The sequence below is a fragment of the Echiichthys vipera genome, assembly GCF_963691815.1.
Source record: "Echiichthys vipera genome assembly, chromosome: 16".
Taxonomy (NCBI): Eukaryota; Metazoa; Chordata; class Actinopteri; order Perciformes; family Trachinidae; genus Echiichthys; species Echiichthys vipera.
Genome location: NC_139841.1, coordinates 7,440,723 through 7,512,811, shown reverse-complemented (window position 1 = coordinate 7,512,811; position 72,089 = coordinate 7,440,723). Strand labels below are relative to the sequence as shown.

The 72,089-nt window shown below is 40.2% G+C and overlaps 1 protein-coding gene across 1 annotated transcript; it reads left to right on the top strand.

Annotated features, from left to right (window-relative positions):
• The first annotated feature begins 42,805 nt into the window (after positions 1-42,805).
• On the top strand, positions 42,806-65,769 carry sh3bp2 (SH3-domain binding protein 2). The gene is made up of 13 exons (XM_083929484.1): positions 42,806-42,919; positions 55,749-55,888; positions 56,611-56,713; positions 57,205-57,322; positions 58,010-58,077; positions 59,526-59,611; positions 59,701-59,778; positions 61,193-61,916; positions 63,032-63,155; positions 63,870-63,925; positions 64,199-64,274; positions 65,382-65,441; positions 65,536-65,769. Exons 1-13 carry the CDS (start codon positions 42,819-42,821, stop codon positions 65,671-65,673), a joined length of 1,872 nt encoding a protein of 623 aa, XP_083785610.1. The 5' UTR covers positions 42,806-42,818; the 3' UTR covers positions 65,674-65,769.
• Positions 65,770-72,089: the final 6,320 nt, after the last annotated feature.

The following is a 72,089-nucleotide window of genomic DNA, read 5'->3' as shown; positions in this document are numbered from 1 at the left end:
TGCCGCCAGTGGGTTTACAGTTGAAAGCCCGGTGCCTTTGACTTTGTGCGTCTGTATCAAAATGAACCAAAATGCCATATTTGATCCTGGGAATGAAAACAAGCTGGATGTATAATAGCTGAAGAGGCTTGGCTGGTTTGATTTGTGGATTGAGCAGCACGCTGCTGATAGCTGAATGCTAGATAGCCAACGTTACGGAAGTGTATGCTTTGATGATTGTCCAGAAGTTTGTCTGGTTTAATGGGGGTTCAGGCAGGATGTTAGCATGCTAATTTGAATCCTGTCGTCTGTTGTTTGGACCAGTTGTTGGTTCTTGCAGTATGGTTAGCTTTGTATACGCTAGTTAGCAGGCTCGTTCATTTAACATGTTCAGTTTATTTGCTGGCCTTATGTACTTAGGTCAACATTTTCACTTATTCTGTGAAATACCTCGTGTAAGAATGCTGATGTTAGCAGAAGAAAGAGCTCTTAGCACTACTGTGTCTATAGCCGCATAGCAGCTAGTATTGTTGTAGTATACTGTATGTTTTCTTTGCATTGTGCTACTCATGTGAGTTGTAATGTTTCAACTTTCGCATTAGCATCACGCTATTCGTCTCATTCATTCACGTCGCATTGCATCACACTGACTATGTAAACTTTGTTATCTTTGCAAACTTCACGCACTTAATGTAGACTATCTGTTCCGTACACTTTTCACCCTTCAGCGCATGTCAGGGATTACTCCTCTTTTGTTAAGAGCCATACAAGCAAGTTTATGTACTTATTCTCCGGGGGAATATCCATTGATTGGTCTAAACTTTGTATTTTGGACCAATAGTTTCGAGAAAAGTGAAGAAAAGTAACTCATCCCCCGTGAATGGTTTACTGTTAACAGTTTATCTGTTAAAGACTGAAAATGTATAATGTTAATGCATTTACCCAACAAAAGATAGTTTATTTAAGAACTTATGATAAGATAATAATAATTTCATACAGACTACAGTAATATGATAAGCCTAAATTAAGTTGAAATGAAAATGTTTGCTGCTTTACCCATCTCCCCTCTGAAACTGCAGTCGCACTTGTCTAGTGTTGTGGGTGCACTTGCAAACTTACTGAAAACTCAATGGAACAATGGTCAGGAATGGAGGGGATGACACACAGATACATCTTATTCATGACCCGGTTGTATTTATTCAGCAATTGGTTAAAAAAGGTCCTCTGTAGAACATAATTAATGTATGGAATTGTGCTAGTGTATGTTCCTGAGCAACACAACTTTGCAGTAAAAAGTCATAAAATACACAACAACATGTCATGTCAACACATGACATTTTTATAGTACAGTTTCTTGTTACTTATCAGCATGTAAACATCTGTAAAAAACTAGAAATTGACCAATATATCACTGACATTACAAGCATCTCTTTTTGTACTCATTTCCTGCAGAGTTGAGATTAAATCAAACCTTCTGTCAGACTTACAGTGATGAACTCACCCTTATCTACAGATGTATCCGTCCTGAGAATTGTCTGTAAAACAACAGTTGACACTGACTCAGATGTAACCACATTCACCTCAGATTGGTCTCTGTACTGTCCCATGGTTTGGCAGGTTTTTACATAATCAGACCTGTTGTAAATGCACTGAGATTCAGAAAAAACTGAGGAATAAATGCTTTGTCATTTACCACTGACCGCTATAACCCATAACAGTGCTGAACTCTCCCTTTGAGGACAAGTCAGCACATTTGTACCTATACTATAGAAGAGTATGATGCTATTTCTAGTCTGTAATGATCAACACTTTTGTCACTAATGTATGAATCATTTCTAGTTCTTCAATAACAATATTCTGGAGAATTTGGCAGATACTGTATCATTTTGTATAGTTGTCAAACTTAAATACAGTACATGTTGTATTTTCATATATGCATGTCTCAAATTCTGGTTTCTTAGCCCTGTCATATTTCTTTTAGCAAGATATCGAAGAAATGTAACATATAATGTGGTAAAGAAAACATTCTTAAAGTTTTTATTGTTTGGTTTAGGAGAATGCAAAGCACTCAGTTAAGACTAGATGTGATTTTGGTTTAATACTGAAAACAACAATGCTGATTTAAAGCACAAAACTTTTTCAATAATTCTCCCTTGTTTGTTGGACTCTTTTAAAACCAGAAAGAAAATGGAACTGCAAAATGATACTACTGAAAACATTCTACTATAAAAATATGTATTGCTCATTTTTCCTTGTAAAGTCCGTACTCCTGTATGGCTTGGCTGTTGGCAGGTTTTGATCTGATCCTCTGAAGTTAACCACATTGGTTACCATGGTGATCTACACTGGTTAAAATTAACCTGCTTCGTGTTACAGGAAAACCCCACTTAAACCCAAACATAGCTGGCTAACCCACTAAATTGACCTAATTTATAAAGCTCTTTTCTAGTCTACCGACCACCCAAAGTGCTTTACAACACATGCCAACATTACCCCATTCATACGCAAATGGCAGAGGCTGCCATGCAAGGTGCGGTTAGGGGTTCAGTATCTTGCTTACGGACATTTAAACACACTTTTAGGATTGGGTTCGAAAGCAGCACACTACCGATTTCTAGATGACAGCTCTACCACCTGAGCTATGTCGCCACTAATACGGCTTTATCGTACAGACCCAAGGGCATCTGCTTGAGGAGTGTTTGAAAAGTGCAAGCAGTGAAGCCGCTTCCCACATTTATTGGCTTTGAAGGCATGAGCTGCAGATGACAAGCTGCCATTTCTCTTCGCCACAATTTTGTTTGTTCATAAATGTTCACTGACTGTGAATAACTAACCTGACGTGCTAGATGGTTTGTTACACAGAACCATCTGAGAAGCCGTCATTGGAAACCTTTTGGAAAAGGGATGGCGCTTTCAAAAAATACCTGGCAGGTGACTGGATGATGTATTCTTTGCTCTTCTTTCATTGAAGATGTTCTGATATAACTTGCCCTGAAGAACCGAGCCCGTCCCTCACCACCCTACCAACAAAACAAAAAAAACAAGAACATATGTATGTGTGAGACACTGTGATGTGCTGTTGTCACATCCCCAACCATTACTTACATCACAAAAGAATATCTGCTTCTTATTCATAAATACAGAACTGTTTCACAGTTGTTATAGAAGCAGATAAATAAAGCATAAGTTATCAGCCCATTTGAGTCTTTCCAGTCATGCTATTAAACTATGGACGGCTTGAAAGAGGCTTGGAGCTAGAGCGTTACCAAATACTACATGTATTTGGTAGACTTACACCTTTAGATTTGTAGAAAGATATTAACTTTTAGTGAAAATGTGCTTTGATATAGTGGCATAAAGTTAGGGGACCAATGACCCTTTCTTCCTAACCTCTTACTTAAATAGAACTCTTCTTGCATTTAAATAAAACTCTTCTTTCACATCTCAATTACATGAAGCTTAAACCGGTTTATGGATTTGTTTACATGTCAACATTTCAAAGTGATTGTTTTTTTGTACGTGCGTATTTCTTTGTCCATATCCAATATATGTGTGCATGGGTAGTGGGCATGGGTAAGCATACATTTTGAGTAATTATGGTCTTTCTGTGCATGTGTGAACATGTGATTACATGTTTATACACATGTGTTTCAGCTCTAACTTGAAACATGTTTGGAGGAAGCTCCTCTACATCTGAACTAACACTAACGTGGCTCTCTGAAACTCGGGCACTCATTGGACCAGCCTACAGTAATTACAGACCACCAGGCAAAGGACGATGGCACTCCCAGTCAGTGAGCCCAGCCGAGAGGCCCTGTTTCTGGGGGAGGAAGTGACCTTACATGGGCACTCTTTTGGATCCTGCCTCTGTGGTTCACTGGAGCTACTGACCTAAAATAACCTTACTCTGGCATTCTGTGAACACACTGAGGTGAGGATGGATTCTGGTTTGTAAATATGGTATTTGAAAAACACAGGAAGAAGGGATCACATGGCAGCAACTCAATGCATTCAGGCTTAATGCATGTAGACATGCGCAAGACAATATACGGACTGTTCAAACCAAGCCAAAGGACTTTGAATGTGGTATGTTTAATTGGTGTCAGGACTGGTTTGAATAGTTCAGAAACTGCTGATCTAATCTAATCTAGTCGGATGTTCAATGGTAGTTGTATGTGAGAAAATACCTTGTTAATGGCAGAGGTCAGATGAGAATGGTCAGACTGGTTTGAGGTGCTGTGAAGTCTGTCACATTGAAATTTGTGTGTGAGTCTATATGAGACATGCTAGAGCTTTGAAGTTCTTGCAAAATGGCAAAAATCTCTGCCTGTGTCTGCGTGGGTTCTCTCCGGTGTCTCCGGCTTCCTCCCACAGTCCAAAGACATGCACAAGATAGGTTCATTGATTACTCTAAATTGCCTGTAGATGTGAATGTGTGAATGGTTGTCTGTCTCTGTTTGTCTCTATAGATAGACGATGATGTTGGGAGAAGGCAGGGTAAACCCAGCCATGAGAGGTTCAGCCCAGAGAAGAAAGAGGGTTAGGGCGCACTCACACTGTCCATTCGTACCGTGCCCAAGCATGGCACGCTTGCCGGCCACGGCCCAGTTGGGAGAGATGGGCCACACACACACACACACACACACACACACATATATATAGAATATCTTTGTTGTGTTAACACCACATATCAGCACTAATGTATTATTTGATTTCATGCAGTGCCCAGGACAGGGCTGACACATAAAGTCAGAGAACCATACATGCTCCCACTCACACCTATGAGCAATTTAGAGTCAACAACTAACCTAACCTGCTAGCCTAAGCTATGTTAATATGCTAACTGGTTGTAATAATGATAGCATGTTATCATGCTTTTATCGATTATACTCCAATCTAATGTTTACTCGGTGTTAGGGAAGAAATTATTATGATGCCAGAAAAGAAAAGAAAATACCAGAGTCCTGTATAACTGATACTGAAGGAGTTTAATTAATTGATCAAGGAGAACAGAAGAATCGTCAACACAAAGTAGTGCGTGAAGAAACCTCAATTCTGAGGCTCAAACAGTAAAGATCAGATTCTTACAGCAAGAGGAGATGTGCTATCATCTCAATGGCTATAACGCATAAACATGACTTTAAGGAAGTGGCGGTGAGTGTTATCATTTAAGTCTGCAGAGTCAGATTGAAGGCGCCAAGGGAACCGTGGCCGTGGATGGCTCCAGGGAGTTTTCAGGGCAGCCTGACTGACACAGAAATAATCAGAACAGAAGTCCACTATACTTACCAGGATAGGACATTAACCCAAACTGTCTAGGGAAAATTTAATTCTCCCTATCACTCGGACATTATTATTTATTTAATGGTTTATACCAATGAAATGCACAGACTTGTCCGTGTGGTCACTTTTTTGGGACTTAAGATCCTCAGAGACATGGGCTGATGATGATATCCAAGTTACGTGGACCGTACTGAAGCCCTCAGAAACATGTGAGTATGATTTTGGTTTTGGACCAACCCCTACATTTTTCCTCACTAATGGTAGACAAGTTGGAATAGTAAAGTTGTCTCTTTGTTTTTCGTTAATCCAAATTGGTTATCTGATGTGTAGTGAGCATAAAGGTTCACACGCATGCATGCATGGATGTAGAGCTTTAGTCTTGTTTTTGCTTAGACATAATAACTATAGATTTAGAGTGGGACTATATATACATTAAGAAACATCTGAAACAAGGCTATATGGCATTAATAGCTACAACTAACATCTCACTATGACTGCTTAAAGAGAAGACACAGTCCATCACACTGAGCTAAAGTTAGATTTGTTTTTCAACTTTTCCACTCCCATTTGTAGAGAGAGAATTAACAGTATGCAAAGAGAGGGAGGAGGGGAAGGGGGGGATAGATGTCCAAGAGACACAAAGAATAAAAGAAAGAAAGGAAACATGGAGAGGAAGAACAGACAGTGGAAGATCTATTTTCACCATGTTTTGTGTGTTTATGCCTGCACACATGATGAAATGTTTTCCATTAATTGGAAATCTTTACCTTTGTTTATATGAGTGGGCAGTTCACATCCTCCTGTGTCATCAGAAGAGGTTTGGGAGAGCAGACTGGGAGGGCAGAGCTTCCTCCCAAAAATATCCACTATATAAACATTGTTTTAAAGACGTCACTTACTGTTATTGCTTGTTATTTCTATAACATTACATGATTTAATGTCATCATTATGTGAGTAAATGCACTAAATCCTACTTCTAAAATGACTTTCCCAGACGTCTATTTTAAACTCCATTAGTGAGGTTGTGGACGTAGGTGTGAATCATTGCAGGCAGCAAAATACAGTTTGAACAAAGAAGAAAGGAAAAGAGTACAGGAATAAAGAGAAATCAATCACCTTTTCTCACAAATAAATACAGCTATTTGTGACTACAATCTAAGTTTCATTTATAGGCTTTTCATTCATTCCTAAGTTAGTTTGAGGGCGTTAGCTCTCCAACTAAAATGCCTTAGCCTATGTTAATGAGAGTTCATACATTGATGCTATATATGCTATACTTTAGCAGTATGCCATCCAGTATATGGATAATGTGTGATGTGCCAACATTGTGTATTGGACTAATATGGCTAACCAGCTGTTATCATTTTTGAGGGAGAATAACATTTTCATGTTTTAGACCATGTCATAGTTGTGAAACCGCCCTGCTTAAAGTTATTAATGACATTTGTGTAACCCTAGACTCAGGATGTGCAGCAATGCTAATGACCCTGGATTTAACTGCAGCTTTTGACACTGTTGATCATAGGACCCTGCTGTCACGTTTGGAGCCACATGTGGGCATTAAAGGGTTAGCCCTCATGCTGATTAGGTCGTACTTGACTGACAGGAGCTTTTCAGTGAAGTTGGGCAGTTTCTCTTCTGTTGTAGGGTTCAATTCTGGGCCCCCTGTTATTTTCATTGTACATGCTGCCCTTGGGATCTATCTTACGGTAAGAACGATATATCCTTCAATTGTTATGCGGATGATGTGCAGATCTACGTCCCTCTTCAATTTTCCTCTGAAATCTTTATTAGCTTGTCTGTCAGACGTCAACTTAATCTTAATGAAAATCACTGTAGGTCACTGTATTTGGCCTTCCAGAAGGCTGCCTGCATTCTTTTGATGGTCACAATCTCCTTGCTCTTAAAACCACTCCCTTTTTAAAGAGCCTTGGTGTAACTTTTGATTGCATCCTTGATTTTGGGAAAAAAATCAATACAGTGCTTGAAGAGTCTTTTCACCAAATTCAAATTGTACCAAAAATCAAGCCCTATTACTGTTTTAATGACTTGGATCATGCAGGCTTGATTATTGTAATTCTTTATATGTTGATCTTGACCAGGGCTAAAAAACGTCAACACATCACCCCTGTTCTGGCCTCCCTCCACAGGCTTCCCATCCAATTTAGGATTGATTTTAAAGTGTTAGTAATTGTTTTTAAGATTTTAACTGGTCTGGATCCTCTATATCCGACTGAACTCATACAAGTCCGTAATCCAGCCAGAGATCTACTGTCATCCAGTGAGTTGTTGCTGGATGTACCTTAATCAAAATTGAAGACCAAGGGCCATGCCTTCTCGGTGGCTGCTCCTAAATTCTGGAACAGCTTGCCATTACATGTTAGACATGCGGGATCCATGGAGAGGTTTAAGTGTACTTTAAAAACACATTTTTTCTTATTGAACTTGGGATCCACAGGGACATCTTATCCAGCCTAGTTTTTGTTTAAAATATCTATGTGCATTTAACATAATATTGACCTGTTGGTTATGACTGCTGTAGCCGTGCCCGATGCGTACGTGTATGTATGTGAATATGTTTGTATATGTGCAGGCATTTGTGTGTGGGTATGTGTGATCATATGCATGTTTTCATGTTTCTTTTACATGCATTCTTTTTGTTTTTGTCTCTTCTCTGTGAGCACTTCGGATGACTGGTACAGGTCTTTTTAACTGTGCTATATATATATATATATATATATATATATATATATATATATATATATATATATAAAGGAAGGTGAACTATAGCAACTTGTATCTGAGTCCGAGTATCTGACTTTAAGACAGTGATACTTGTGTTTAGAAAGTCCAGTGTGGAACTTTCTTCTCGAGGAACCAGACCTCCTTTAATGCTGCATGCAGGGGTTGATATGAGGGTAAGCCTATTAGAGGCAGCTAAATATACGCTCCTTAATGTCAGGTCTTACTCTGGACCTGTGAGCAGCCAAAAGGAGGGTTTGGGTGGAGGCCACATACACCGGCCAGCTACAACCACTGTGGATGTGTGTGGTATTCTGGATTTAGGACAAAAATGAGAACTTAATGCAAGCTGAGGTGAAGTTAAATCAATGTTGTTGTTTTAATGTTTAAGATCAGTCTTTAAAAATGTTTTTGTATAAAACACATCAACTGAGCTGCAGAAAAGGAGGATTAAAGCTTGTGCAAACAAGACTAAAAGTTATAAGTCATTCTTTCTCTACCTCCTTATACCATTTATATTATTAACTACTTTATGCTGTTCAGAGTGAGAGCTTTTCGGGGATTAGCATCCCACTTAACATTAAACATTTTGTTTTGTCACACTGTAATAGTATTTACAGAATAAACTCAGCATGTAAAAGTTTTATTAGAGGAAACTGTCTTTTCTTGGTGGAGTTAATTGGATTTTCCCATTTTATTTGGTAGTGGCTCCACAGAGCTTCCATTTTAATCACTGATGGCTTTCTAGCTGCTCTTTGTTCCGTTTCCTGACAAATTTTAGCAAAGCTTGTAAAAATCTGACTCAAAGAGCTCGCGAAGATGAGGGTCAAATAAGGGGAGTATGTATGCATGCATTAAAAACTGAATAGATCCACAGATTCCAATGTATTACTGTAAATGCCTGCCCTGAATCAACTAATGTCATATTTACAATCATTTGCTGGAGGTCACACTTCAGTTGACTCCTCCTTTCTTACAAGTCTTATTTAAACATATTCCATCTCCACTGGGGAAATATGAATGAAATGTTCAGTTTCAGATAGATATATAAAGAATATAAATAAATATTAAAGAAGACTACTGACCACAGCAATGCTAGCGCCTCTGTGAATCTATACTTCCTCACCAAGCTAAATACTAACATAAGCATGCTAACATGCTCCAATGCTAACATACTGATGTTTATCAGATAGTTCACCATCTTAGTTTAGCAGTAAGATGTAATTGCAGGTCAGCCTGTTCTTTCAGAGCCCTCCATCTTTTCACGTTCAAGGTCACTATTTTTTTTTCTCTTTTGTAAACTTTATTGACACTGTTCACCTTTCTACTTCCAGTCCGTCCCCTATATGTTATCTCTTAAATCCATAAACACACATATTACACTTCATGCATATTCATATTACACTCATTTAGAAGATGGAAATTCACGATTTCCAATTACAAGTGACCGCAGCATAACCATTAGCGACGATCTGGGCCGGCAGACCAACCGCTTTCAGCAGCGTCACTAACATGGAGGCGAATTTACATCTAGAGACGGAATGACGCCACAGCAAAAGTCAGGTAGAAGTGCTTTCATTAGTGGGTCAAGTGATCAATAACCATTGTTTTAACTCACTCTTATGATAGATAGGAACTCAACAGACAATTAAATAGATGAAAATTTTGCAGAGTATAAGTTTAACAAAAAATGTCATCTACTCAATAAGGAGAGACTTTTGAGTGAACGACTATTTGACACAACAGGTACACAGTAAGGGAATTATAATGGTAAAACATTAGTCTTATCTCTTAGTCTTCCTGAGTGAACACTAAGTTTTGTTTTTGTAGAAATTTAGCCATAACCAAAGGATTGGATGAACAAAACATTTGACCTGCTACTGGAGCTGGATGAAATGTTAAGGGATCACCAAAATGATTAGAATTCATCCTGAAGGGGGCATGAAGGTCTGCCCCATATTTCATGGCAATCCAGTCCAAATCTAACGGTTGTTAGATTCTTAATACCACAAATGTGAACCTTGTAATGGCACCAGGGGGAAAAAACAGGGGTTCACCAAGGACAGTAAGATTCATCCTCTGATCACCATAGATCTGCCTGTCCAGTAGTTGTTTAGATATCTCAGTCTGGACCAAAGTAGTGGACCAAATGACAGTGCCATCCCTAGAGCCATGCTCCTAACATGGCTACAAATGGTTCTGAATATATCCATTTGCACTGAAAAGCTACTGCAACAAATGATCTTTAAAGTTATTTTACTTTGCTGTGCACAACTCAAACCAGACCCTGAGCAGCAGTCTGCTTTGCTCTGTTTCTCTGCATAGCCACACATATCCTAACTCTCCACATCATTCCAGGTCCAGGCACAACCTTCTGTCCTGCAGTAACCCCTTTCCCGCTATTTACACCACCTGGCCCTCCCTGCTCACTATTCACCTGGTCCTTATTTCCCCAATTGGATGTAGTCGGCCCACCTCCATTCACTCTTTCAGCAATGTTTCTGCCTTATCCTGTCTGATTTTTAGATTGATGGTTCCTTCACCTGTCCCCTACCTTTTCTGACTAATCTCTTTGAAGTCAGTATGCATACTAAGGTCTACCCATAGCATTTGCAGGGTAGACGCTTTTTATTTTGTGCTGGTTTATGATGTATTCATCACAGTACATATTGCCATCCCTTTTCTAAATTGTCTGAGTGAATCGGTTGACAGAGCCATTTGCATGGAGTAATACTGACGTTTTAGATTTAAAGATCATGTAGCGTACATGTTATTGACCACTAGATGGGGCAATTTTGTAGTTATGTATTGGAATTTGTATGTTCATTCCCCTTCATGTGGAAGCCTCATTGTTTTGTCCTTGTGCTCCATTTGCCACCAGAGGGCAGCATCTTCCTCTACAGCCACAGCTCCTACATCCTTCAGTAACCTGATCAAACATAGCATTTACAGTAGGATAACTATTGTTAATTTATAGTTTCAAAAAACATTATTGTTTATCTCTCAATACAAAAACATTGTTGTTCACAGTGTGAACATGTCTTAGACTCAAAACACAGAATGTATTCACCATGTGAAGTTCAAGAAGTATGAGGGGACTTTCTGACGTCTTGGAAAGTTTTTTCAATACGGTTTCCTATGTAATTCTGATATTTTTCCTCTCTGGTTATTTGTAATCATAAAAAGCTTTTATGATCTAATATTTGTAGTTTTAAATGGAGACATATTAGGGCTTTTAAAGGACCCGCAGGCTTTGCATTAATAACCCACTGTAAGAGAGTTTAATAATAGATTTGTTACATCCATGAAGAAAACATAAAAATCTGTGTCAGATGATTCAAAAGCTGGCAATGTAAAACTAAATTGAAATGTTGTTCTTCTGCAACTGCCTTCCTGTGTGCACAGAACAGTGCAGAGATACAGTATGACTGGATTAGTTTTTCTCATTTGCTTGAACACATTGGTCCACTCTGAAGTGATGATTTCAAAACAGTTCACACAGAGACCTGAATTGAAAGTTTCTGCCAAAGTGACACATTTTGTTTCTAGCATTTACAAACATTAAAAACAGGCAACAAAAGCAAATATTTCCATCTAACTTCACAACTTGTGCTCAAATTAATATTCTTTCAGTCAATCATCACACAATGGACAACTGTCATTATGAACCTGTTCAACCTTAGTTTGCGTTACATTCCTATTTGTTGATACTTTACATAGTTATAGTATGTGCTTAGAAAGGGGCGGCAGTAGCTCAGTCCATAGGTGACTTGGCTGAGAACCATAGGGTCGCTGGTTTGAGTCCCTACTCCAAAGAGCATATACTAGAGATAACAAACCCTGCTGTAGTATGCATGTGCACTTTTTTTTTTACAATGCCCTGTTGAAAAAAGAGACATTTTTCTTCATTCATTTAATTCTTGTGTGCAGGTCTTTCACTGTCCATGAACTGTCGTTGACATGTCAGAACTACAGTAAGAACCTACACTAGACAAATTCAGACATTCATTGTGATAAAGCTTTTGTACTGCATCTGTTATTCACCAAAGAACCAATAAAGAATTTCTCCCAACTAAAATAGGCTGCTCAGAAACTATTAACCTTATTGTACTGTATCAGATTTTTTCATGTCATTATGTTTGGCTGAACAGCCATACACTTAGTTTCAGCCTAGAGTCTTCATTCCATCCTTTTAACTCAGATACGCTGAAATCTGTAAATAAAAGATAAAAGATAACCAAAGGAAACGTATGGATAGAAATATCTACAAAACAAAATAAAGAGGTGAAATACTCAGAATACTCATATTCCACAAGGCAGCAGCAGAGGAGGGGGAGCTGTAGCCGTTTATGACTCAGGCTATTAATCAACCCTAAACATGAACTAAATTACAATTCATTTGAAAGTCTTGTTCTTAGTGTTGTTCACCTAACCTGGAATACAATGCAAAGTATTTATTACCAGGAGCCTGGTCTGTAATCTGACATTTTATCTGAATTCTCAGAGTTTCTGTCAAATTGAATCCTTATATCTGATAAAGTAATCATTGTAGGAGATTTTAAAATCCATGTGGTCGTAGATAATGATAGCCTTAGTACAGTGTTTATCTCTCTATTAGATTAAATTGATTATAGTCAGTGTACATAAACCTACTCGTTGTTTTAATCACACTCTCAAACTTGTTGTGTATCAATATTCAAGGTTCCTGTGCTAACTTTAGTCTCTCCCAAATTGATCACCTTGTTGATAGTGTTGCAGGCTCACTGCAAATGACAATCGACTCTGTTAGCTCCATGGCATGACTCACAAACCTGTAAATTAAAAAAATAATTGTGAAAACTGGAAAGGAAATGCCTTTTCAGGATCCCACCATTACCCACAGCTGACAAGGCCCTGGACCTGGTCCCCCTTGAGATCAGGACATTGAGACCCGAACAGATCCCCAAACTTTTTGCTCTTTTAAATGTAGACATAGACAACATATTTACATGTAAACAAAGTCTAATACTGATTCTGTCATGGTTTCCAATGCCTGTTTTCACTCTAACCTGTGTCTGCCCTGTCTTTAATTGTACTGACCAACAGGCGAGCAACGGCAACACCACTTGGACAAAACACAAGCACAGGACACCTACAACTATAAGTAATAATAATGGAAATGTGTTATTTTTATTTATGATAATGATTACATCCAACTGTGGTTTATTTTTGCCTGTCGTACACTTTTTATGTATTTTTATTTTTCATCACATTCGGGTGGACATTAAGAGCATTTTTAATACTTGGGGGGGGTCTTATATTATGACTACTGCCTTGATATAAGTTCAATAAAAAAAGTTTGCTGTGTTCATAAAACATCACTGCTTTTTCCTAAAAAAATTTTTAAAGGAAGTATTTTGTGTTATGTCTTTTTATATTAATGCTTTGAGCACTGAAAAATGAATTTGCCTGCATTGTATTCAAATTGCAGCAGAAGCATCTCTTACACTCAACAAACAAAAACCAAAACTGTCTGCATGGCTCCATATCACTGGAAGTACAGTAAGTGAGAAAAACAGGGGTGTTGCGGGTTACAGTAAAAGTTCCAAGACAAACAAAAAGGCGGACAGGATACATTTAGAGAGGTACCAAGAAGACAAAGGAAAAAACAACTTTCAGAAAACAGAAAGTTACTGAGGCAGAAAGACAGAGAGAACGAGATCTGGAAGGGCAGAGCATCAGCCAAACAACAGAAAGGAAGAGATGAGTCAGAGCGCAAGAGACAAAGACACTGAGTGAGAGTCGGCTCAGATCGCTGCTGTGGTTCAACATGTTTCCTGTCAGTGATAATAATAGCGCTGTGTGTTCCTCTCTGCGAGAAGCGTGGGTGGAGGAGCGGCGATGTGACACGTGGGACGAACGTTTGTTACTGTCACTACAGAGGAAACAGCAACATCCCCTTTAACATACACACACTAACAGAGAGCCAGTGTGCCTATGTGTGTGTAGTACTGACACACAAAGTTATTTTCATGCCACTTCTCTGGAATCCCATAATGCTCTATTTTTTTCAAAAATGCATCATAACTCATTTAAAGGACCAATACACAATATTGGCACAGTGAAATTAATAGTTGTTAAATAGTTGATTTATATAGTTTACAGTCACAATAGAACTGTAAATGTGCTGTGGGTGTAGAACAAGTTTATATTCAGGCATCTATGTTGTGAAGGCCACCACATAGACCATATGTGCACTGTAACAAATTGCTGATGGAAAACAGCCAAATTGCGACAGTAACATACTGTTTCCCATTAAAAAGGCATTATACTGTTGAAAACAATGCATTCTGGGCAATATTGGTAGGTAGCTTTGGTGTGTGTGTATTGGCATTTTTTTCACTGTTGGATTTACTGTCAAAATGTTCCCATACCAGAGATGTGCTCATCCTTCTTGCAGACATAAGTTTCTCTTCTTTCTTAATTTTTATTGATTTATTGAATATGAATAAAAATAATAATATCAATAAAGCTAGTAATACAAATTAATTCAATTTAAAAGTATCCTTTCTCAGACTCATGGACACTGTACATATAAAAAAGTTAAATTACAAAGATTAAAAAGGGTCAGTAAAAATAAGACCAGAAGTTGAAAAAAGAGAGAAAAAACTCCAATACAGTAGTTTTTACGAAACTGTTCTCACTACGAATAAATTGTCTGTGCCCTACAGTTGTCTGCCACAGTAAATGACATCGAGAAGACCCTCACCTTACCGGCAACTCCTCGTCTAATTCTCCTCTGTCTGTATTCAGTAAATGGACATACTGTCTATTTCATATCAGATGAGCTTTACGTTGATAAGTGAGTTCTCTGTATCGCAACAAAGCATGAATGTTCTTCCAAGTAGAGATATTTATCCAGGATTTTCAATCAATACTGATATTACTCTTATTTCACGTTTCAGGTGGAACAGAGCCTGTGAATATTGGACGCTGGATGATCAGCCTTGAAGGTCATGCCCTGTGTGAGGGCATCCAGCCCACCTTTGTGACAGCTCTGTTTTCCCTGTACTATATCTTCAACCTGCAGTACCAAGAGGAGTCTTGAGTTCATTCAAAGGTAAGGCTTGTGTTACCTAACAGTCCTTTTTCAAAGCAGTCATTGTGACATGAAATTGTGATTGAGCACTCTTCTCGGGTTGTCTTTGGTCAAAGGTATTTTGATTTGATTTTGTCCATATCACCCAGTCCTCTATATATGTAATCTCAGACTGCTGTGTTTTCAGGCGCTTCATCAGGATCAACCCAGAGAGAGAGTCCAAGTCCGCCGGGGAAAGATTATCTCCAAGAAAACAGGAAAAGTTGTCCAGAAGAAGTCGGTCACAGTCAAACCCCATGTGTCCACACTTCCGAAGAATCAGATGGACTTCCAGTGGAATTTTGTATAGGTCTGTGAGTGAGTCATCGTCGCAGTCACTGTTTTTACCCATTTTTTTGTTTACAGTTATGTATGTGTTCTTGTTCCACTGACTAAATATGTAATATTGCACTTAAAAAACGTAGATATTTATATTGTTGAACGCTGCAGAAAAACGTGTGTGTAGCTACAGTAAACAAGCACGGATTATTATTAGTGTTAATTATTTATTTTTATTCTATATTTTAGTATTATGTTTTAGCACAACTCAGAGTTTCAATGCAAGCACTTTAAATAACTTAACTGAAAATCAGTGTTCCATTGCAGATAATTTTGTATCTATTCAGGGCGTTAAGCGCCACAAGCTGGTTAAGCTCCATTGTACATAGTATCTCTTGCCTACAAAACTAAGCAAATCAGTTACACTAAAACAGTTGAATTTGTTTTATTCAATTGTTAATCTAATCAATTGTCAATCTGTATTGCAGTTGGTGATCATTTTTAAATAAAGGTTATATAATTGATATTTTCTAAGTCTCTTCTTTTACACATTTTAAATGGATGTATTATAATTAACTAACTCATTCAGTATACGGTATATTAAAATTGCTAAACGAGGTTACAGTGAAGACAGCGCTTAATTCATAGCAAGTGGCTTTCAGACAATAATATGCTCTATCTAAAAAAATGACTGCATTGTATTATATATGGGATTATGGTTAAATGCAATTAATGAAAAAACAATATTGCAACTACCTTGCACTAGAACTGTATACTGTGAATTCATTCAGCACTATACTGTTTTAGTCTACTGTAAAAATCAAGGAAATAAAGGATTGTACTGTAATTCAGTATGTGGTTTTATCACAGTAACATACCGTGAAGTAGATAACAGTTATATGTACAAAAAGTTATTGAGAGCAGCCTGCCGTTGTGGCTGGCTAGCAAGAGGAATATCATGGTTATACCACAAGATCAGGAGAAACAAGTCATCTATGACAACAAACAATAAAAAACTGACACATTGGTGTGGCATTTCTGAGATGGAAAGCTCTGAGGGGCATGTACGGGGCCTAGGCTGATTTTGTTCTGCTTAATGATGCTGCTATAGGCTATAGGCTATAGTCCGCAGGGGGATAATACTGTTCCTGATACTCTGAGCTTCTCTCCTCTCTGTCTGTATCATTCATGTCTCATCAATGCATGTTAATAATTCAACTTCTTCCCCGGAGTTGTTTGTGCTTTGTCATCTCTCAGGTCTCTGCTGATCGTGGTGGTGCCTGCTGCCGTCGTCCTGCATGACGCTTCCTTCTGCTATTATTACTATTACTCATATACCGTATACTATCATTAGTTTTACAAATTATAAAATTTGTAGCCATAAAAACACCATCAGTGGTATGTCTCACTGTATCACAGCTGTTATTACCGCTACTCATCATTGATCACATTTACCAACATAATTATTATTTTCATTGTCATGTTCCGTCACCTTAGCTGTGCTTGTTTCTTACTATTCTACTTTATTAACTGCCATAACATATAAATCATATTCACATTACTATAGATATTATTATACTTACTGTTACTTTTGTGGTTGCTTGGATCTCTGGGACTGTCTCTCTGTGTCTGTCTTTGTCTCTCTCTCTCTGTCCATCCATCTGTCTTTTCTCTCTTTTCTTCCTCCCAAACTGATCAAGACAGATGTCCGTCCTCTACGTGGTGGGTCTGTTCCACGTTCCTGCCTGTTAAAGGGAAGGTTTTCGTTACTCAACGGGGGAACTGTTGGGTCTATGTAAATCATGAATAAGTCATAGAGTGTGGTCTTTACCTGCTCTTTAAAGTGTCCTGAGATAACTTGAATTGAATTGATTGAATTGAATTGAATTGAGGATGAAAACAAAAGGGGAAACACATGAGGGTTCCTGGTTTGAATCCCGGCCGGGGCCCTTCTGTGTGGAGCATGTTCTCCCTGTGTCTGCGTGGGTTTTCTCCGGGTTCTCTGGTTTCCTCCCACAATCGAAAGACATGCAACACGTGCATGTCTGGCAATTCTACGGGCAATTTTGATGACTCTAAATTGCCTGTAGGTGTGAATGTCTGTCTCGTCTCTATGTGTCCTGCGATAGACTGCCGTCCTGTCCAGGGTGAACCCCTCCTCACGCCTGATGTCAGCTGGGATCGGCTCCAGCCCCCCGCGACCCCGACAGGGACAAGCGGTTGAAGATGAATGAATGAATGAATGAAAACAAAAGGGGCTTTTAAGTCACCAAATAATTTGAGTGATCCTTATGCGATCAGGTGTCAGTCATTGAGTGCTCCTTTCTTTTACATTTTACAGCTAACCTGCAGTTCAATCAGGAGAGACTTCATTAGAGAGAAGAATACATTTATTACATGGTGCATAATAAAGTGAATCGTGAAGGGTCTTTGGTGATTAGACCACATTGTCACATAGATGATCAGATCTGGAGCTGGACTTTAGCCTGAATAACAGACAAATCTGCAAAACTCATGCTTCATTTCTGGATGATTGGTCTGGCCCCTTTCTCATAGAGGCAGATTTCCAGTGTCATTGCTGACCAATCATGACCATCTCATTAGGGGCGGGTTTAAAACAATGACTTTTTCCAGGCTCATGAATCTCAGATCAAACTGTAAAACTAAGCAGTGATGATCAAATATGACTGTAGTGACTATTTTAGGATACTGTTTAGCTGTAATTTGAGAAAGTTTGTGACCCATTGCCACCCAAGGTCATGTTTCATGGCTCTGATTGGTTGTAGGTCATGTTTCATGGTTTTGATTGGTTGTAGGTCATGTTTAATGGCTCTGATTGTAGGTCTATCCAATTGCGTAGAGAAGCACTTTGACCTGCACTGCGGAAATCAATAGAAAAAGATTGTGAATGATAGAGAGCGTACAAAGAATTCTTTGAACTTTCACTAAGCTTCATTTAAACAAAGTCTTGTGCGTTGGTCACCTTGGATAAGTTTATTTAGGCTGACGTGGAGGCTGTCACTCAAACACTAGGGCGAACCATTAAACCGAATCAACCTGAAAAGGTGGATCTTGGTCTGGTTCCAGGTTCTTGTTCTGTGTAAAAATGCTTACTAAGGTGAACATAACAACACATTTTTGCACATAACAAGCCTGGTTCCAGATCTCTGAATCACTGTACATCCCCAATTTATTTAGTGATTTAAATATAGAACCAAAGTCCTGACATCACTTCCTTTCCAGCCTCTGTTCCACTTGCAACTAGTTTGCAACTATCAGCATTTCTTTCATTGGTCTTTCTGAAGAAAAAAAAGCTTGTTTCTGAGGTTAAGTTCCCATATTCTAAGACAGTTTGGTCTCCACTGTAGCAGTTGGTGTCAGATCTTCGTGATTTTAGTTAAACTGCTAGCTGCATTAGCTGCGCCCCAAAGAACAGACAACCCTGGCAACTCGCAATGCTGGCCGCTATTGACTGGTACAATGTAAACAGAATGTGACAGAAAGTAATTGTAAAACCCGTAAAAAAAAAATAAATAAATATTAATTCAGACTAAATAAATATATATTTGTTATGGAAAAGCAATATTTTCATTCTGTACTCCTTAAAACGCCCTGTGGATGTATATTTTAAAATATAAATATACATACTGTAGCTTTTAATGAAGATTCTACATATTCAACCTTTAAGCTTAAGTGTATCTGTGGATGGCTACCTTAGTAGACCTTATCTATAGGCTAGTAAACCGGCAATGTTGTGTATATTAAATGCTTGTGTATTTTTGTTATGACTGGGACGATTTATCTTTGTCGGTAATATGTTGGATTCATGTTAATGTATATTTTCAGAAATAGCTATTTTTTAATAAAACCAAATGTTCAAAACATTTTTAAACAATAATTTGGCACCGTCAGCAACTGAGGACCCCCTGTAAGACTTATGGGAAATTATGTTCATTGAAACTGTTTTAAATTGAATAAACAACATTAGATTGTTTTGTTTTGTTTTGAAATAATCGTCATACATTTTTTGGAATATAACCCTTAGGTTCAGTTTTCATTTCAGCTCTCCATAGGCCTGATGCTCATGGCTGTTCCACCTGGAATGAAAAAAGTTGATAATGGGTTTGTAGGCAGGATTACATGGCCAGATAGCTATACCTGTAGAAATAGCTGCCTAAAAATTGCAACAAATATAGTGACAAGCAGGAGGAAATGTACACAGCTGTAGGTTGTTGTGGCAAGTTCAATTAAATCACCATTTTACTTCAGACAAAGTTGTCAATTAACTGCTAACAACTGCCACTGCAGCTTCTGTGTTGACAATCAATATTTTAATAAATGGTTGATTTAAATAAATGAGGCTGTCTGGAATGAGTATATTAAGTTTTTGAATCACAGGCATGTATGAATTCACATACTCTTGTGAACCAATGGACAGATGGATAAAGGCATTAGAAGTAAGAATGCGACACAGTAGACGGTTTTGCATTTGTTCGTCAAGTACAGGAAGTCAACAGTTCAGTTCCGTGGTTATTTAGTGCTGTGTTTTCTTGTGTACATGGAAACACACGGAACCACACACATACATATATCAGCCTGTCTCCCCCCCACCCACAGAAATGACCTTCAGACAACTGAGTCAGCACTAAATATACCTTATAATGTGAAAACCACTTGTGAATTCAATTCAGACGTCATCACTTACAGCCATGTGAAAATATTTTAAAAGTGAGGATGATTTAAGACAAAATCATGCTGTGAATTTTTCCTTCACTCTTACTTAGACTGTTAATGTTTGCTCAAGGGGGGGAAATTATGCTTGCTAACTTTCCATTCAATATTCTACTGGTGTTTCTTCAATTTAATCCATCTTAAAGACTTTAACTACAGCGGGAGCTTCTTCCACATGAAGGGAGCTCGGGGAAAAAAAGGCTCTGTTTTGTTAAAGAATGGTTTAATGTTCTTTAGAGAGGGAGTAAACACTGTCATGACTGTAGCTCTCAGAAAGTGAGAAACCATTGACATTAATGGAAACTTCCATAAAACATGTTTTATGTCTGGCCAGACAAACAAACAAATCTTTCATCTTCTGAGCCTTCAAATAAAGTAAGTTAATAAGAATGATGGACTTCTGACAAGCTTTTCTCTTTTTTCAAAAGTAATTTGCAGTTACAGAAATATAGATTTGTGTCATCAGCGTAGTAGTGTGACCAAGAGACAGCGTGAACGCACAGAAACTTTATAACCCGTTTTCACTCCCAACTTTTTAAACGTGGTAGCTTAGTCAGTGGAATGTGATATCGATGCACAAGGCAGCCTGTGTCCTTATGAGATGCACCAGGTTTTAACTTACTGCGCTGAAAACCCATCCACTGCAATATTAGACCCTCAGAGAAACTCCCTAACCACAAAGCTGCTGGTATAAAGAGCAACGGAGGTGATGTACAGTTCAAACAAACACAGGAGAGGAAACTTTGCCCCAGGAGACTTTTGTTTCTTGTCTGTGTGGAACCAAAAGTCAACATTGACTTATATTAAGGGTGGACCCACACTTGGCCCAGATGATCCGAGATGTGCTTCAGCAGGATTGGGCCCCCTCTCTCCTCCCCTGCGGCCCCAGCCCGGCCTGCACTCACATTACTTGAAACGATACGAGCCTCGGCTCGATTGCTTCTACCTTATACGTCATCTGCCCTCTAAGTTTTTGTTTTGTTCAACTGCTTTTGAATATTTTCATTTGACAACATCTGAGGTAAACACACACACCATCTTTTTAACAGTCAGGATAACAAAACAATGGCGGCAGGGTCACAAACTTTCTCACATTACAGTACACTAAATTGTGTTTCTGAAAACATTTCACGCAAGACATAGACAATACAGTAATAGAAAAGGCTAATCTTAAATTATCTTTATGCGTAAATATTAGTTGTCTTACAAGTATGTACACAGTATTCAACATATATTTACTCCAAAACTCTTATTATAATCCATCACAGATTGAAATATGATATGAAAATTTAACTTATCTCAGCTAACACTTAGCTCTATTCCATGTTCAGTACTGAATATACTGTTTGCATTTTGAACAGGAGGAATTGTAGAAGTTTTCAGTCATAGAGAATGAAATTACGGTAAGTTTGTCCCCACATCCTCCTGCAGTACAGAAGTGGGAGGAGGTCAGAACCATGGATGAATACACAAAAATGAGTATAAATCATGGACAAAGGCAGTTCCTAAAATTAAAGATGCAGCCTGTCAAATGTCACTCTCCCCATCATTTGCTGAACATTGAAAACCTGAACAGTTTCAATACCCATCTGTTCCCATACCTACAGTACCTCCGCATATGGTACCACCCACGTCCCCTCATAGCCACCACATGTTTGCACATACACCTACACCTTAGTTATATCTATCTCCCAGACTCCCATCTTCAGAAGAAAACTGCAACATGCAAATCACTTGTTGCATGGTAACTCCCACACAAAAATAAAAAAATATATATTTCTAAAACAACAGTACATCTGTATATTGTTTTTTTCAAATCAGTAATAGCTCCGCAAACTGGAAGTGGTGACACTGACCTTATTTCCATGGCAGTCAATTTGAATGCTTAGGGTGGGAAACTACAACAATGATTCTGGGGGCATCAAATAGACATGACAGTTTACAAAATACATAGATATACGTACAATGAAAAAGCTGTACCATAATGAATATCTAATTGTGTCTAGTGTAGGTTCTTACTGTAGGTCTTACATGGAAACAGCAACTCAGGTAAATACCTCCAAACAATAATAAAATGAATGAAGAAATTGTTCTTAGAAAATTTCTCTTTTTTAACAGTACTTCAACAGAGCATTTTAGAAATAAAATAAGTACATGTGCAGGCTGCAGCAGGGTTGGTTATCTCTAGTAAAAAATCCTCTTTGGAGACAAAAAATACAGCTCATGCTGTGATCTGCTTTCCTGCCTTTTTTGGCGCATACTATAACTATGAAAAGTATCAACAAACACAGGCATATAACGCAAACTAAGGTTGAATAGGTTCATGCTGATAGCTGTATTTTGTTTTCCATTGTGTATTGATTGATTTAAATAATATATTACTTCAACCACAAGTCGTGTTGTTGATGGAGAGTTAGATGAAGTTAGAGCATTTTGCGAATAGAATGCGTCATTTTGGCCAGAAGCTGTTTTGAAAACGTAACTTCTAAGTGGACCAATGTGTTAAAGCAAATGAGAATAGCTGTAAGTGTCCCAATAATGACAGTGTGACAGTAACAGTATGCATAACAGTAGTACAGTATGATCCTGAGTCCTAAGCAGTTGAATGAAATCGTTTGTGCTTTTCCTACTGTATGTCAAAATGTCTCTGTATTGTTGTTCTCTGTTAATGCAAAATGGATGAAAATAAAGAGCACTGCTGAACACATGGACATGACACTAAACCATCTAAGAGGAAATCTTTCTTTTTTTATTTATTTCTTATTATTATTTTTTTCTTATGTCAAAGAACACAAGAAAATAGTATAATGAAGATAATGTATTGTGCGGGTCATGGGGGCGGGACTAGATAAGCTTTTGCTTCTCCCGCTTTCCCTTTCAGTCATGCGAATTGTAAACCAAGATAATGTGTGATGATGATTTACTTAACTGACACCGAAATAAACAAATAAATCAATAAATAAATAAAGATAAAGGCTATTTTAATGAGGCTGCATAGATGCCACAAACGATAAAACAACATTGATTCTACATAATTTAAGATTAGGTCTTCTGGTTTGCGTTCAAATGAATTAAAACAAATGACATTTTAGTGCTCACTCATTTTGACTTCTTTTAACAAGCCTTTGAGCAGACTGTGCTTGGCTGATATCTCTTTTAGTGAACCTTTAAAGGGGAACTCCACTGCTTTTGCATATCAAAGTCTGTTTACACGTCCTGCAAATTTACAGTTAAACTTGAAACTGGAAGGATGTCAGTCAAGAAAAAGAAGTGTGGAACTGCATGTGCAGTTTGCTTGCTCTTGTGGTGCGCTGAAGATAGTACCTGTCGCCATGCTGAAAATTGTGCACAATTCATTCAACAAAATTTGTAATTTATTATTTTAACTTGATAGTGTTCCGATGATTAAACTTTATTGTTTAGTGATATATGCAGTTGTATACAGCACAACATAGTGAAATTTGATGTCTCCATTTAACCCTCCCTGCGCATTAGGAGAGCTGAGTTGCTGAAAGGTGCATTGGGAGCCACTTGGGGTTCAGTGTGTTGCTCAAGGAGACATCGACATACAGAGCTGGGGATCGAACTGCCAACCTTGTGGTTTAAGGACGATCTCTCTACCTTAAAGTGTAATTCTGGCGCAAAATTATCCCTGGGTCTTTTTTGGAACTTACAAACATCAAGACAGTTTTTTTCGTGTAACAACTTTTAACTGAGAAATCTGTGAGAGTCGCTAACAGCTGGATGTGGCTAACACTGACTAGCTCCGGGCAGTACAGTGAAGGCATTAAAACGGCTTTTTTAACCACTAATACTGCTCAAAATAACACCAAACCTCTACAGCAGCATGAGAAGAGTACCTCATATAAATAAATAATCAATGGGCTCCTTCCTTTTGGATTGACTTTGGTAATTGACTTGAATGGACTTTACTATGAGAGGAGCTGGTACAGGGGCCAGTTGGTAAGTATTTAAAATCATTTTTTTAATCAACTCTGGGTTCATTAACTATGTTGTTGGTGTTTCGTTTTATGTGTAAGGACTCTTCTCATGCTACTGCAGAGGTTTGGTGTTATTTTGAGCAGTATTAGTGGTTAAAAAGCCATTTTAATGCCTTCACTGTACAGTCCAGAACTAATCAGTGTTAGCCATGTCGGGCTGTTAGTGACTCTTCCCGATTTCTCTGTTAATAGTTCATACATGAAAAAAAAACGTCTCAATGGCTTATTTGATTATATGTCAGTGCCGAAAAAGGCCATGGGATGATTTTGCACCCAGATTACACTTAAATGACTGAATAAGTTTCTGAAGCAGCTGTGGCTTAGGAGTCGGAGTGTGTTGTTCACTGACAGCAGGGCTGGCGGTTTAATCCCCTGCTCCTTCTGTCCTCATTTGGAAGTGTCCTTAGGCAAGATACTGAACCCCAAATTGCTCTGAATGGTTGCTCACATTTTTTACAGTTCACTATGAAACACATGCACACATACAAAAAAAACTCAGTTGTACAAAATGTTAGATGTGCCTGTGCAATATATTAACATCAACAACTACATAAGAAAGGGGTTTGATACATTTGCGGTAAAGAAATAGAACTCCTGTGGGGGAATACTTTAAAAATGATGTCAGTATGGTCTGCATATTTGGAATTTCCCTGAGTGAGGAAGAAAGTAGGCCCAAGTGTGCATGATTTCTTGCTTTCCCATCAAGGCACTTTGCAAAAGCAGACAGAGCTTTGCACCAAGGAGGGGAAAACTAAATTAAACTGAGAGGCTTGTGGGTTACCACTTTAATTCTGAGGCATTGAGGTTCATAGACTGGCAGATGTTGCAGCAGAGCTGTAGGAAATATAATGACTGGTTGTAATTCTATGTGCTGTCTACTCTCGTTGTCCAGAATGGTTATGTTGTGTAGCTGAGATGCTATTTTTGAAATGGAGGAACAAAAATGAAACCGGTCTAAAGCCACATTTTACGGGAACCACCGATATTCACCTACAAAGAAAACAAGATAAGCCCAACCAGGACAGAGATGTGAGAGGTAAATGCAGGTGAGACTATGAAAAAGATTTTGATGTATACTTTGCTCCTGCCTTTGCCCTTTTTGTCCTCTTTTTATTGCTTCAGCCATTCTCAAACAGCTGTGGTCACCATGCTGTATGGGCGTGGCTATGGTTTTCTCTAAAAGTCTGTCTGTGAAACCAAGCAGCTACAGAAGACGGGAGTCAGACCCAGAAAGTCTCTATCACCACATGTGTGCTCATCCAAGGAAAGGTATTTAAATCCATATTTCAAAGTGTGTGTGTGTGTGTGTGTGTGTGTGTGTGTGTGTGTGTGTGTGTGTGTGTGTGTGTGTGTGTGTGTGTGTGTGTGTGTGTGTGTGTGTGGGTGAGAGAGACAGGAGAGAGCGAGAGAGGGGGAGAAAGAAAGACAGAGTCACTGCTGTTAAATATAGGCTTAAGTCAAGATTAAAAGAGTTTGCGCTTTTTGTTTAGAAGAGAGGGAATGTGTATCTTGTGGCAAAGTTCTCCAAACCAGCACTAAAGCCAGACTACACAGTGAAGTCAGACAAGCTTTGGTGGAGGAGAGTTGAGTTTCATTCACTGCACCTCCCGTATACAGTCACAGACTGTGTGTACTCCCAGTGGACTGTCAAATGACTGCTGCTTTGAGAAAAATGATATGCCTAAATGCTACAGCAGGATGTGCAGTCAACACAACTGTAGACAATATGTGAGATTAAACAAGAAAGATAATTTGACATTGCCTGAAGCCTCCCTCCATTTTGATTTACAGTTCAGAGTCAGATTTCTCAGGTTAATACAACTACCAACACTAACACTAGACTCGTAATTGATCAGGCTACAACAAGAAATATTATTAAATGTCTGGGTTATTTAAATGCTAAAAGAAAAGATAGGCCATCCAAACTCTTCACAAGTACACAAATATCACTCCACATACAGCGGCATGCACACCACTTTTGGCAAGCTAACGGCCGGGCCACAGTCTGCTTGAGCGGCGCGTGTTTGTCACCAAAAGTGTTGCGCCCATGTTGCGGCTGAGGAACATCTGATAATTTGAAATTTTGGCTATATTTTCTGCACGACTCATGCGGTTCTCAAGACACTGTCAAATGGACTTTTAACAGTATTGACATCATAACAGTGCTTTCACTACAGAATTTGCACTTCCAGGGAGCTGTCAAGCCATCCATCTTTCTACATAGTGCAATACATAATTCTGTCATTGGTTTGGCAATTTTCCAGTGATCTGCAGTGTCCCCAGCATGAAGGCGTACTCAACAAAGTAATAGTTCACATTAGGGTTGTCACGATATACAGGATATACTAAAAAATAAGGCAGCATTTTAAAAATAAAGATTAGAACAATACAAACAACATCAATAACACTTTTAAAAAGTTGTCTAATCTAGTGAAAATAAGAAAGAAAACCCCTAACTGTAGGGTGTAAATTTGACAAATGGTTTCTGACTCTTGTTTGTTTTATTGTGTTGTAGAGCTCAGGGATTCCTGTGTACATTAAATGATTCCATGAAGGAGGTTAAATCTTGGATTCAGTCGGTTGTTGTCAGGTTTCTCCACAGTGTAAACAGGGATCTGCTAATGTATTCAGCTACAGTCCTGTTTATCTTCTGTGTTTCTGCTGACTTGGCATGCTACAAATGTTTAAAAATAATTTGTCTTTCCCTTTTTTTTCTCATCTTACCTACAATTTTCTGAGGGCCCACTACGCCCCCTGGGGGCAGTCCCCATTTTGAAAACCACTGGACTAGCCTACTGGTTACTGAAAAAAAGGAGTTGCGTTACTAAGTAGGCTAACACGTTAGTGGCAGTGTCACTGGCTCGAGTGACACTGAAATGTCATAATAATAAAACTGTGTACCGTAGAGGAGTGCTAAACAGTTGTTAATAATATTTTAGGTTATAATAATGTTAGCAATAACTCTGGCTGACAGACAAACAGATCTTTTTTATCACACGTATTATGGATAATAAACACACATAAATCGAAGGTTAAATAACATATAGGGTAGATGATAAACAGTAACACTTACAAGAGCAACTTTGGTTCGCCTATCCAATCAGGGATATTTCTGCTGGCTGAATGGATGCATGAATTCCATGAAAGAATCTCGTACCTGTAGCTGCCTCTCATGAAGGGAAAATAATATTCTACAGCGCAGCTATTCCACCAATAAAAATACCAGAAATATGGGCATTCTGCCCTGAGCTCTTGGCTGGCAACGCTTGATCTGGCTTTAGCCTGTGCGAGTCGTAGGGTGTGCATCATTTACTTTTTTTTTTTTCATTTTTTCCTATATTCCATTTTTGGATCTTTCAGTCACAGTGAAAATCAGGGGACATTTCCGGGGACAGCAGTAGCCGGGGACAGTCCCCGTTTTCAGTGACCTGGAAAACCGGGGACGTTTGGTCACTAGGTCGCTAGGCTTGTTTACATCCTTTGCCTTTCCCTGGTTGTTAGCCGAGTATGCTAAATACTTCCAAACAGCACTTTTGCTTTGTTAATTTTCGACTAAGACTTGTTTTTAAGGTCCTCCAGCAGCAGCTTCAACATGTTGACAGGCGTTCATGTGCTCAGAGAGACGAGCTCTAGTTTCTGTCTTGTTTTGTCTTCAGTACTGTTGGATGACATTATGCATCAACAGGAGGAAGCGGAGACTGCACTGTAAAAATATCCATACTTAGTATCTAATCTGATACTATTTTTTTATTATTGATTATTTTATTTTCGAGTATTTTTTTTTGACAACCCTAGTTCACATTCATGCTCGACAGAGGGTGAACCCGACTGATTTTGATGACCTCATGACCCTCTAGTGCCTTCTTCAGGGCAAACTTTTACATTAAAAAAACAGCTATTAAGGATGTGAGAACACATGCTCGTACACTCCAACACTTGTAATGTGTAATTGTGATAAACACGACCTGTTAGGTATTCAGAATCTTTTACATTTATGTACTTGCCACACACATGGTTATATGGGCTACAGGTTAACTATTGTGCTTGCGTTTGTTTATGACATAATTGCTGACCAGATGTTTGAAGGAGTGGTTCGTTTATTGTAAAGGGGAAGTTATGATGTTCTGGCTGCAGTCATACAGCCAGTCAAACACAATACACAATATTCTCACACTTTTGTAACTCCTGGTAATGATTCAGGCAACCTAACTACAAAAATACTGCAAGTAGGGTTAATGCAACACAATAAAACAGTGATACAGCTACAGAGAGCTGTTAAACCTTGTTTCTCGACATTTTGTTGGCTTATTGTATGTCTGCCTGTCTGTGTTTGAATGAGCACTGAAGCCAGTTTCTCTTGTGGTTAAAGGGAGGGTGTCATGATACTTCATACAGTAGCTCTGAAGCGCCACGCCAGGAAGTGAACTGGGCTGAGGCAGAGTTCTGCAGGGCTCAAACCACTGATGACACAGACAGAGGAGCTACACAGCTGACGCAGAACTTCATGGGTGAGTTTAATGAAAAGTTTATCTTTATCTAACTTTATCCAAAATGTGTGCTTTTCATTTCTATTTGGAAGGGTAGCTGCATTGCTGCTAGGTTTGTTTACTTACTGTGTGTAGCCCGCTTTCTAAAGATATGCAAGTTATTCAGATGACTTTTTTTCCCGGTTAATTGTTATACTTCTGTTTGACCAAGTCATCGATCTGGAGAGAGAAGTTACAAAACCGGTAATCATGACAATATGATTCTTAAATCCTTTTGCACACTGCTGTTCTACATGTTAGGACTTGACAAAATGAGATCTCACATGCAGTCATGGTACAATAAATGCAGGCTTTATTTCTGACACTCAAATACCCTCTATAGACAGAGCGATACCTCAACAGGCTGTTAAACTCTAAACTTGTCTACAAGGGCAAGAAACATTACAAACAAAACAATCGTTGCAAGAATCACCAAACAAATAAACTGAAAATCCCTCCAGAGGGAGGAAAGGACAACAGGCCAAAGCTGCACTGATCTGAAAAATCATCTATGAAAAGTTCACATAACAAAATCACTCACAAGGAGGAAAAAACAAAAAGGCTACAAACAAACTATGCTGCACAGAGCTAATAAAACTACAAATCAAAAATACCCCAAGAGGAGGAAAAACAAAGGCACTATGAAATTAAACTAGCTTCTCAAGCTGACCAAAAACATTCAGAAACAAAAAATCACTCTTCTTCAGAGGTGTTCAAGGAAACACATACTAGCGAGGCAATACTTAGCAGCTTGACAAGTCTGTGGTAATGGCTGGAGGTACACTACGAGACGATATACTCAACACCAAGACAGGGAAAGACAAGGACCATATACACACATGAGGGAGGGTGACACAGGTGGACATTATCAGGGAACACAGCAGACCTGAAACGAGAGAAGGATTACTTTTCAAAATAAAACATGAATTTCACAAGACAAAAAACCTAAGACAGGACACCTCTCACCGTGGTGTGACAGTACAACACATTTCATCTAGCCTTTATGTAGCCCTGTCTGCCTGGTTGCTATACCTGTTAAGCTCTCCTATTATTTTTCCAACCTTTAGTGATCCATGCCCACTTTTGTATGATGAAAGACTCAAGGGCTATATTCTCACTGCAGGCACGTAAAATCTGACAGCTACAATTGCTTGGAAACAAGCGCTTTTCAAATCTGCTATTATGTTAATTCACTATGGCTTTAAATTTGAATAATTTAGCAAACAACATCAACTAGTCTAACAGTAATTCTTGCTTCTTTTACACATTTTTACAGCCTGCCAGATATCGTTAGTATGAGCAGGTAGCTATTAGTATTAACTTTAGTTGCTAGGTATTGTTCCTATCATGTGGAGATTAGGACAAACAGATGGATTTGACAAATTCAATTCAGATAAACTACTCTGAATCCTATCCAGAGTAGGACAGAGCCACTAAATTAGACTCAGACCATATTTGGCTTGGGAACCGAAGTGTTGCCGGTTCAAGTCCCCATACCAAGACAGGAGGGTGGCTTGGTGGCTGGAGAGGTGCCATTTCACCCCCAGGCATTGCAGAGGTGCCCTTGAAGGGCAAGGGACTGAACCTCAAAAATTGCTCTGGGTGCTTGTCATGGGGCAGCCCTCTTGCTCCGACATCTCTCCATAAATGCATGTGTATAGGACCTGTTTGTGCATGTGTGCATATAATAAATAATGTGTAAAGTGAACTTCCCCTTGCATGCTTTCTTTTTTCTTTGTAATTCATTCATCGCGATTAATCGTATTTTGACATATGACTTAATATATTATAAAAAGTAAAACAGTGCTTAGTACGGTATATTCAAGAAAAGTGGAAATTAGAATATAAATATTTAGAATAATATCCTTGGCATAAAATAAACAGTTAAACATAGAGTGATTTTTCTCCATGTTTCAAAAACACAGAAACAAAAATGATCCATCAACTAATGACAGTCCCTCAGGAGCGTTGTCTGTGCTAACGTTAGCTGCAGCATGTTCAGCGTTGTCTGTGCTAACATTATCTGCAGCATGTTCAGCGTTGTCTGTGCTAACGTTAGCTGCAGCACGTTCAGCGTTGTCTGTGCTAACATTAGCTGCAGCATGTTCAGCATTGGGGTGGAGCGGAGGCTGAAGAGCTCTGGTGGGAGGTGAATTCTTCCACAGCCGTGCTCTTGTCCGTGTTTCCACTTGGTCGTTTCTTAGAACTCAAATGTCACCCACTGAACCCGGCACAACTTCTCATCTGCTTCTTTTCGGTTTAATGAATCCTGTGCGTCAGTATTACGGGCCGGGCGGGAACCTGTGCAATGAGCAACATTCTTTGTTCTTTGCTTTGCGATTGATTGCGTTATTATTTTTGATTTAAGGCATTAAAGTCCCAGCTCTAGTTTCCACTGTAGCAGGTTGCATGAATGTTGTTTTCTTGTTGTGCCAGACGGTGTTTAATCAGACATTTGAATGATTAGGTTTGTATTAAAGGTCAATCCCAAAATAGATAAATGAATCACCGGTAACACATTCATGAACCCACTTGTTAAAAATCACCAGACAGAAGGATCACAACTATACAAAAAAATAATCAGAGCCACAATGCAAACTCAGTTTAAATCAGTGTAATGAGCCACACCTGGCATCAGAAAATGTCTTTGAAATAATTGTCAAAGGGGTCTAGAATGAGACAAGATAAGATATTCTTTTATTAGTCACACAAAGGGGAAATGTTCTTATTACAGCATCAAAATGGATAGCAAACATAGAACAAGTGTCAATCATAAACAATAAATTGTAGAAAAATATGAACAATTTAAACACAGTCAACTAAAATAGTAACAGGAACAATATATTCAATATTTTTGAATATTTTAAATTTACACCAAGGCACAGAGGAGAATATTGGTATTGTACATTGAGATTGAAATTCACCTGAATAAAGTATTATTGTTCCTCAACAGAAACATCCAAAGTTTAAACTAAAATCACTTTTCGGTTTTAACCACCAAAGCAACAAAATAAAGAAAGAATTTCAGCTTGTTTATTTATTTTTTAGTTGTTCTTTTTGTGGCAGTGAATCATCTTCTCCAACAAAATAATAAATAAAGGATCTCTGTTAAGATTCAGATTTGTTGCTGTCATGTAAAGAAGATAAATAACATAAGGCTATTTAGTTTGTTTACTCAAAGTATAGAGCTGTTTTATAGGAAAGGGATCCTTAAATGACTTCTCGTTGGGATCTGACGCTATACAGAAAATACAATTAAATAAAACTAAGTTGACTTTCAAGGGTGACGCCCCTAATATAATGGGAAGAGGAAACACTGCAGACAAACTTAAGGATATGGATTTTTTTCTTATAATGTCCAGCATTCAACATCTCACTGAAGTAAAAGTACAGAATTATAAGTGCTATTACATTATTGTTATATTTATGCAAAATACTTTTTCCTTATTATTGCATTATGCAGCATGTTAATGCTGTTAATTTAACTGTGAAAATGGAGCTTAATTTTAACGACTTAACATATATTTAATAATTTATTCTCTAAAAATATATTATATTAAATAAACTGATCATTGTAATTAATCGTACACTAGTTGAGTATTTAATTAAACTGACAAAAAACAATCATTGACTTTTTATTTCATAACAGTGTGTTAGAGCTGGGGGTGACTGATAACTTCTTTTAATTTGAAATTCAGTTTTGATGGTCAGATGGCCATTTTATCTACGTAAAATGTGTGTGTGTGTGTGTGTGTGTGTGTGTGTGTGTGTGTGTGTGTGTGTGTGTGTGTGTGTGTGTGTGTGTGGAGAGGGCAGGGCTTCCATCTCAGTTTATGATGCATGAAATCCAATTAGAATGTTCCGTCTTCAGGCTTTAAATGTTCTAGAGAATCTGAGCCACAAACCTCATACCTTTGAGACCAACAGCATCGAAATAGATCGTATTACTGGAAACAACTGACCAACAGACTGATCGACTTTACAGCAATGGAAGAAGTAAAGAATCAGCAAGAAATCCATGTACCTGAACCGCAAGGTCCACAGCAGTGGATCCTGCAGGGGGACAGGATCATCATGGATATCAAAAAGAGACCTGATGAGTTTCTCTCCAAATTCATTTCGGACCTCCCCACTCAGGTTAGCCACGAGCTTTCGAAATGCAAAACGCCAAAGGGTGAGCTCCCCACCAAGCCAGGACCTAACCTAAGAGAACTTGTGGAGTGGGAAGGAGCCTGTGAAGAGTTTTCCTTTTTGCTTGAGCCCGAGACTCAAGGACACGAGGAGGTTGAGGAGGAGGTCTGCGAGGAGGAGGGCTACGAGGAGGTGGTCTGGATAAAGCAGGTCCAGGGGCTCCAGCCTCTGCCAGATGTTGATCAGCGCCTAAAAGAGGCAAACAAGCTTCTTTGGCATGAAAAACACGAACGGTACAGCGCAGAGCACGAAGCAGCCATTGAGAGGCACAAGCTCCATGAAACGGAGAAGATTCTTCAGAAGGAGCAGAGAATGAGACTAAAGCGTGAAAAGGAGGTGCAGAGGCTCAGAGAACAGGTCAGCACTTTGAGTCCGGCCTCCGCAGCGCCTCGAGATGAGCCCCTGGATGAGGTCACCGACATTAACCACATCAACAACCAGACAGCTTCCAAGAACAAGGAGCTGGTTCAAAGGCTGCAGGAAGAAAAGACATCCCTTGAGCAGCAGAAGGAGCTCCAGCTGAGACAAGTCTCAGAAGAAAAGGAGACAGCCTGTGTGCTGGAGGACCTGCAGAGGCAGCTGGACGTGATGTCCTGCTCCAACCTCGAGCTGGCCTCCTCACTAAGAGCACAGGAGGAAGCCTGTCAGAGTCTGACACAGCAGATGATGCTCCAAAAGTCCCAGAAGCTGATCCCTGAGGATGTTCCCCAGACGGAGACAGCTGAGGACCTCAGAGAGACCCAAAGACTTGAGAAGCCTTCTCGTTGGAGGAGATTTAAGAAGCTGGTCACTCCAAAGCACCGCCGCCAATACAAGAACAGGCAGGCCAACGAGTGAGACGTCAACACTCACTCGGGCCGCATCAGGCCGCAGTGCAGCGTGGAGGTGGAGTGTTCTGTCCTCAGACAGCTGCTTTCTGTCTATTGGGACTATCCCACTGACGTAACAAGTAGACGTGATGTCAAATAAATCCTCAACAAGGATACACCCTTCTTGTGCAGTTGAATTTCTGTAGTTTCTCAAACATGTGAGGACTTTGTAAAATGTTACTTTAAAAAATATCAGTCATGTATGATCCCTAAAATAATTACAGGATAATAAGTTTGATAAACAACATTTTATATTCAATGTTTCTATTTTTAATGGAACCGTGCAACAAGCTCGATCAGTTTATTCGCTCTGAGGAAGAAGTCACTTTGATACTGAATCACAAATGAAAATTTCAAAAAAATGGATTTGTGGTAGAAAGGTAGAAAGATCCCCAGTGGGGCACAAACATGTTTCTCACTGAATTCTAAGTGAAACTCCACTGTGGGAAACTAATGTGAACTGTATTTAATTTAGACAACGTTCTTTTACGGCTATTTTATTGAGACAAATTTAACATAAGTACGGTACTGACAATAGGATTGAGAAGTCAGCCCCAGTCAGCACCTCTGTTGGATAAAATAACCGTAGTTTTAGGTTAAAAAAATGTCCTTGAATTCACAAATGTAGATATATCGCAACAGATATTCCAGTTCTTTCTTTGTAACGTCTGCTGTTGCTATTGACAGGACAGGAGTGGCTGTAAAACGTATAAAACCCATCCCAATTTTTTTTCATGGAATGTTACAACTTTAGTCGCAATTTTTCTATTGTTTTTTTCTCAAAATATTACGACTTTTTTGTCACAATCTTCCGACTCTTTTACTTAAAATATTACGACTTAAGTCACGATCTTCCGACTTTTTTCCCTCAAAATATTACGACTTTTTTGATACAATCTTCCGACTCTTTTTCTTAAAATATTACGACTTAAGTCATAATCTTCCGAATTTTTTCTCTCAAAATATTACAAGTTTTTGGTCACAATCTTCTGACTCTTTCTTAAAATTTTACGACTTAAGTCAGTATCTTCCGACTTCTTTCTCTCAAAATATTATGACCTTTTTGTCACAATAAAAGACGTGAACCGCTGGATGGCCCACAACTTTCTCCAACTAAACAATTCAACATCTGAAATAAGACTGTTTAACCGGCCAGACACCATCTCTAGCCTCATCAGTCTTGATTTGTTGTCCTTTCATATTAAGCCAACTGCCAGAAACCTTGGTATCATTTTCAATTCATCCGTCACATCAACAAAGTTGTTCAGTCATGCTTTCTCCACAACACAACCATCTCAAAAATCAAAAAATATCCTCTCACATAAAAAGAGAAAAAGTAGTCCACGCCGGAATATTCTCCCGTTTAGATTACTGTAACTCCCTTCTAACTGGTATGAATAACAAATCCCTCCCCCGCCTCCAGCTGGTTCAGAACTCAGCAGCTTCTCACTGGTTTGAACAGACAACATCACTCCAGTTTTAACTTCACTCCACTGGCTCCCTTTACGTTTGAGAATCCATTTTAAGATTTTACTGATCACTTTTAAGGCTTGTCAAGATCTACCCCATGAATACATCTCAGACATGCTGAACCCATATGAGCCTGTTCACAGCCTTAGATTGGTGGGCAGGTCTCTCTGAACTGTTCCAAGGCCGAAAAGCATTTAAACCTCCACAGGAACTAGAATTTTTTCTCTGTTCTGATTTTTAAAAATAAATAACTTAATCTTATTTAGACCTAGCACCCTAGCAGATAATTTTTATTTTATTGTTATTTCTTTCTTTCTTTAATCTTTAATATTATAATTATTTATTTTTCCTACATTTAATTAAAGTATCCATAGATATGTATCTATTTGTATTTATTTTTCAGTCATATTGACATCATAACAGCACTTTCACTGCAGTTTCATAGTGCGGTCGTAGAATGTGTCACAGACATGAAAACACTTTCTGTTTCCATTTTAAATAAAAAACACTCGTATTTCTGAGGACTGAATCTTTATCTTTTATATCTAAATGAACAGAAATTAAATGAAACATCACAGTCTTTTATCTGCATCATCATAGGCAAACTCAGTGTAGAAACGCATTCAGCACCGCAGCAGCAATACTGTGGAGCCACAGCAGCAGTTTCAGCGAGATGGCCGTCACTCAAAACAGCTTGTTTGCTGCTTTGTTAAGCTATGCTAGTGCTAGCTGGGGTCACAGTTTGTGTGTTGAACTGTTTTTAACTCTTTCATTGCTGTTTTTATAGAGTAGTTTGTGGTAAGAAGGTTATAAACTCTGTTGACTCCATTTTAACACAACTTCACACGGCATCTGGTTTTATGGAGCCATGTAACGTCAGTTAGACTGCAGTGATATGTCTTTTAGGGGGATGATTCTGCTGTTGTCTCCTTTTCAAATGGATGTCAAATGTTTTGTGGCATGTAAGCCTTTTTTCTACATATGAATGATACGTAATAAAATGTAGGCTGACATTAAACTCTGCTGGGCATCCAAGTTTGGAACTTCTACTAACAAGTAGTTGTGTACTGTATTGGGGAGACCATAGCTGTCTCTGTTTAAATATATTAGATGTGGATTTATCTCCAGAAGTCTGACTCCTGGTCAGTGTAAATGCTGTTTTGGTCTGGTTACACAGACAGTGTGTACAACAGTGTTATTCATTTCCTATAGAGAGCAAGACAAGCAGTCACACAGTGCATGTAGAAAGCATGACACCTAGTTTGGAGGTGGGCTGCTGTTTATTCGGTGGTCTGAATTTGCAGGAAGTTGGCCTAAACTGTAGGTAAAGGATTCTGTCCAACCCAATGCAGCAAGAAAACACATAAAGGCGACTGCCCCTGGTGGCTGGCTACAATATAGACCGCCATACTGCATCATATCTTCGGTACAACACATGCAGTTAAATCTAGTCTGCAATTGCCGAGACGCTCAATAGTTGGTGTACTATCATAGGTGGTGGTGATTGATTTACACTCACCGTCCACTTTATTAGGTGCACCTGTCCAACTGCTCGTCTAGTCCCAAGTCAAGCCACTCCCAAAGATACTGCATTCTCAAAAGATAATGAGATTGAGTATTCTCAATAAACGTATGCATTAATCAATTAATATTAGCTACAACCAATAATTATCAAAGATAATAATAAAAATGACATTGGTTAATCTAGAGTTCCTTGGGGCACCACATGTGACTGGACAAAGAAAAAGACGGGCCGCTCGAAATCTCTTAATGTGTGTTTAGGTCAAAGCCAAGTCATGTGTGTGTAGTCCGTTAAGATACAATTATAGTTTAGTTCTCACACTACACCACTCCTCTGCTCCCTACACTGACTTCCTGTAGCTGCTCCCATCCGTTTCAAGACACTAGCACTTGCTTATCATGCTACTAACGGATCAGGCCCAGCTTACATCCAGGAAATGGATAAACCCTACACTACACTCCCGCCCACTCCACCTTGCTTCAGCAAATCAGCTTGCTACTCCCTCACTCAGTAACCCGAAAATGGCCTTACCCAGGTTAAGGGAATGATCAGATTATTGAAGTTCCCCCAGTATATGTGAGCAGGGGTTGAATGGGGAAATGACGGATTGACTCTTCGTCCTGTACAGTATGTGGCTCTCCGGCAACATACAGCTTTTTTTCCGGTTCACCTTTGTCAAAATCACGGACGACTTTTGGACAAAATTACGACAGAAACGGGTCTTCTTGGTAGTGATGTTACTTTCCGTTGCGAAGTCCTCCCTTGGTTTAAAGGTAAACCAATTATTTTTTGCTCTATTATTTTTTCGTTTTTTTCACATTGTTTTCGGTGCCATTGATTCCTGGTTTATTCTATTTCTGGGTCAAAAGCCACTGCCGCAGAGGGGATCATGCACAGACAAGAAACATGATAATAATCCGAGAACGCATTTTACATGTGCGAATAATCAGGGAACTGAAGGAGTTCACTAGGTCTGTTAACAGGGGTAGGAGAACCCTGATTTTACCCGGGATATGGTGTTGACATGGTTTTTAGGAAACTGGGGTATGCCCTTAACCCGAATATAATCGGGTTTTTAAACTGCATATAAAGGCACTGAGGAACACTGAGTCACTCAACAAAGTCACAACTGTTTGCTGTCCTGGCTCCAAATGGTGGAGCGAGCTCCCCATCGACATTTGGACAGCAGAAGATCTACACTGGTCCTTGTGATCCGGGTTGAGGAAAGTTGGTCCTTATCATGGTTGTGTTGTTCTCAAACAAAAGAATCAGGTCGCTCTTTGCTCTGCTTAGGTGGTTCTTGTGACCAGTTATGGTTAACCTGGTTGATGGTCCTCCGCTATGCAGGCCATGTTCAAAGCCTAGGGACAGCTGGCAGTGGGTCCCTGGATCCAGGAGAAAGAGTCCAGAAGAAGAGTGGAGAGGATAAGAGTTCCAGGAAAAAGATTACGAGGATTAGAGAAAGAGAGAATGGCGTCCTCCAGTTTTATAGACATGATGTTAACGATCAGGGGGTCAGGTCAGCCAACGGACTGACAGTTTGGATCTTTGGAGAGTTTTCACACCTGGCTGTGAACTGTGTGATCCTGCTGGGTCACAAGGCAGTTCTTTGTCTCTGACCATGTGGCCAAACAGACTCCTGGCCCTTGCTTTTTTTCCTTTGTTTGATCAGGTTGAGGCCTTCTCTTGATCAAACTGAGACTTAAAATTAATCCGGAAATGAACAGTCATCTGTGGAATGCCGGTAGCACCTGTTTGGTAACTGTAGTGGGTTTCTTAGCCATTACAAGGATTTTCAGAGATACAGAGATTTACAGAGATTCTCCATGGGGTTTAGATCTGGACTGTGGGCTGGCCATTTCATTGTTTCAATATCCTTAGCTTCAAGGAACTGCGTAACCAATTTTGCAGTGTGACAGGGGTCATTGTCTTCAACTGACTTCTTCAAACACTTTGGGTTCAGTCTTTCCCCAGACATCCCCAAACATAATGTTTCCCATCAGATCCAAATAAATTGAACGTACTCTAATCACTGAGGTGCACTCTGGACTAGTTCTCCTCTGTCCACAAAACCTGTTTGAGGGACGTAAATGAATATGTGTCCTTGTCAAGTTTCAATATTCTTGAAATCACAGACTTGGAACGCCCAACCTCTCTCTGATAGCTGAGAGGTTCATCCCTTCGGCCTTCATCTGGACGACCTACTGTCTCAGGGTTTCAGTCACCTTAGAGCAGCTTCCCATCTTGCAAAGTAACCAGGAGAGATGCAGATAAATAGGGCGTGACCTACAATTAAGTCAATTGTCACCAGGTGCCAGATCAACACCAATAACTAGGAGGTATCTCAAAGTGTTCTCCAATTTTGCTCACTGTTTTTTTTTACATAAAATAAAGGATTTTGTTGAAGAGCCTTGGTAATTTAAGAAAAACATGCTAGTACAGCAGTGGTATAGCCACAGAAGATATTCTTTCTAATTCGGGGCATTTAAAAAAAAAACAGTATTTTAGAAGAAATCAAGAATTATTACTTTGTTCTCCATTGTACATACACACTCGGGCATGTTCAGCCAGGCCTCTTATTTAAGATGGTTATGGATTTGGGGATTAGCTTCTTCCACACCTAGATGTTCTGTACCCGTGTCCAGGGTTCAGTAGGGTAAAGTGGGTATTGAGTGGATGTGTGATGTCTTTTGCCATTGGGGTTAGTGCAATGGCCTTGCTGTTTAACTCTGAGAGGTTGGGTGTGAGAAGACCAGTTGTCCTGGTAGGGATGTTGGTTATGTGTGTGAGTTTGTCAGAAAAGTTGGTGGAACAGGCTGAAAAAGATCTGGTAAAACAAGGACTGGAGCCATAGAGCTCCACACTCGATTATCCTACAGACTCCCTCTTTGTTTCCGGCCAGTAGCTGCAGTGTTTATTTACGGGCATTCTGCAACCCACACTGTACATTACTGACAATGTCACTGTCATCATTTGCCTGCCATTCTTTGAAATTCGCGGACCAGTCAGAACTGGTATAGACTCACACTTCAGTGTCGGGTAAATGGTGTCGGCACGCAAGCGTGACACTGACATGACATCTGTGGTCAACATGTAGTTAGACTGCATGAAGTAAAACAGTGAACAATCTGTCCTGTCACAGCAGAGCGTGCGCTTGACCTTAATAAAAAAGGTACACAAGAATTGACATACCGTAGACACCATTACTCCCCTATATTTTTACATAGAGAACATTTCTTTCCTACAATATTACATTTCTGAATCTCAAGTACATAAAGACCGTTGACAGGTATATATTCTGCAGGAGCCACCGGATTCACACCCACCTGGTGTCATCATCACGTCTATTAGATACATGCATGTTGAGGAATCGGAAAGAAAAGGTTAACATTCAAACAACACATCAATATCCCCTAAAACATAACAGGGCTTCAAAAGACTGACATGACACACCTGCGTTTCTATCACATAGCTGTGTTCAGAGAAATTGTTGAATCACACTTCGATTTACACACCAAGCAGCGGCAAAGTGCTGCCGGCGGCGAGTCTGCATTCAATGACTGCGAAGTGTGGCCAGATCATATTCCTGACATGTTGATCAGTGTTTACAAAGAATTTCTTCCTGCCTGAACACTCCTCCCGGTTGCAGAAAATGTAATTAATTGCGCCAATCTGCCACTTCTTGGTGTGTTTTCAGCCTACATGTTCAACTTTTAGCACAGCAACCATATTCAATCAAACTCTTTCATTCTAATACTGAATGGACAAATATCTGATACAGTCTCTGTTGACTCTTAATCTTAAACCTGTTGATACAGCTGAGCAGCAGCAGCAAGAGAACCTTCTCTTTAGTCGGTTTCAAATTCTAACTTTAGTGTAACACCTCAGTTTTATCTGGGATGGTGGTTAGAGCTCTTGCAACCAAAATAACACATTGTGCTGCTGAGTTGTTCATTGTAATTTACAACAGAGGTCAGCTCACTGTGTGCAAAGCAGAGTTGCTATTATGGTTTAAAGAAAAAAAATATTACACATGCCATTTTACACACACACAAACACACACACACACACACACACACACACACACACACACACACACACACAGTGAGCAAGATGTCAAATTAGGTTGTTAAACTGTACTAGCTGTTGGGTCTCGGATATTCTTCACACTGGCAGTGTGCTAGTGATGGATTGAAGCCATCTAATACAAGATGAATAGAGTGTACCGGAATATGTATACAGTTTTAAGAGGTTTTGCATGATGTATTTAAGCCGTAAAGGGGAATTGTAAGATGTAAAGTGTTTTCATATTAACTATAGGGTGTATGCAAAGTACTTCAATTTCGGACTGCAATGTCCCCAAGCTAATAGTTTGTGGTACAGCACATAATGCAGGCTAAATAGAGGAATGAGTCCTGAAACCCAGAAATGAGTTGGCATTTTTGCACTTCCGGTTCCTTTGTCCCCAAGTGAGTGGGTTTTTTTAATTAGTTTTCTTTTAATGGCTTTTTGGTTGGTTACCTGAAAGGAGGTCTATGGTTAACAAAATAGATAGTGTTTGTTCTACGACATATGTCAGTAAATAACCCACTCTGGAATTTTGAAGCTTGTATGTGTCTTAAGAAAGGCGGTTGCTAACGAGTGGCTAACTGAGACTACAAATGTCATCGAAATTAGTTAGAAGCTCTTGGGTGGTGTAGTTTGTTTCATATTAGATTTTTACTTCTACCAATTGTAATTAGGCCTCAAAAACACATAAAGTGGTTTTCATTTCTGAATATTATTTTGCTGTAGAAATCATGTAGGCTAAGTATCATCAATGCTAGCCAAAGAGCACATTTTCAGCAATGACCAAAAGTCAATGGAAAAGGCTACATTTTTTTTTTTAAATTCAGAATTGTATCGATGTTGATGTTGTTGAGCACTCTGTGAACATTCACCATACGTGAATGTACCATCCATTAATTAACATTGCCATGATGCAGAGCAGGATTTAAATCAGCAAAGAATCCTTTCAAAAAGTAAAACTAAAAACTGTAGTTACAAACTCGAAAGAGGAAGCATTATTAGGAGCTTCTAGGGATTAGCGCCTTCCAAGACAATTGCAACTGATTTGCATTTAGTTAATTGTCTGTTAAGTTACTATCCATCAAAGAGTGAGTTAAACAGGAATGTTCAGTGGCTAAAAATACATATATTACCAATTGTTTCTCCCGCTTCACAACTCTACAGAATGTGTTTAAAGTTGAGTCCATGAGAATTGAGATTTATTGTTTCTAGCCCCTTTTTGGCAGTAAGAAGTAATTGCAGGTGACAGTCACTAACATGGCAGATTGGAATACTCGACAAAGAGGCAACAAGTACTTTCATTAGTGGGATCATTCACAGTTTGTTTAACTCATTCTTTGATAGATAGTAACTTAACAGACAATTAATTAACAATTGATGATGGTGAATATGATGGTACATAAGATGTAAAGTGTGTGTGAGGATGATCAGTAAAAGGACACATGGAAATTGTTAGAGGCAGTCGACGTCACTTGCAGTTACACAAACTACAAAGTAATCCTGCAACCTTGCACAGGGACATCTAAGTGTGTGTATGTTGACCTCTGTATTGTTCCAGTCTTACGGGATGGAAAGTCCCCCAGCCTCGCTCTCAGGTCCTCTGTCCGAGTGTGTAAAGCATGTGTGTAATGGTGTGGGTTGTACCCAGCAGCCAATCACATACTAGCACTGAGGAAGCAGGAAGGAACATGTTGCAGCCAGTTGACCAATGAGCAATGAGAAGCCTGGGCTGGAGAAGGAAGCCCCTTCAGGAAACCACTGGCAGAGTATCAGTGGTTCAGACCTCAAACAGACTTCCTTACCAGCATGACTGATTGTTCTATCTTCCTGTCTTTTCAGTTATTTCATTTCTTTTTCTTTTTATAGTCCATCTTTTCCTCCATCTTTTCTTTTATACCTCTGTAATCTTGCTCCGTTCTTCCATATCTAACCGCTCCTCTAATCTTGAATCTGTATTTTTGTCCATTCTGCCATCCATCCTCCATCGCTACACGCGGTTCAAAAAAGTATGGTTGTATATTGCGCCGTGCTGCCGCTGTCATGTCCTACGACATGTCCGCTCCATCCGTAAGGAAGAAGTCATTTGCGCGAAGCTCCAAGCCAAGTGTCAGGATATGTATTCGGGAACACAGGGATGTCATGTAAGTTCACACTCTATCTTCACCCTGTGGGAGCCTGGAATACTTTGGGTTGTTGGCCTCATCTTTTGTTGTTCATTGTCACTGATGTCCATTTTCTGTATGTGGTGGTTTAAGAGGTTTGTTCTTACCTGTCTTGATTGGGTGACCCATTTGAGGGGTCAAGGGAAATCTTGTTGGCTGGTTTCTGTCAGTATCTGGGACATTCTGCTTTCAGATATAGAGAATTTAACAGGTTCTTTTCATGATCTTAGGTATCGATTGTGCTTTGCAAAACCTCTCTGCTGGAGAGTTACGTCATCTGTATTGGTTATTGTTTGCTTTGTTAAAGTTTCTTCCCTGGTTACAAGAGGTCAGTGAAGCAACTGAAGGATTTCCCGTCCTTGCCTGTTGATTGGAGTGCAACCTACACATTTTAATCTGAGAATCTCCTCATTGAAGTTGCTTTTTAATCTTTTCACAATCCATATTTATCCACATGAATGACGCTGTTAACCATAAAATGTTCCTTTGACGACTGATGTTCCTTCCGTAGCACCTTCAGTCTACAGTATTGAGATCAAGTTGACCCTGTTAGGAAGCTGGGAGGTCAGAAGTAAACACGTACGCATTTTCTCACACTACATATGAACTGTGGCATCTTGACAGCCGTCATCGGATGTGAAACTTTGCTCGCAATAGTTACGAGCACTGTAATGAAACTAACATAAAAGTCCAGCATGGTCACATGAAATCAAGCTTATTTGAGCTGAATGGAGGAAACCGTTTTATATTGTAGTCGCCATTGATACAGTATCTGCTGCAACAGAGCGGAAATGTAACACAAAAAGGGGAAGTTAAGGCATTAAACCTGTGAACTATGAGGTCCTTATACTGAATGAGACGTGATTAGAGGGTGAATATGATGTAACTACATTGCACACAAATACTACTATGCACACAAGTAGGCTGTGCAGTAGTATGTCCTATTTTTGGATGTGTCAGATAGTGGGCATATTTCTCAATACAGTCGTAATTAGTGTTTATTATTATTATTATTATATTTGGCCTTTTTCTTGTCTTTATTAGGATAGGACAGCTGGAGGCTGACAGAAAATGGGATTTGGCTGGGGGGGTGACAAGCAACAAAGGGCCACAGGGGCCGCTCCATCGAGGACTTTGAACCTCTGTATATGGGGAGCCTGCTCTAGCCCCTGAGCCACAGTACAGTAGTGGTGTCTGCCTTGTTTGGCCCTTTTTTCCAAGTCTATTTTTTAAACAATATGCACTGATGTGGCGATTGCGGTCTGGGAGTGAGAAAGAGTTCTTTATTTAATGTAGAGATAAAAAGGAGTTTGTTTCCGACATACATATAGGCACACATCTGTGGGACCACCAGAATACTTTTGCAGATGTAACATTTAAGTTTCCCCTAAAATCTGAGTGGAGCTGCTGTATGTGACCAAATGACTAAGTAGAGTGCAAAGGGCAAAAATGGGGTTTGGTTTATACAAGTGGCAAGTAGTTCCAGAAGAAGAAGTTCCAGTTATCATCAGTTTTTGGTGATTTTAAAAGAAAGCCTCACGCAGACATCGGACACAAATCAAAACTCCATAATGGAGTCCCATTCACGTCAGCTGTCAGTTGTTGCCACGGTAATTCCTCAGCAAGGTCGCGTCAGAGACAGAGAGAAGAGAAGAGAGCATTTACAGGAAATGTGCTCTCAGTCTCGACCCTATGTGGGGGGAAGGGAGGGTGGGCACGCAGCCAGGGCAAAATCTCTTCCTGAATCTGATCCGCTCTCTAACTCATGCAGTTACAGTAAACAGTGTTTATGTCTGAGAGGAAAACCTTCCTGAAGCCATTATGGAAGTGTGACAGTTCCTGTGGAGTGGAGTAGCCATATTTGGACACAGGAAGTGATGATGCCTAGGAGAAGCCACAGGTAGAGAAAGAGGACCTTGTTTTACAATGACAACTTCCAGTATGCCCACTTCTGCGTGTGTGTGTGTGTGTGTGTGTGTGTGTGTGTGTGTGTGTGTGTGTGTGTGTGTGTGTGTGTGTGTGTGTGTGTGTGTGTGTGTGTGTGTGTGTGTGTGTGTGTGTGTGTGTGTGTGTGTGTGTGCAAAGTAAAAGTTAACTTTCTGTTTCTGTTCTTTTTTGTTCTTGGAGAATGAGCCAAAGAATCCCACACACATTTGTGGTCATTTGACCTTCAGCAGGTAGAATTCGTTCAGTCAAACAGCAGCATACTGTGTAAACATCTCACAAGGAAAGTTCCACCAATCAGTTTATACCAGCGGCATCATCCATACAAATTCAAAGTGTTTCCTCAACAAATCCAAACATAATGAGACCAAACTTTTGTTCTCCTAAACTTTTGCTGGCATAAAAAAGCGTGAAATCCGTCTGTTTAACCCTCCTGTTCTCCTAAGGTGTCAATTTGACCCCATTTAATGTTTAACATCTGTAAATAATGACGTTTTTTTGCTTTTTATTTATGACTTTTCCTCATTTTATGGGGACAACTCATAAAAAACCTAAAATTGTCATGATTATATATATTTTTTATTGTTCTTATCGTACATGTACTTGTGGCATCGGTGTTCCTTTGGGTCAATTTGTCATTATTATTATTATTGTCTATTTTACAATTAAAATATTATATGAGGTCAGATTCATGCTGCTGTCCTTGATAATGGACGTAACTTTCATTTCAGATATTACAAATAACACAAAATAGCACTTAAAATAACACACTTACTTTAAAACACACAGACACACAAAGATCCCTCCATGCAATTTAAGATCAGTAATATTTTTCATTCTGTTAAATAAATACATAAAGTACCCGACTTAACTTGAGTCACAAATTGATGATGATCATTTTCCAGATGTTTAAATTTCTACGGTCAAATTGACCCCTGGAATAAATGGTGTTAGTAAAATTTGAGGGCAACAGGAGGGTTAAAAGCATTAATCAAAAGAGAGATGACGAAACTCAGTCATTTTCTGTATCTGTGTCACTGTTTCGTCACTGCCCCACCTCTTTAGGAGACTAGTTCCAGGTCCTGAGTGGATTGATTCCAATTGGAGAAGTGAACGTTGACACAGATTATGACATTTCCCTTAGCCCCATAATCACTGAAGTAAATATTTGACATGTTTTTCACAAGCCACATATCTTCAAAACATTCTGACACTAAAATTCTGACACTAAAATTACCTATATATTTATATATACTGTATATATACTGTATATAGTGTGTATACCATATATATAGGGTGTCCCAAAAATGCATACACACTTTAAATAATTGTTAAGTAGGTGTGTATTAAAATTAATTTAATATTTAAAATGTAATAGAATTTACAAACATCATTTTATCGTTTTGTCTCAAACTAGCGTCCGTTCTGGTCCAGACACTCAAAAACAATTCACTTGGTATTTGTGTGCATTCAAGTTCAATGGCTGCTCTCAATTCAGTGATTGTTGCAGGTCTCATAGCGTAGACTTAGTCTTTTAGGTATCACCTTAAAAAAGTCTAGTGGTGTAGGTCTGGTGAACGTTGAGGGTATTCAGCGAAACTCCCTCCTAAATTGTCTTTGCACTTGCAACTGATTTTTCATACTTTAGTAGCATTTTAGAATGAATTTCCTGCCATCATTAATTCCAATGGGTTTAATCTGCAAAGAAAAAATTGAGTTATCAGCTGCTAAAGTGTGTATACCTTTTTTTGGGACATGCTGTATATAGTGTACACCATTCCATTCCAGTGGTGCAGCCTGAAATGTGGTATCTTTGGTTGTAGAGCATCTTTGGTTTAATGATGTTATGAGACTGTTTCTCAACCTACATAGTCCAGTTTTATCTGACTCATTGCCACGGGCTCAGATCACCTCTTAGAACAACAATCAACACTGGTATTTTCAATACCGTAAAAATTTCGATGTCCTCATTTTGCCGACATTTTGTCATAGCCTTGTTAATCATTTAACTGGACGAAGTGAAAGAGCAAACACTCGTCTCTAACCCTGCTAACCCTTAGTTTCTATTCATGAGTTCACACCTACAGTATGTTTAAACTTTCCAGTGAAAATGTAAGGCTCAAGCAGTGGAGAAACCGTTGTGTTTGGGGGTCGAGGGGAACAGGAAGGAAAGGCAGCCCTGCATGACAGTTTCTCTTTCCTGGGTAATTCAGACATTTATCTGCGCGCTGCTGCTCGGACAGCGGTTTACCTACAACCTTTCCATCTGCCCGGGGTTGTGTGTTTGCGTGCGGGTGCTTAATGATCCGGTCTGAGCCGAAAACACACATGTCGCTCATTGCATATGCCATTGGTGAGCCACACACACCTGGCAGCTGTTGAAAACTGTGTCATATCATCACGGATGGTGAAGTTAAATAAGTCAATTTAAATTAATTGTGTCCCATAAATAATCACACAAGCAATTTGGGCACTACTACCATAGTGCAGTAGAACACAATACAACAGGTGTTTGAAATACCCTGACAGGCAGGAGATCCTTTTCACTCAGCTTCCGAGCTTTTCAGCCGTATCGCAACATCTTCATCAGGGGATGGAGTTTGCTCTGTTGTCATGTCAATATATCTGCTGATTGCCAATGGTTACATACTATTTCAGATATCAAATCCATGACCTGATCCTGTGATTATGTTTTCCCCATCACTTATACACTTGCAATCCACATGTGTGTAGTGGCAGTGCCAACCCTGATTATAGCTGGCGCCCCCCCTCCCCCCACATTGCAATTTCATAACAAATGTTCATATTGTTGTGTGTTCAGTTATATGTTTCAATTCTATGTTAATATTACGCCGAAAGGTGGTGAGAAAAAATAAATAAATGAATACAATATAAATAAGGCATTGCGCAAAATAAGTAATATAAATAAATAATATATATTAAATATTGCACAGTGCTACACTATAGAACAATCACGACACAGAAGGACACATAACCATAGTTTGATGGAAACAAAGTCTATGATAGAATAAAACTTACTGGCAGTGGCAGAAGCACTTCACTCAGCTGATAACACTTAGGCAACACTATGCCATCGGCTGACACTATAGCTAATCTTATGACGGCGTATTAGGGCCAAGTATAGAAAAAAAAATACAGACCCTGGGGAGGGGGGCTATTGAGGAAAAATGTTGCAGATTTATGAGATTAAAGTGGCAAGTCTATGGGAAAAGAAAGTCGCAGATTTACGAGTTTGAAAAGTGTCAAATCTACGAGGAAAAAGTCGAAAATTTATTAGATTCAAAGTCAGAAAAAAAGTGTTTTATTTTTCTCCTCCAGTGTTTGTTTTACAGTGTGTTTATCTTCTGGGTCAGTGTGTTATGATAACAAAAAATTAAAATCACAAGAAGACAAAAACAGTTTTTTTCATATTCTCCGACTGGGAGTTGCCATGTCCACAGTAAGAGCACCTACTGTATGAGGAAGGTGCTGTGTCGGAGAGGGATTTCTGCTTCTTCTTTGATATTTTAACCTTGTAACAACACATTGTTAAGGTCCTGAGGGGTGTGACTGTCTGTAGTTGTGAGTGGTTTTGTTCAAAAGTGTAGAATTTTTATCTTTATGGCTAAATGTTGCTAGCGCTTGTTGTTGTTGTTGTCATAGTTACTGTAAACACTTACATAACGTTAGTGACAGAGTACCATTATTATGATATTGATAAAATACACAACGACGACCCAAAATACTAAAACACTTAAACACATTAAAACACTATTTTTCTGACTTTGAATCTAAGAAATTTTCGACTTTTTTCTAGTAAATTTGCCACTTTTGGAACTGGTAAATCTGCGACTCTATTTTCTTGTAGATTTGCCACTTTGATCTCATAAATCTACGATATCTTTATCGAAATATTACCTCCTCCCCCCAGGTCCCTAATTTATTCATTTTTTCATACTTGGCCCAAATACGCCGTCTAATTTTTTTTAAATGAATGCTCAAGTTAACATATAGGTGCACATTGTGTTTCTTTACCTCTGTATAGTTCTTTCTTCTCCTCATCTTTTGGTTTTGAGCACTGGATTCTTTTTTTTCTGTAGCAAACAACATATACACTCCCACAAAAAAAAAAAAAAGGAGCCATAGGAGGCTGCCTATATTGCCTATAACACGGGCCGCCCCTGTGTAGTGGACTTCTTTCACCCTTGGTTCTGCCTGGCAGGCTTTCCCCTTAGTGGAGGTTGTTAAAGGAAATGATATGATTTTTTTTGAAGTGGGGTTATTTGAGGTTCTTATCCATAGTATAACCCAGAGTATATGGCAGAGGGCACACCCCCAGTTTGGAGGAGCAGGCAGGAGAAATTTATCAATGTACTGCTGTGTGAGGTCAAGAGGTCAGTGGAACAACTGAAGGATTTCCTGTCTTACTCAATATAGTCCATGACTAACAGAACAACAGCAACAGTATCTCACAAAAAATATACTACAGGCCTTAATATATGTCTTGTATTGCCTGCCACTGACATGCTGTCATGTGGAAATTATACTGCGCTGAATACTGCGATGCGGTTGATCAGGGGGTTTCTATCTCGCCGCTGCACTCAGTATCTCTGCTCAGACAAGAGGTTTTCAGACTTTTCACAGATAAGAGGGTTACAAACTCAGAAGAGACACATCCTCAGAAGGCCTTTTTCTCTACATAACAGAGTTGGGTTGTAAAGTTTCTCTTTTGTACCACCTGTAGGGGTGGAGACATGTTGTTAGCATTTGAAGTTATGATTTAGCTTCCTGACTGTCTTCGCCGGAGTCCTGTATCAGTTTTAGGGTGCACTCACACTGTCTATCTGTACTGTCCCCAAGCATGTTACACAGCTAAAGTCTCGTTCGTTTAACCAGTGTGAGTACAACTGTATGGCGCCTAGGAGTGGTACGCTTGCCGGTCACGGACCGTTTGGGAGAGGTGGGCTTTTGTAAAGCACGTTTGCACATGTACGAGCACGAGCACGAGGCCTACGGCGGTTCTGACGTCATTTTATGTGCGCCTGTTTGGACATAGAAAAAAAAGGACGGACTATGCGTGGACATTTAAAACAATGGCGGAGAAAGGTTCACGATGGTGTGATGTGGAGGTGGAGTGTTTACTGCAGATTTGGTCAGATGAAAATAGTCACAAACAGTCGACAAGACACACAAAAACTCCGAGGTCTATGGAAATATTTGTAAACAAAGCGACGCATCGTGATGATGTCATCAATGCGTGTGACGTGTTACGGCGTGATTACGTATAGGCAGCAAGAAGCCTTCACCGAGGCCCAGGCAGTGTGAGTACAAACGGGCCTGGGCCCGGGGGAAGAGGGAGGGGGGGACAAGTACCCTAAAGCATGGGGCATGGTACGGATGGACAGTGTGAGTGCGCCCTTAGGCTTTCTTTGTTTCAGATGATGACAACATATTTTAGTATTTAAAAAGCCAAGAAGATTACACTCTCATGTTGCTCAAATTCCCACACCAGCACCTGTCAGTGATCACTGACGAGCCTTCATCTAAGCTCGCCGTTCTATTGGTCTTGTTCCATTTTACCAGTGGTTTGACAGTTTTTACACAGCCACTCAAATATTTCTTTCCATGAAATGGCTTCAACATCACAGTTACGCTCTCACAAATGAAAGCCACTTTACCTCACTGTTGAACTTGAATTTTTGAACTTGAATTGTGTGTGTGTATGTGTGTCCAGGGAGGAAATGTGTTTGAATAAGTCTGGTATGTGAGCAGCTCCTGTGCTTCCCTTCCTGACAAACAGCTGCTCTCAGATTAGCATCGCTGGCTCATAAACAACATCAGAGTTCAGAATGACAAGCTGTAAAGAAAAAGAAAATAGTGAGGTGGAAGAGTTCAAAGACTCAATGCTCACAGGTTGTGGTTTAGAGCACCAAGTGGAAGTAAATGCAAAAGTGTTATGAGTCATTTCTTACAGATCCCGTATTGTGTTCATTTTCAGGCTCTTACTTGTATGTTGTGTTTCTACTAGAACATGTTTACGTGCTTTAATGTTCAAAAACACACTATTTTTCTCATACTGTCTGTTTGAATATATCTGTATCCCCCCTCTGTCTGAAACGCTCCGTTTTAGCGTCTGTCTCTTAAAGACCCCCACCTGAAAAAGCTCAGTCCCAAGTCTTCCTTATCTGCGCTCTCTGCACCATCATTGCAGCCGGGAAATGGCTGTAACAACACTGTAGCTGCACTTTCTACCTATATATAATATATTTGTGACATCCCATGTACAGAAGTCCTGACAGCTCATTTAAAGGCACAGTTTCTGAGTAAAGTCTGTGTGCATTTCTCTGTGGAGTGAGCATTTTAATACTTTTACCTCCACCTCCACCTGCTTTATAATCAGAAAACACACGGACATTTCAGTCATTACTATATGGGACCTTTAAAGTTAGTTTCTCAGCAGTATAACAGTATTCATGTCATGAAAATTATGATGTTAGACGATTCAAATGTAACCTGTGGAACGTATACGTTTTAAATTGGCAACCTCTCATGTTGGTGGTTTCAAGTTGCAGTGAGAGGAAATTGTTTGGGTAAAACCTCAAAACCCAGAAATCGTGTAACCGTGCGAGAGAGAGAGTTTGTATTTCACTGTTTCATTCAGCATTTCCTCTGAGAGGAGGAAGTGACCTCATTGGACAAACAGAGTGGATCTCATTCATTCATCGAGGACGGGATTCTCTTTTCTCTGTCCTCTCTTATTTTCAAGCATTTATTAGTTGTGTATTTTTCCCTTTTCACGTTTTTGAAACATTTAATGAACAAGTGTTAAAAATTTAACTGAGCTATGTTTTATGTTTTGTAGGGGAAAACAAAACTTAAAACATGTAACTGTAAATTTAACTCTTTTTTGTTTATAAATGTAACGTATTGATGTGAAACCCTTTTCAAAGTCTGATGATTTCCGGGTCCAAACACTCAGACAACAACGGCCCGACATGTGAACAATTACGATGACCTCTTTCGTCTGTTTGGTCATCGATAAGAAAGTGACAATTACTTTGCTTTTTAAAAACTCAGATTTGTTCAAACAACGGGGATCATGGCACTGCGGCGTTGTAGAAATACGAGGCTTGGACCGGCTTGGCCTTTGAAAAGGCGTTACATCACGTCACACGGTTGTGTGTGCGTGTGTGTTTGTGTGTGCGCTCTGCTGTAGATGAATGAGGACTTCAGGGAATCCTTGTATCAATAATAAGCAGCTGGTGAACTTTAATGTCACTCAGACTGAGATGAGGTTTAGTTAACAGCAGAATTTATCTTTGTGTGTGTGTGTGTGTGTGTGTGTGTGTGTGTGTGTGTGTGTGTGTGTGTGTGTGTGTGTGTGTGTGTGTGTGTGTGTGTGTGTGTGTGTGTGTGTGTGTGTGTGTGTGTGTGTGTGTGTGTGTGTGTGTGTGTGTTCGCTCGCATGCTGGTTATCAGTAAACAAACCACTTGATAGCCTTTGTAGGTCTTTTTGAAATCTACACACACACACACACACACACAGCAGTGCAATCAGGGTTCAGAAACATGCAGCAGCTCTCTGGGGATTTATTGCCTCTCAGGCAGGTTTTTTGCCTCCATTTTTATCAGCTTTCCATTCTTTCTGTCCACACTCCCATGTTTCAACTTTTTCTCTATATATTTTTTCTTTCATTCTTGAAACCTGACGCAACAGTGCACCGTTTGCCAACAGGGTCACTGAAGGTACAACTCAAACTGAGATGAATGTTGGGTGGAATTGTTTTGAGCAGAGTTTAAGAACGGACAGATGGCATGACATTTATTGCGCAGCTGCATTTGAATTACCCCAGTGATTAAGTATTAAGGCTTGTCACTAGAGCAGCACTGTACAACATATTCCCATCAACAGGTTGGATCGCTTAACAAAATGTGACTTCATTCTATTTAACCCTGTGAAATAGCGACTAGCACGGGACTGTGACGGTTAAGTTGAGACAACAAAACAACTGAGTTAAGATTAGAGACGTTTCAATACCGGTTTTAACTTCCCTATTTACATTCTGATACCTGATCTTGTGTGTGACCAAGTGCAGATCCAATACCAATAACAATACCAATATATATTTACTAACCCTGTATGGATGTGATAGGATTTATATTACTGTTGTATGGCCTGGCCCGGGGTAAACTCTTCGTAACACATGAACAAATACGTACAGAGAATGAATGCAACAGAACTCTCTTTTATTATCTAATTTGACAGTCAGTCAAAACGGAAAAAGAACATGAATAAATTACTTTGAAGCAGATTTCTTTACAGGGCTAATGCGGGTGGTATCAAATCCGTGCATTGACTTGCGTACTCGATACAGATACCAGCACTTTAAGCAGCATCGTATCGGAGATTAGAAAAGGTTTTGTTCCGGCTTAGTACTTCTGGGACACAAACACTGGTCTGGTGGTTGAACGTCCTGTGATTTGGGACCCATTTACCACCCAAACCCACCCTGTACATGAATATCCATGCTCTTATACTACACCGCCTGATTTCGTTCTTAGCTTGAGACATTATTTCTACAGTTATAAATACGTGGATTACATACAAATTACATTACTATTGTACGAATTGTGTAGCAAATGAGGCCACTCTGCGCTCAACCCTATGAAATAGGTGATGCTGAAGCTCAGTGAGGAAGTGACAGCAGGGCTGGTTGGCAAAATGACTATAGCTGGCAAGCTAACACACTAACCAGCCATGGACATGTTGCCGTTTGTAAATCGTAGTAGTGTAACTGCAGCATACTTTTAGCCACTGTGGCCACTCAGACCTTTTCCTGGTTGGTTTGAAACATACTGAGGCCTTAACGGTGACAGAAATCTGACTCTGACATGAAGAATCACTGGAGTGCTATTATAGCGTCAACCTGCCACTTGTAAATTATTGTGTCAACCTGCATGTCAAGGTCACTTCACACATCAAACAGGTGGAGAAGACAGATTAGTTTCAGCACAGCGAGTAGACAAACAGCCATTCCATTCCTGCAGGTTCTTATCTCATTGAAAGGGAGTGGGTTTTGGCAAGAAGTCCTGGTAAATGGAGTTCTTCATTCCTTGGCTTCACACACACACACACACACACACACACACACACACACACACACACACTTAAGCACACCATCCCTCCCCCCATGGTCAGTAGATGCTGTTGATAGACTGGAAGTTGCACATAAACACATTTGAGGATGAAGAACTTCACTTGGGATGTTTATTTCGACTACTGCTCCATCTGTCTCACACACACACACACACACACACACACACACACACACACAAAAACACATTCAGTTCAGACAGGAAACACATCATGTACTTTTGCCGGGGTTCAAAGCATCATGTAATTGGTGCGTGTGTGTGTGTGTGTGTGTGTGTGTGTGTGCGTGCACGTGTGTGTGTTCATGTAACTGTGTGAGTACACTATTTCAGTTGAGTTGTGTTTATGTGCAAGAGAGATTAAAATCATCAGGCAGAGAGCGAGAAAGAGAGATCAGCAGCAGGCTGAGAAAGCATCAGAGTGAAATGAGAAGAAAAGTGTGATCAGAGGAGTCAGAAAAGGGGACAGACAAATCCTTCTCAGTTTGGATCTGATGAGACGCAACAGTCAACCCACTGAGGACAGAAAGAAAGGGAGTTTAAGTCCAGCCGGCTGTCTGTTCCACGTCTATGTCATGGACCTGCTGTCAGCGTTAGCGTCCGCAGCGTTGGCCTCCGCAGGCAGCCTGTTGAGGGAGAGCGCTGCCGTTCAGAGTATCAACAGGAGGCTCAACAGGAGGTAGGCAACACCTGAGGAGGACACACCTAGATCCTGCAGGATGGCTCGTGGTTTGAGGTTTTTGAGATTAAGGGGGAGCCTGAGAGATTTTTTTGAGAGGATTGAATGAATAATGACACAATAATAGCACCTGTTTCACTCTAGAATTCTAGAAAAGTTCCTGCTTCAACTTTAGTGTGTGTTTAGTGTTAGTACCTACACCAAACATACAGTGGCAAACACTTGATATGTGTATCATGTATAGTCAGTTCACATTGTTATTGCATTTGTTTTCACCGTGTGTGTGTGTGTGTGTGTGTGTGTGTGTGTGTGTGTGTGTGTGTGTGTGTGTGTGTGTGCGTGTGTGTGTGTGTGTGTGTGTGTGTGTGTGTGTGTGTGTGTGGGGTGCAGGGGAGTAGGGGTTTAAGAAGTAGGGAAGGGGCCTTGTCCCGCCAATTTACACCTCTGACCTGATCGTCCATACTATTCACAATACTGGTTTCACGATACGATTTGTTGTACAGCTGCGGGTAAAGAGCGGGTCGTCCTCCATACGAGAGATCGGCGGTTCAATCCCCGGCTCTTCTGGTCCGCATGCAAATGTCCTCGGGCTAGGACACTGAACCTCGCATTGCTCATCGTGGGGCGCATGGGTGTATAAATGTGGCGTGAATGATTAGATTAGATGGTATGTAGATCTGAATATGACAAGTAGTGTGAAAGCGCCTTCAGTAGTAGAAAGGCGCCTTACAAGTACAAGACCATTTGCACAGCGTTTTGTCTGACCTTTTTTACACAGCCCAGAAAGCTTAGCTGGTCAGGAATCCTCTCTGGATCTCTTAGTATCTCATTTGCCCGTATGCTTAAGGTGCAGTAAAACTAACTTAAACTAAAAACAAGGTAACAACAAGTAAAGGAACAAGTAAAGGGTTGCTGTATTTTTTGTTTCTGCTGGGATGCTCCTGAGGTGACTGCATTCACTGATAAATCTGTCACACAATAATGCAATAATAATAACAACAACAACCTCTCATCTCTCGTCCTCTCTGGCAGAACCATGTCGTCTCCAGAGATGTGCTGGCCGGTGCCGATGCGGGCCATCGGGGCTCAGAACCTCCTCACCATGCCAGGAGGAGTTTCCACTGCAGGATACCTCCACAAGAAGGGAGGCAGCCAGTTCAGCCTGATGAAATGTGAGTTCATAATGAAAAGATTGAGTGTGAGTGGACAGCAGAAAAAACTGAAAATATATATTTGAAACTCCAATTTGCCTCCCTTTATTGATTCAGCAACTTTTACACCTCACAACAAAACAAAAAAAACCTGTTTTAAGCGCTCGGTTGTAATTGAGCCCCTGTTCAGTTTCTTCACACAGGTGGATGGATGAGACGTTCTTAAAGTCTGTGTCTACAACATTTGTTTGATCATATTCACTGAAACGGACATTATGCTCCGATAGAACAACATAAATCATACGGTTTTAGAAAAGAAAACGCGCCTCTAGGTGCACCTAGAGCCAGATGTTTGTTTTTCAATAATCCACCGGGCCCGTATCATCCTGTCCACTCAGTGCAGTTCACAGTTTGTGCAAAATTCCAAAGATCCCCCCTCATGCATTGCACAATATCACAGGAACACGCCTCAAGCTAGACATACGCTAAATTAAGTTAGCAGTTGCTAACTATGAGTGAGTTATCCAGCCTACCTCCGTTTAGTGTGTACTCTATGCTGTTCATTGATGAGAGAAGACACTGGCGCGTTCGCAGGAATCTGGTGCACGCGCACTGACGAGCACTCGATGGGAGGGGGCGGAGGAGCTCTGTGATACTGGGGGAAGGTGTTAGAGTTGTAAACATTTGAAATTTGCCAGAAAATTTGCCAGCTGCAGCTTTAATATGTGTTGCCTGTCTTACAGGGCCCCTGAGGTACATCATCATCCACAGGGGCTGTGTCTACTACTTTAAGAGTAGTACTTCTCCTGCACCACAGGGGGCGTTCTCTCTCAACGGCTACAACAGGTCAGTGAAAATGCTTCAGCTGCTGACAGTCCTCAACATAATGTTGTTTTTCTCAGTTTGTATGTAACGTTTGCTGCTGAGACACCTTGTTTGTGACTATACATACATAGAATACACAGAGTTTCAGAAGCTTGTGGGTGTCTTTGCATTTAAATAAACAGCATTTAAAGAACAGGGCATTAGAGAGGAAATATTGCATAACATTGCACTCTGTAATATTAAAAATGACTATCTTATCATAAGTGTATTGATAAGAACCAGTAACTCAACAATAACTCCTCGTCATGACATCTGGCTTTTACACCTCATCTCATTTAAAAAAAATAAAAAAAAAAGAGCAGCAGCTCAACCTTCTCATACCAACATAGCCAATGACAAAATTATTCTGTAGGTTTAATGGTGATGTATTAACTCAGTGTACACTTCATTTAGATATCTCCCTTTATGGGCGGAGATATTCCTGATCATGACACATTTATCCTCGTCCACAGAGTGATGAGAGCAGCAGAGGAGACGACGTCCAGTAACGTGTTTCCTTTTAAGATCGTCCACTTCAGTAAGAAACACAGGACGTGGTTTTTCTCTGCAGCCAGCGAGGACGAGAGGAGGGTGAGAGCAAGCACGCTTTCTCTAAATGAGTGTTTTCTTACCTCAAGCCAGAAATCTCCGCTTCAGCGGCGCTGACATACACCAGACTCCCAGTTTCATTCCTATTTATATTCTGAAAGATTGTTACTGAGGGCTTTATACATATATAATTCATAGCCTGATTTAATTCAAATTCAATTCAATATAATTCAATTCAATTTTATTTATAGTGCCGAATCATAACAAAAGTTATCTCAGGCCACTTTAGAGTAGGTATAGACCGCACTCTATGACTTATTTATGATTTACATAGACAACGAAAACCTTCCCTGTAACAGGCAGGAACAATGCAATGTTTATACAACATTGTATTGTTTATGGAATGACTGAAAGAGATATGCAAAATCCCCTTTTGTAAAAACCTTTGACTCTAATCCGTCAACAAAATGAAACCAGGATATTGAACCTGGCTTTATCAAATGTTCACATTTCTGTTCAGTAACTGTATACAAATTGTACCTATTCATCATTTGCATATTTAATTAATTAATAATTTAGTGTTTGTAATTGTATTCAAGGAGGTTTGAATTCCAGTAGTGTTTTATAGCCAAATATAAGCTATTTGGCTCAAGCACAATGGAAAAAGTCACACCTTGTCCTCTCATCTGGCAAAATTCTTTAAACCTTTTTTTTTGTTTTCTTTTACAGAAATGGATGCGATACCTGCGGAGGGAGATAGATCACTATAACGACAGAAAAGAGTCCCACATTCCAAGGTAACTTCAGCAAATTAAATACACTGTTGCACAAAAAGTTGGAATCATGTTGTGTTCATTTAGGGAACAGAATATATTTAATATATATTTAAAAGTGAAACATCAGAACTGTATACAATACAGAAGGCGAAACACACAGTTCTTCATAGACCTCGCCTCACCTTTTACATTTGACTTTGAAAACTAATCATTTTAGATTGCGACATCCCAGTGCAACTTTTATTCAGCAGACACTTGAACTTTTCCCCACCAGAAGCTAATTCTGCAGGCTAATTTATAATTCATGTAGCGAATTAAAATGGCCTCTTGTTTTTGATTACTAGCCTAGAGCTTATCTTTCTTATTCAGAACACATACTGGCGTTGGCACTGGGGGACACTAGCAGCTCGTTAGCTTCTCATTATAGCGAGTGCCTGTGCTGCTCAGTGAGTCTGTTCACCAAGGAAATTGATTTACTTAAATAATAAACAAAGCCAGGTTTCCTCCCCTAATCTAAACTACAAGCAGTGTATTCAAAGTGTTTGTAATTTGACACAAATACAAATTTGTTTTAGTTGCAAGAGAGAGAGAGTAGGATATGATACCAATATGTTTCAATTTTGTAATCCAGCATTGACTGCTCTGAGAAAGTCTCATTGGTGGAGCTAAAATGAAACAAACAGAAAAACAGAATTTTGGTCCGATATATTCCAAACCCTCAAACAGGCTCTTAACACAGATTTGGAACCTGATCCCCTGACTGCTCTTTTTGGGCTTCCTCCATCAAAAAATCTGCCCATCACTACACAACGTGTCGTGGCCTTCACCACCCTGCTCGCCAGACGTAACATTCTCCTTAACTGGAAACATGTTTCTACACCGACTCATAACAGTTGGATACGTGGAATTTTACAATGTCTACGGTTGGAGAAGTTAAGGTTTTCACAGAGGGGAACTTTGACATCATTCCAGCAAACCTGGGACCCACTGCTGGCTCTTAGTAGTAACAGTCTCACTGTTACGGATGAGGCTGAGGACACTCCTAGTGCCTGGAAGGAGAGACACAGCCCCCCCTTTTTTTCTTTCTTTTTTTTTTCTTTAAAGACTTTATTTACTTTTACCATTCCTTTACTTTTCCACTTTAAAGCAGACGCTCTGACGCATTAGGCAACACTTTTCTTTGTCTGCAAAAAAACAATAGAGAAAATTTGGAAAAATAAATAAACAGAACAACAAGGATTTTGTGGATTACGTGTAAGCTTTTGGTTAGCTGGCAGCCTGGTGATGTCTGGGATAGTAGCCAAGTTAGCCCTCCGAGCTAATGCATGCTAACACATCTGTTAATGACGGATCAGAAATGTGCGGCAACATTTTTAGCTGACACAAGATTTTAACCAAAGCCAGAGACTTATATTGCTTCTTTTTCTGAATATTTTGTATTCATGATAACATTTTCTTTGTTGCCATAGTGACTCAGATTCAGATACTGACAGTTTCTATGGCACGATTGAGAAGCCCATGGACATTAAACACCCCGTTGATAATGCAGAAGACGGTAAGACCACCTTAATGAATGCACATTATACTTGTGTGTTGCTTCACTGCGTGTTATTCCACTGTGGTATCTCTTCTATCTGGGCGTAGATTACGGCGAGGATGATGACGATGACGATGAGGAGGACTACCTGAAGCCAGACAGTGACTGTTCGTCGACATCTACAGGTGACCCCACTGACCACATATACGCACACCAACTGTCTTCAACTGTTGGATCACAATGAAAGGTCAAAGGGTCTCATTCAGAGACCCAGACCCCGCAGTAACTCTGTCTTACTTATCATACGAACTAGAAGTTTCTGGAAAATAAATAGAAGCTTAGGTGAAAGCAATAGATAGAGGAAAATAATTTGGTTGAAGAAAGCAGGTACAATAAAGAGAAGTGCAACTAGAAGTGCACCTGCACACATAAAAATACCCACGCTAGAGCTGGATTATATGGCCAAAATATTCTATCCCTAAATGATTCATTTCAAATTTTGATAATGATATATATCAGGATATATGAATAATAGTCTGAAGTAAAGTCTCAGACACCCACCAGTTCATAACATTGCCAAGTAAGGGCTTTCATTAGTCAATCACCATGAGCTGTTACCTCATTCAGCAACAGTAAGTCACTTCACAGACTTTTATTTCAATGAAAATCTTCAAGATTATTACTTAACGTATATTCTGTGCGGTTTTCACCACCACAGGAGCTCAGTTACTGTACAAAGTGACTGAGCTGCTGAAAACAGAAAACAAAATAAAGAATTTTGTGTATGTGTAGCCTATATACAGACCCTAACCCTAACCCCAGTACAAAATTATTTTTTCATAGTCACTGTCACACACCATGTAGGACAGTTGTTTTAAGATTTAACCTGATCACGTTAAACCGTTGATCAGATTATAGACATATAGAATGCAACGTTTGAAGATAACCTCGAACCTCTGGGGCTACTGAATGCCAGGTTAAATCTTAAAACAACTGTCCTCCATGGTGTGTGACAGTGACTATGAAAAAATAATTTTAACTTAGCCCTGCAGTGCATGCACTTTGCCCTGCAGTGCATGCACTTAGCCCTGCAGTGCATGGTGCCAGTCCTATGTGCGACTCATGTTAACTTCAACAACACATTTATGTGGGTTTTTTGTAGGGAAAGGGGAGGTCTTGTAGAGATAACTCCTCATTTCAAAATCAGCTGTTCTTTATCCATTGCATCATTTTCAACGTGAGCGGCAGGAATAAATAGAAACGGGTCGTCCGACAAAAGTTCAGCTCAAACCCTAACCCATGCCACGTACTAAACACCCCTGCGGGCAGAGACTCCAACAGATAACAATGCAATCAAACGGATTTGGTTTTGCTTAAGGGTCTGGTGGGTTCTAAAAATAGATTTCCTTTCACAAGGTATCTGAAAACATTACTTGTGCCCATACTTAAGCTATTTGTATTTAGTTGCATGAAAATTTGCATTTATGTTTTCTTTTATTTCAGTAGTATTTACACTTTTACATATAGGGAAATCATAAAGTGCAATAAACATATAGTAAAACAAACCCGCCTGATTTCTTCACATTTTTACCTCTGCAGGTCGACCCACAGGGCCGCCCCCTTCCTACCCCCCTCCCCCAGTGCCGGCACTATTCCAGCTCCGTCAAGACTCAAGTCAGGGTTTCCACAAAGGCTCGCCCCCTCCCGTCCCGCCACCAAACAGAATCCCAACCAGCCCGCTCCCCAAAAAACTCCCACCGTCTGTCCCCCCTCCCTCATTACTAAAGGAGTCCATCAAAGGCCCACCCCCTCCCATTCCCTTTGCCCCCCACCTGCACAGGCCCTCGACTCCCAGCCCCCCACCTCCCCCTCCCCCCAACTCAAAAAGGACTTTTCAGAGCAGGGCGACATCGGTGGGGGGGCCCGGGAATGACAAGAGAGACTGGAGGCCTCTGCCGGCCATATCTGTTCAATCCCCCGCCACTCTTCCCATCTGTGACCAATTAGAGACCAGGATGGACCTAAATGGTCCCGCCCACCGCCGCCTTAATACTGGAGGGATTATGAGCATTCACCGCAACAAGCCGAGCATACCTCCGCATTCGAATATTGCAGGGTCTGCCCTCAGACCTGTGACGTCACGCGAGTCTCTGTCCCTCAACAAGACATCTTCCAGTCACCCACCACTGCCTGGTCACCCTCCGCTCTCTCCTTTACTTAAGTCTGGACTACACAATAAGCCAGCAATACCCAAACCTCCTCCGCCAACAGTCAAACCCCCGTTGCCTGCAGCCAAGTCCAAGCAATCAGCAACCCCACTTCAGTAAGTTGAACACAAACACACAAAACATTCGACACATAATACTTTGCATTGTCCTCTGATATAACACAAAAGGTGAATCTGGTTGAAGCTACATCACTGTAGCCCCTTTTACAGATGTACTGTAAACCTGAAATTATCTAGACATTACCTGGCGGAGCTGTATGTGAGAACACAAATGTCAGTCGGAACAGACGGACTTAAACGGACTTTACCCTGCCAGCTCCCCAGTACAAGACAGTTTCATCTCTGAGTGAGCCCATGTGTGAATAGACTAGCTCAATGTGCAGAGCATTCATGGTGAGTGAGTTGGCGTGTTGATGACGTTTCTCCCTGAAGCCATAAAGGTGCGTTCACACTGGATGAACAAGCGACACTTTTGGAGCGACAGGCAGTTAGCGAATAGCTGCCTTAAGCTCTGCCATGTTGTGCTAAATGGAAGTTATGCTAGTGCTAACAGTGATCTGAATGCTTTTAAAAGAACAGATATGAGCTCTCAGAGGAAGTGATTGGCTCTTAAAAGAGCCGTTGTATTTTAGTGAGAACAGACCGTCAGTGATTTAACCTCCAAAGCCCTGGATGTAATCACAGAGAACTTGATGACGCCTACCGCAATCTCCACACTGATTGGCTGACGCGCCACATTGTCACGCGACACACCTGAAAAGTTCAATATTTTCAACTCACCCGTTGGACACGTTGGACGCGTTTGAAGCGGCATCCCATACATCTTGTCGCACAAAAAACGCCTAACTTGTCGTCTTGAAGTTGTGTCTGTACCATTGACTTTGTATGTAACCCTGTCGCGTTTATCCCGTCTGTCGCCCCCGGTGTGAACGCACCTTTAGAAAACAAACCTCCAAGGGTGAAGAAGAAGGGTGATTTACACAAAGATGTCACAAAGAGGTGATTAGATTTAGAGAGCCTCTGTCGATGCCGAAATTGTCGAGATATTGGGGTTTTTTTGGACCAAATTGCGAACCGGCTCCGTCACCATGGTGTAATTCCGTCCCTCCTTCTTCACACTCTACTCAGGCCTCACCCCTCGCCTAAAGCAAACAGAGTAGAGCTATCTCGAGATTCTGTGTGAAAAAGGCTTACGACATGTTTTCCCCCAGAAGAGCATCTCCTGACGGCCAGAGCTTCCGTTCCTTGGGAGACGAGACGCCCGCAGACTTCAGGAGGAGACGGGACTCGGCCAAGCACGGCGGAGGAGAAGAGTCCGATGACGACTATGAGAACGTAAGACTGAATTGATATTGACCTACAGGCCTCTCAATCACTGTGCATGGGTGTTGCTTCAAGCAGACTACGAGACTTTGAAAATCTCTGAGTTGAATGCTGCTCACACCACGAGACAGGATGATGTTTTTTGTGCTAAGTTTGTTTTTTATAGGGCTAGGCGGTATAGAGAAAATCAAATATCACATTATTTTTGACCAAATACCTTAATATTGCTACAATATTGTTGACTATTGGTGCTTTAAGAAATGTTTTATTTTTATTCGATGAATTATCATTAGCAATGTGGATATAATGACTAAGTGGATAAAGGCAAATAATAGAAAAGAGAATAGTCTGATAAGTTCAGACAATTGCATCACATCACCATATTTACCGTATATTGTAATTTTATCGAGAAATGTTCCATTTTTTCTATGACAAACTGCAATTGATATGATTTATTTGTGTGTGTGTGTGTGTGTGTGTGTGTGTGTGTGTGTGTGTGTGTGTGTGTGTGAGTCTGTCTGTGTGTGTGTGTGTGTGTGTGTGTGTGTGTGTGTGTGTGTGTGTGTGTGTGTGTGTGTGTGTGTGTGTGTGTGTGTGTGTGTGTGTATGTGTGTGTGTGTGTGTGTGTGTGTGTGTGTGATTTCATTCTTCAAACTCAAGATCTAAATGACGCTTATTGAATGCAACATCCGTTTTCCAATAAACAGCCGGTGTTTCTCTCTGCAGGTACAGCTGCCAGACTCTGTGTTCATTGATACAACTGAAACCAGCTTTGTGGAAATGTAAGACACATGTCCTTTTTTGTAACATAGAGGTAAAAACTGAAACATTCCTTCAGCAGGTCACAGTCTGTGTTGCAGAGCATCTCTGCCCTCTAGTGTTTAATTGAATGCAATTTTTGAATTCACATTTCCTTTATTTATCAAGTGATTACAAATAAATAAATACATAATTTGAAGACAGACACACTATATTTAGCTCATCTGTGATGACATGTTTACAGTATGTGTGTGTGTGTATTGATAACCTGTTATCTGTGATGTCTGTACCTGCAGGTTGTTCAGAGAGAGTCCGGCCCCTCCACAGGACGGACTGTACGGCATCAGAAACTCAGGAACCAAAACATCACAGGTAGGAAAAAAGCTGCTGTAGTCAGTGACTGAAAAATATAATAATAAAAATAGATTTCCCCGTCCTGTCCACTTCTGATCTTAATACTGTAAGTCTGAAGCATCAGCTATTGCAACCCCCTGTACATATCTCTCCAAATAGTCTCACCATCGCCTCCAGCTCTCCTCAAATGCTACAGCTCCGCTCTTAACTGGTTCCACAAAATGTGACCATATTGCACCTGTTTTAGCTTCTTTACATTGGCTTTTATAATCAATCATAAAATACTTTAAATCACTTTTAAGGCCCCGTTTGGTTCTGACCTTCTTATATCTCCGAGCTGCTCTCCTCTTATGTCAGAGTGTGCTGCCGGATATCCTCAGGCAAAAGTTGTACTCCGTAAGATTTTTCATCTTTTTAATTGTCTTTTAAGCTCCTATCTATCAAAGAGTGAGTTAAAACAATGGTGATTGATCATATGACCCACTAATGAAAGCACTTCTACTTGCCTTTTTGCTGAGTCTTTTTTTGTCTTTACATTGATATTTGTAATTGCCTCTGTAATACTTTCTTTGCTACCTGATGCTTGGTCTCTTTTCTCCATGTCTGTCATTGCTCTTGTTGTTGTACTCACAGCACTTTGTACCTTCTTTTTTTTTAAAGTACTATATAAATCAAGCTATTATGAGTGTTAGCATGCTAACATGCTACACGAAGACAGTGAACATAACATCATACCTGCTAAACATCAGCATGTCGGTGCCATTATGGGAATGTTAGCATGCTAATGTTAGCAAGTATAACCTCACAGAGCTGCAGACATTTGGTAAATGAATCGGAGTGCATTTAAAGATGGTGAACAGTGAAACTCAGGCTCTAATTTGGCTCTTTAGAAAAATATTCCAAAAATGAATATTTTACAAATTTAATGCCCTTTTCTTCAGCTCACTCAGTATAAAATAAATACTGAGCTCATTTAGCCCCTCATAGAAACACAGCGTCAGAGAGCCTAATTATTAGACAAATATCTTAAATCTTAGTAACTGAAGTCTGTGATACTGATGTGACATTTAAGTCACCTAATCCTGACAAATAGTCCTAATGGAATCATTTTGGTGTAATGTCCAGGTGCTGGTGGTGTGGGATACCAGTATAGGCAAGGCCAGAAACTACCGACTGTTTCAGGAGGTAAGAAGCCTGCTGCTGTCAGTCCCATTATAGTTATCTATGGGTAACATTTACAGTATTAAAGTCCTGTGTTCACTGTGGGTGTTTTTGACAGGAGGGCCGTGTGTTTCTGGACACTGAAATCACCTTCCCCACTCTGTCAGCTGCAATCGAACACTACTACAGCCATCCTCTTCCTCACCACGGCTCGCTCTGCCTGCAAATGCCCTACACAAAGACACTGAGCACCTGATCAACACTCTCAGACCAAAGAAGAACAGAGGGTCAAGGCGTCTCTGCAAGTGAAATCCATCTCTGTCAACCACACAAACCCACTCACTCAGATGAAATAACTGTCACAGTGTATTAGAACACATCAAACCTCTCACTGCATCAGAATGTTGAACCGAAACAGAAACCCTATCGTTGTGAGGCAACCGTACTAACCACCACTCCACTATGTCACCCCATCAATGCCTACCACTGTCCCAGCTCACGCCCCCCCCTGCTTTGGAGGGAGGACGAGTTGTTCATGTTTTTAAATTTTTACTAAGTGCTGTGCGACATGCCAGAAAGGTAAGGAATTGCTTTAATGGAAAAATATTTAAAGATCCCATATTATGCTTATTTTCAGGTTCATACTTGTATTTTGGGTTTCTACTAGAACATGTTTACATGCTTTAATGTTAAAAAAACAACAACAAAACAACCCGCACTATCGGTCAGAATATACCTGTATTCACCCCTCTACTGCAAAAGCCCGGTCTGCTCTGATAGGTCAGTGTTTCTTTGCATCTCTGCACCCTGTTTTCAGCAGGGGAATGACTGTAACAGCACTGTAGCTGCACTTTCTACCTATACATAAAATATTTGTGACATCACAACCGTACAGAAGTCCTGACAGCTTGTTTAAAGGCACAGTTTGTGAATACAGGCTGTGTGCAATTTTCTGTGGATTGAGCATTATGATACTTTCACATTGCTGATATGGCACCTCGACCTCCTTTATAATCAAAAAACGACATGGAAATCTGACTTCTAACAACCTTTAATTTTAAGACAAACTAGATGTTTATCTGGACAGAAGCCAAAGCCATCCTTAACCTCTTTTGAACAGACCTACAACAATCTAGCCAACTCACCAACAGACCATGAATTCTAATTATCAGACACCTCCTCTGTTTTTGAAAACATCCTGCTGCTCTATGTAAACTGAAGAAACAGCATGAAACGATGGTAAAGAAGCACAATCCAAGAGCCAGCGTGGCCAGTCAGAAGTCAGTTGATGTACGCCGCCCACAGAGGGGCGCTGTGACACCAAATGACAAAAATTCAATCCAGCTTCATCTGTGATCCTGGGATCCTGATGGTCCTTTTCTGTCCCAGGGTCCACTCTTGTGGTATGGGAAAAGACAAAAGTCACAAAAAAGCGCCCAAGTCTATACACAGCTCAGTCGAGCTCTGGTGGTTTTATTTTATTTTCACAAAAAAGACAGTTGAAGGGAAATGATCTAACTTAAGAATTCCAATGTGTTATTCCCACTACCTAAGAAAGTTACATTTGTGAACATGTGCTACTCTTTAAAGCCAGAAACCAGGCAAGTAAGTCTCAAGTAAAAGTGTGCAGCTGCTCCATAGACAACGAATGGAGACTGATTTTGTTTGTTTTTGTTTTTTTATAACTACAGTATATGAGCTTTAATCTCTTGTAGTGCATCAGCTGTGAAACAGAAAATGTCCCCATATACTCAGAAAGTTCAGTGTCAACTATAACTCCTTTCTCAATTCTACTTGGTGACATCACACATTTGACTTTGAGCACTCTCCTTTTTGGATTTGGAAGAATTGTTAATGTTTTCTAACATTTTTGGACCGTCTTAGACCATAGGAATAAAATTAAGAACTTTAAGTAGGATCATGCGGTTGGAATCATTTTCAGGCTGAATCCAACCATGTCATTAAGTTCAACGTTTTCATATCTGTTGATTGTTGGCAGTCCTAAAAGTAACTTGTGGGTGCATTACTGCCAACATTTGGACTAGTGAGAGGCTGTGGTGAAGTGTGGGATACGCTGGACCTTCTTCAGTGTCGGTTTTTGGACAGAATCTCTGAATGAAAAGAGATGTCATCCCAAACAGACGTAGATGCACCGAAACTCCGAAAGTGTATCATATTATATTAAATATTTCACAAATCTCCGGCCTCTCGTCCAGACTATATACCTCTATTATCTCTGTGTAATTAACAGATATTAGCTCACTTGTTTAGTGTGCAAAACACATGCACATCTCTCTGGTCAAGGTGCAGAGTCCCAAAACTGTAATTGTGATTTTTGCCTCCCAAGCAAAATGTTGTTCTGTTTCTTGTGAGTCCATGGAGGGTAGAAAACATCACATGTATTAACAAGAGATGGAATCAGACCATGACTGGTGCAAAGTACCAGAGTGAACATGAATAACATTGGATTTTATTTGTTTCATTCAGTTTGTACAGCACTGGATTTAAAGCTGTAAATCACTCTATATTTATATGTAAATGCTGTATGTACTGTAAAAAAAAACATGCCTGTAAATATGTAAATATATCGTTTTCTACAGAAATATATGTTGAGAATATAAAGGATTATTCAGAGCCTCCTGTCCTTTTTTATGTTTGTATCTAAAGTTAGGTAAGAAAGGTTGCAGCTTCCTGAGCGTCCTGCGAAGAAACACACAGCTGTCTGATCTTAAGACACCCCTAGTAACAACGCAATGTAAAGTTGACAGATGTAATATTATTTTGATTTATGGTTAAACTGTACTTTTTTAAAATTAGTTATGACGTCAGACGGTTCTTTCAAAAGCCCAATGATATTCCATTTTACAGATTAACAATCCTCACATTTAACAAGATGGAACGAGGGAATAAATGACTGAATTTGGTAATTCATTTCCTGTTGATTGACCAATCAAGTGCTCCAATGCCAATGTTTCCTTTTTCAGTTCAGTCACTGTCATGGTTCCATACAGAGGACTTCCTCCACTGGGTCACCACCAAAAACAGGAACAGGAAGCTTCCCAGTAATTGAGTTGATCATCAGCAGATACCCTGAATTGGCATGGGCCAAGAAAAAGGTGCATCCCTGTTGTGGAACAATCTGATCACAATTGTTCTGTGGTTTGTTCCCGATTTTTCTAGTGGCTTGATCTTATAGTGAGTTTATTCAGGCAGTGAAGAGCACTAGGAGAACAAAGTGAGACCAGGTTTAGTGAAAGACACAAGACAGAAGCTCAGTTCATTCTTGTGACGTGAGAATATATATGGTAAATGGTAAATGGACTTGTACTTCTATAGTGCCTTTCTAGTCTTCTGACTACTCAAGGCACTTTCACAGTGGTTTTCACATTTACCCGTTCACATCTACATACCATTTTATCTAATCTTAATCTAATCCATTCAAACCACATTCATACACCCATGGGCAGCACAGGGAGAAATTCAGAGTTCAGTGTCTTGCCCAAGGACACTTCGACATGCAGACCGGGGAAGCTGGGGATCGAACAGCCGATCTCTCAAATGGAGGACGACCCACTCTACCACCGAGTCAAGGCCGCCCACAACAAAGTTTGCACCATAGAGATGTTGGCTTAAAGTTAGCTATATTATCAGGGAGGGAGACAAAATAGTAATAATAATAGAAAAAGACATAATTATTTTTTATTAATAATTATTAAGTGTGGTAAGAGAGTTTTCACAGAACGGAATGGAACAATAAAGACCAGGGGTGTATTTTATTACTTTAAATTCATGCTTCCTCCATTCTCTCTCCTCTGGGACCTGGAAAATGGTTCCCCCTCCATCATCTTGAAGGCCTTTCTGTGTGGAGTTTGCATGTTCTCACCGTGTCTGCGTGGGTTTCCTCCGGGTTCTCCGGTTTCCTCCCACAATCCAAAAGACAGTGTTAGGTTAATTGGTGACTCTAAAAAAACTTGCCCATAGGTGTGAATGGTTGTCTGTCTCTGTCTGTCTCTTTGTGCCCTGCGATAGACTGGCCACCTCAGGGTGTACCCCGCCTCACGCCCCCCCCCCCCTGACAGGGACAAGCGGTTGAAGATGAATGAATGTTACCACACTTCTTTTTCTTTTCTTTCTTTTAGAAGCAAAATAATTCCTTTATTAATCCCGCAAGAGGAAATTCAATTTTTTTCACTCTGTTATTATTCATGTTACACACACACAGGCCTGAAATACACACACATGCACAAACAGGACCTATATACATGCAATTAATGGAGAGATGTCAGAGCGAGGGGGCTGCCAAATAGATCGGTGCCCCGAGCAGTTGGGGGTTTGGTGCCTTGCTCAACAGCACCTTGGCAGTGCCCAGGAGATGAACTGGCACCTCTCCAGCCACCAGTCCACATTCCATTCATGGTTCACACAGGGACTCGAACTGGCGACCCTAGGGTTCCCAGCCGAGTCACCTGAGCTACTACCGCCCCAATCCAATAATCTAATAAAAGCAGCCAAACAGAAAAAGACAACAAAAATGAAATACATCTACGGTAAATTAATATAATAAGTATGAATACTGTAAAGCTAGGATTGTACTGACTACTTGACGGGCAGGCCACAGTTTGTCCGCCTGACCTGACGTCGAGGTCAGACAGGACACTTAGTCATGTCACCTGCAGAAGTTCTCTGACGTATCAGCTGTTGTCGGGTGTGTAAGGGGGGGGGGGGGGGGGGGGGTGAGTACAGGACACTGGTAGACAACTTTGTAGAGTGGTCCGAACAGAATGACCTGATGCTGACCAGAGAGATGGTGATCGACTTCGGCAGGAAGAAGAGGATGCCTTCACAGCCACTACGGATCAGGGGGGAGGTGGTGGAGATGATGGAGGACTACAGTGACAGTGGTGATCGACAAAAGACTGGACTGGAAGTCTAACAACGAGGCTGTGAACAAGAAGGGGATGAGCAGACTCTATTTCCTGAGGAAGCTGAGATCCTTAAACGTGTGCAGCAAGATGTTGGAGATCTTCTACCAGTGGGTTGTTGCCAGCTCCATTTCCTTTACTGCTGTGTATTGGGGCAGCAGCACCAGAGCCAGTGACACCAACAGACTTGATAAAATCATCCAGAAGGCTGGCTCTGTACTCGGTTTCAGGCTGGAGTCTTTTGAGTCCGTGGTGAAGAGGAAAGTGCTGAACAACGTGTTAGCCATCATAGGGCGCACTCCCACTGTCCATCCGTACTGTGCCCTAGCACGTTTCACGGCTAAAGTCTAGTTCGTTTGACCAGTGTGAGTACAACCGTGCACCGTCCACAGCCCATTTGGGAGAGGTGGGCTTTTGTAAGGCACGTTTGCACATGTACGAGCACGAGCATGCGCACGTGTACAAGCACGAGGCCTACGGCGGTTCTGACGTAATTTTATGTGCGCCTGTTGGGACATAGAAAGAAAAAGGACGGACCATGCGCGACATTTAAAACAATGGCGGCGAAAGGTTCACATTGGTGTGATGTGGAGGTGGAGTGTTTACTGCAGATTTGGTCAGATGAAAATAGTCACAAACAGTCGACAAGACGCACAAAAACTCAGAGGTCTATGGAAAGATTAGTAAACAAAGCGACGCATCGAGATGGCGTAAATCAATGCGTGTGACGTATTACGGCTTGATGACGTATAGACAGCAAGAAGCATTCACCGAGGCCCAGGTAGTGTGAGTACAAACGGGCCTGGGCCACGGGGGGAGAGGGAGGGGGGACAAGTACCCTAAAACACGGGGCACGGTACGGATGGACAGTGTGAGTGCGCCCATAGACAATGATCAGCTCCCTCTCCATCACCCAGTGGTCAGACAGTGGAGCACCTTCTCACACTGGCCTCTCCAGCTCCACTCTCCAAGGGACAGATACAGGAAATCTTTCCTGCCACATGCATCACACTGTACAACAACAGTTCAACTGTTCACAACAATACAATCACAAGCACCTTATATGTTTTTTTTTGTTTTTTTTACTTTACATCTGCCCACTACACCTTATATCATTACATGTTTACATTTGCACTACAATTAGAGTGCTTATTTATACATTTTATTTTATGTATCTTTTTATATTGTATTTTTATATTGTGTAATGCTACTGTTACACTGCAGTTCCCAGCTTGGGATCAATAAAGTATTTCTATTTTATTCTATTCTATTTTTATGACAATTTCATTATATTTCTGTTATGTTCCACTGTCACTGGACTTTTTATTTACTTATTATTTTTCGAGTGAAATATATTACTTTTATATACAGTGAGTCAGTGTTTGAATCATTGTAGTCATTTATCACGAGGTTACAGCTCATTTCGGAGCACATGAATCATTCTGGTGTGGAGTTAAATCACAACAGAACCTAAAGATAAAATTAAAATCCTAAAGAGAGTGGACTTTTAGCACTCCTTCAAAGAGAGATAAAGACGCTCCCCTTTGGATACAAACGTCTTCTGAAACATGGCCCAGATCTGAGCATGATTAAATGTCTGCTTACAGCCAGTGGGGAGAGTCCCCGCTGCTTCCTGGTGAGACAAGGATAAAGCTGTTTGGTCTGAGGAAGGGTTGATATTTGTAGGCTGTGTGCAATTCTCTGCCCTTATAAATGTGGCTTACAAACATACTTATTTCAACCCAAGCTA

What these genes read in the sequence shown, in the direction of transcription:
- sh3bp2 (XM_083929484.1), top strand. Translation starts at nt 42,819, where the DNA reads ATGTCCTACGACATGTCCGCTCCATCCGTAAGGAAGAAGTCATTTGCG. An exon ending in GAAACCAGCTTTGTGGAAAT is followed by an intron (nt 63,926 to 64,198) that starts GTAAGACACATG and finishes CTGTACCTGCAG; the next exon opens with GTTGTTCAGAGAGAGTCCGG. An exon ending in CAGGAACCAAAACATCACAG is followed by an intron (nt 64,275 to 65,381) that starts GTAGGAAAAAAG and finishes TGTAATGTCCAG; the next exon opens with GTGCTGGTGGTGTGGGATAC.